At 40.4% G+C, this 71,794-nt stretch overlaps 3 protein-coding genes across 4 annotated transcripts; 2 read left to right on the top strand and 1 right to left on the bottom strand.

Annotated features, from left to right (window-relative positions):
• Positions 1-17,027: 17,027 nt before the first annotated feature.
• Positions 17,028-29,541, top strand: kcnk5a (potassium channel, subfamily K, member 5a). The gene is made up of 5 exons (XM_034126315.1): positions 17,028-17,501; positions 25,757-25,868; positions 26,058-26,224; positions 26,335-26,503; positions 26,593-29,541. Exons 1-5 carry the CDS (start codon positions 17,316-17,318, stop codon positions 27,525-27,527), a joined length of 1,569 nt encoding a protein of 522 aa, XP_033982206.1. The 5' UTR covers positions 17,028-17,315; the 3' UTR covers positions 27,528-29,541.
• A 7,985-nt stretch (positions 29,542-37,526) lies between these two features.
• On the top strand, positions 37,527-55,822 carry rab3gap2 (RAB3 GTPase activating protein subunit 2 (non-catalytic)). The gene is made up of 35 exons (XM_034126281.1): positions 37,527-37,894; positions 39,149-39,237; positions 39,514-39,631; positions 39,712-39,793; positions 40,020-40,067; positions 40,148-40,223; positions 40,351-40,452; positions 41,974-42,073; positions 42,581-42,679; positions 42,932-43,080; positions 43,241-43,320; positions 44,284-44,373; positions 44,476-44,615; positions 45,326-45,521; positions 45,661-45,804; positions 46,239-46,321; positions 46,421-46,485; positions 46,593-46,683; positions 46,875-46,996; positions 47,918-48,131; positions 48,326-48,423; positions 49,135-49,243; positions 49,358-49,518; positions 49,679-49,853; positions 50,087-50,257; positions 50,363-50,469; positions 51,644-51,710; positions 51,943-52,013; positions 52,095-52,130; positions 52,217-52,291; positions 53,056-53,271; positions 53,829-53,918; positions 54,046-54,270; positions 54,394-54,558; positions 55,079-55,822. The coding sequence occupies exons 1-35, from the start codon at positions 37,786-37,788 to the stop codon at positions 55,229-55,231; spliced, it is 4,116 nt and encodes a 1,371-aa protein (XP_033982172.1). The 5' UTR covers positions 37,527-37,785; the 3' UTR covers positions 55,232-55,822.
• Positions 55,823-55,854: 32 nt separating this feature from the next.
• iars2 (isoleucyl-tRNA synthetase 2, mitochondrial) lies at positions 55,855-69,248 on the bottom strand. 2 transcript variants are annotated; one of them, XM_034126292.1, is made up of 24 exons: positions 68,837-69,248; positions 68,518-68,640; positions 68,218-68,371; positions 67,998-68,146; positions 67,853-67,902; positions 67,646-67,752; positions 67,388-67,475; positions 67,064-67,179; positions 66,784-66,953; positions 65,024-65,114; positions 64,756-64,907; positions 64,443-64,603; positions 63,236-63,338; positions 62,624-62,717; positions 61,111-61,191; positions 60,362-60,470; positions 59,776-59,878; positions 59,017-59,139; positions 58,328-58,459; positions 58,146-58,252; positions 57,694-57,839; positions 57,420-57,610; positions 57,176-57,320; positions 55,855-56,564 (listed from the first exon to the last, which is right to left on the bottom strand). In XM_034126292.1, exons 1-24 carry the CDS (start codon positions 69,101-69,103, stop codon positions 56,419-56,421), a joined length of 3,108 nt encoding a protein of 1,035 aa, XP_033982183.1. In that variant the 5' UTR covers positions 69,104-69,248; the 3' UTR covers positions 55,855-56,418. The 2 variants fall into 2 exon arrangements, with proteins under 2 accessions (XP_033982183.1, XP_033982192.1); XM_034126301.1 differs by lacking the exon at positions 61,111-61,191 and having other exon boundaries at positions 68,837-69,247.
• Positions 69,249-71,794: the final 2,546 nt, after the last annotated feature.

Raw genomic sequence — 71,794 nt, 5'->3', positions numbered from 1 at the left:
TCGAGGTAACAAAGGCGTTAATAACCCTTTCTAGGTCTTTAAAAGATAAAAACGACTTGGTCTTGGCCAATAGTCGTATTTTAAAAAAGCAGGTCTTGACTACGGTGCTGACCTGTTTATCAAATTTAAAAGCGCTATTGAGGGTCACTCCAAGGTTCATGACAGAGGGGAGGATGTTTTTATTGAGGTAGCCCAGAATTTCAACCGGGGGGGCTGGAGGTTGGGGTCCAAAAAAGATGACCTCGGTCTTGCTCTCGTTGAGGTTGAGGACATTTTGGCTCAGCCAGGATTTTATCTCTGTTAAGCAGTCCATCAACGGCTGTAATGAGTTGACATTTGAATTGAGAGGCAGATAGATCTTGTAGGAGTAGAATACCTCTGCTACGCGCCGTTCGTTGGATGAGGCTGGATCTCTATTAAATTAAGAAAGGAATTGAAAACACCGGAATCAAAGTTATAACAAATTATCTGAGTTTACTTCTAGTAGGAAACCAAACACATATACAAGTTATACAGAGTACTCCGGGTACCCCGGGCTTTTAGATTTGTGATGCGATGCGGACAAATGCGTCAGGACCCGCCAACTCATCAAACCAAAAAGAAATTGGACTTCAGGTTTGTGATGCGATACGGACACAGTTCTCAGGACCTGCCACTCACCAAACCCAAAAGCAATTTTACACACACAAACGTCAGTATTTCTATCTGTCTTTGGGGTGGAGATTTGTCGATTCTTCCTTCCCACTTTTCTCCCAAGCGAATCAGAGAACCCCTGGGGAGGAGCTGTTTAAACTGACCACCTCCCCCAAGTGCCCTGACTGGCTGGATTCGCTTCTGGCCGGGTTCAATAGTTCTCTCCAGGACTTGAAATTCCAAAGTCCCCTAAGGTCAAAAGTCAATTCTTATCTCCGTCCCGATCTCCCCTCCCTACCTTTTCCAGGGGATCTTTTCCTATTTTACGATGTCTTTAACGACTTAGAAACAGCATCTGGCTCTTAGTGGTGATAAGGATCAATGTTGGTGTGTGAAACACAGAATCTCTAAGTCAGTGAATTTAAAAGTGAGAATAACATTATTTTTCTAAGTGATTATCAAAACCCGTTCAAACAATATATGTTTACTTCAATACAGTGTAGAATCATATCTTCTTACTTCAATCTGTATATCATCGGCGTAACAATGGAAGGGGATGTTGTGTTTTGTGAGAATTGAACCTAGGGGCAGTATGTACAGTAGACTGTATATAGTATATATGTTGCACTGTTGGAGGAGCCTGTGACTTCAGTTTTTCGTTGACATATCTACACTGAAGCTAATGTACAAATGACAATAAAGCCTTGAATCTTGAATTTACGGTATTTTTTTTAAATAACAATAGTAATCTTCTGTCTTTAAAGGTCCCATGACATGGCCATTTCTACTGATCATAATTCCATTGTTGAGGTATACTAAAATAGATTTATATTGTGCAATTTTCCAAACTCACATTGGTTTCTCATACAGCATCTCTGTATCTACAATTGTATTTTAGGAATTATCAGCTCCTGCAGCTTTCTTTTCTTTCTTAAGTGTTTCCTAATGTTAACAGTGTAGAAAATGTCCCATCATAAAGGGATAGTTTGGGTGTTTAAAGTGGGGTTGTATAAGGTACTTATCCATAGTCAGTGTATTACCTGGGGTGGTGGGAAGGGAGAACTGGGCCTCGGCATCGGCAGGAGTTGTAGTATCCTATGAGTATTAGAATTTAGATGAACAAAGGCATAGAAAATTAAACCATTAGTTGACCATTAAAGGTCAACTAAAAGAATGGTTGAGAAACAAACAGACGTGCAGTATGTGTATTCACTCTCTGTCCTAAACGGCTTGTTGGAGCTCCAGCCCCCCCCTCCCTGTGAGCCCAGTGGCCGTCAAGGCACAGCGAAACCCAGCCCGAAACCAGCCCGAGCACACACACACACCCGCAGCCTGGCTGGGAGTTTGTGTGTGTGCTCACACACAGACTCACAGCCTCGCCTCGCCTTTTTTCATAAAAAAAAATATTTATTCAGTTTTTTTAGAGGTGTATGACTCTATTCTAACAATTAATAGATGTTAAAGGTGGGGTATGTAATTTTGGAGAAACCAGCTCGAGTGCGCTAGAATTTGAAAATACACAAACGGAAAAAATCTGCCACTTCCTTACAGAACCCCTCCTCCAATACACACGAACATGCACATGACCAATGAGGGCACGAGATAAGTTTGTGCACAGATGGAAGGCTGACAGGCAGGTAGGCCATCCAGTTATTTTAGCCGGGCCGGCTAAAATGATTGGTCGTGCTTTTTACAGCGCTACGGCTTCCACAGATGACATTTTTTTAATGTATTTATTGTCAAAGCATTTAATATATTCATTGCTATCGGGATGTTAAGAGCATTCCATGGAATATAACAAAAAGTGTTTCTGAACACCAATTTCATGGAATTATAAAAACATTTTTTGTAAAATTACAGATTTTTTGGGCAAAAAATGTGATAGTTAATGTAAACCAAGGCTTTTGCAAAGTAAAATGACGTTCTTTTCTTTGTGTTTTACTGGTCTTAGATATACGGTACTTTTTTGTAATAATAAAAGTAATTTTCCGTATTTTAGCTTTTCTTTATCATTTTTTAAAGATAATTATTCTGTTTTCTAGAGGTGTATGACTCTATTCTAACAAATAATATATGTTTAAAGAAAAATATTTCATGTAAAATTACAGTAATAGAGGCTACTTTTGGTAAGGTAAATTACTGTTTCTTTCAGCCTGTCCTCCTCCAAAAAAGACCAAATAGGTCGATTGTTCAGCAGCTTATTACGACCTACTGTATAGTCACGTTTTAAAGTTCAGCACCTGTAGTGGTCGTGTAAGAAACAACAATTTGCGGCATATGCTCCCGTTGATTGCAAACGCTCCGGAGGGTCGTATATTCACAAATAACCCTCTCTGGAAAATCCTAAATTGTAGAATAATTTGGCCATTAAAATGCTTTTTGATTTTATTTCTAGCGAGAAGTGTATATTGTACTTTTAGAATCCACGTCCAGTGGATGTGTAGGATCTATAGTTTGATAGATATTACGAAGATGATTTGAGGTCTCGCCAGGATAACGTGTATATACTACGTCTTTCCCCACAGCGTCCATGTAAAGTTGGCGTCAACCCTCACGGGGTGAAAACAGTATTTCCGGTCTCGAAGTTTTCATAATAAAACCGGAAGTATTCCCCTCACTGTCAAATGATTTCACCAAGGGTGTAACTTTGGTTTGAGAAGTGGGGGGGGACACAAAACAGGGGGTCCTCCGCAATGAAATATTTTCTCAATTTAATTCCATTTCCTGCCTTTCTACAAATATATTAGGGACTATAGTGTTAACAAATCCAAGAAAAATGTGTAGTGTATATAATGAGTGTGCACACTTATCTAGTATCCTATCCATGTGAACCTGTTTTATTTGTGATTACCTGACATCCTCTAGGGGGGTCCGGGGGCATGCACCCCGGGAAGATTTGTTTCTTTAAATTGAAGTTGAATGCATCAATCTGGTGCACTTTGAGGGCAACATTAAGATATTTATGGATACAGTTCTCAACACTCATATGAAACAGAACTGTATATATTTCAATAATCAAAATGCCATTAGAATATGCTCACAACCAATAACAAATCATTGATAAACTCCTCTCTCCTATCTTTATCTTATCTAGTCTGCATTTTCTCTTTTGATTTATGCATATTTGACTAATCACTCCCCTTTCAAACTGTGTTTTTTATTTTTGTACTGACCTATAGTACACATTGGAAGGATTTCTTAACTTATTTTATATACAACTATATATTACATAGATGGAAATATTTGTTTACATAGATGACCAAACCGTTTGAGACCCACTGAGATAACTAGACTAAAGTTTACAACCTAATCACTCAGAGAGTCCTTTACCTCCCTGAGCTGACGTTATCTCTCTCAGTCCGACAGGAGAGGACTCTCCCTCTCCTTAATTGTTGAAAAGGCTTCTAAAATCTCCGTTAGCTCCGAGCTAGCACCAGATGTACCTAACAACAACCCAGCGTAACTCTCTCAGTCCTCTCTCTCTCTCTCTCTCTCTCTCTCTCTCTCTCTCTCTCTCCTCTCTCTCTCTCTCCTCTCTCTCTCTCTCTCTCTCACCTCTCCTCTCTCTCTCTCTCCGTCGCTCTCTCTCTCTCTCTCTCTCTCTCTGGTCTCTCATCTCTCTCTATTTCTCTCTCTCCTCCTCTCAGTCTATCAAAGTCTACAGGAAGAGCTCTCCCTCCCTTATTGTTGAAACAGCTACTAATCTCCATTAGCTCCGAGCTAGCATCAAATGCTAACAACAACCCCCGTAACTCTCTATGTCTCTCTCTCTGTCTCTCTCTCTTTCTATCTCTCTCTCACAAGATGCGCTCGTGCCACACACACACACAGACGCTCCTCCGTGACGATGACCGCTTGCGTAAAAAAGAAAAAGAAAAAAAAAAAAAAATTAAAAAGTGGGATTTTGAAAAGTGGGGGGGACATGTCCCCCCTGTCCCCAGTGGAAATTACGCCCATGGATTTCACAGTGTGCAGTACTCATCCACTAAAAAACATCAGTTTATCCTTGTTAATTACACAACATTGATTGGTTTAAATTGTGTACAATGCTTTTGTGTTTTTAACCTTCGATTCGGAGGACTTGTTTGTTTTTTTTACATGTTATTTCCGTATTTTATTTTACAGGCTTTTTCCTTTTTTTAACGGACATTTTCTGGCGCCCCAGCTGCCAGAAAATTTCCGTTTTTTTACAATTTTTTTTTTTACAGTGTTTGTTTTTCTTTTTTCCGTTATTATTTATTCTACTATTTCAACAATTAGACAGTTTATACATCCGAGAAACAAACAAAATTAGTAGAAGCGGGAGGGCAGAAAGCATAGCTTCTACAGAGGTAGCCCTCCCGTTAGTCATCCAGTTGCAGGATAAAGGAAAAAAAAGATAAATCCGTATTAAATACTAAACTAAACTAAATTATATATATACATACACACACATATGTACACATATATACATACATACACCCACTTCCAGGGTGAAAATAAAATAATAAAGTAAAACAAATAAAAAAAGAAATTCCTACAATTTCAGTTTAATTTCTCATCCTATTTTTATATAGACTATGATAATTCAGATAATTATGATAAGTTATTATAATTATTATAGTATTTATAATTATTATAATTATTATTACCATTATTGTTATTATCATTATCATATATCCAAACAATCTTTTTTTAATTTATTTTTAAGTTAATCCAAAGGCACAATGACCGAAAAAAAAAGTAGTAGAGTAGTCTGATAATCATTTCGGAATCTTGATTTGAATTTTTAATGACAGCCAACACTTGAGAGTTTTGTTAAGACCATTCCATTGTTTTGCACCTAATATGGATAAGCTGTGTGATTTAATTGTTGTTCTGTAACGCTTTCACTCAGCCCCATGGTCCCTAAGCCCCATATTACCCTTAACCCCATGTTCCCTCAGCCCTATGTTCCCTCGGTCCTATGCCCCCTACACTGAAAGAAACGACTTGTAGGATTTACTTGATTAAATCTTAGCAAGTATTTGCACTTACTTTTTTTAAGTATATTTTACTGCTGTAATATCAAGTAGAACTTACTTTCCAGTATCAAGTAAAATGTACTTATCACCAGACGTAACATTTGTGAAAATATTAAGTAAATCTTACTTAATAATGTTTAAGTTACACGTTATATTTATTTGAACTAATTAAGTAAAGTCTAATTATTTTCTTCATGGACAGGAACATCACTGTTATCAAATTATTAAGTAAATATTATATATCTGTAATAGTTACTGTTATGAAGTAAATAAGTAGATTTTATCATATTTTTTCTGTTTAAAATGTTGAATTACTCATTTGTTTGAAGTTATATTACTCACTTTAATTACGTAATTGTTACTCATTTACTTTTGAAAAATGTTACCTAATAAATGTAATAATCTATGCATTTAATATACATTGAGCACAAATCACACAACTACAATACAATACAATTAAACTTTATTTTGTCAACAATTCAATCACTATTAGCCGACAACATTAACATTATAATAACTGCATGCAACATTAACATTATATTAACATTAACTTATCAAAAAATACAAAATCTACTCCATCATAGATTTGGAGTGGTGCTTTTTAAACATTCAATACAAACGTTTCTTTACCTAAGGAGGGGGAAAAAACATATAACAGAATATGAATAGACGGCAACAACTGTAATCCGTGTGAGAGAGAGAAAGAGGGAGAAATGTTTATACGGAGAAAGAAAAAAATGGCAGGGGGAGACAGAGATTGATACAGCTCCCTGAAACTGAGCAATTGCAACATGGACAGTGGAAGGTACATATGAAGAACACATTTTCCATGTCTTTAAGACAGCAGGTTCACCTTCAAAGCTTGTACTTTTGGGGTCAGCTTATGGCGCGTTTCCACTACAGCGCGCAGCCCGGTTTAAGAGGGCTGTGACGTCAGTGGCCCGTCTTTGGTTGCGTTTCCACTTGGCCTAGTACCGGCCGGCGGGTCCTAATTCACAGTTTTTCTGGCCTCATAAAATCGCGGGTCTAGGGCCAGAGACAACGAGGCTGAGTCGGGCTGAGTATGCTAAACTAGAGAGAGCATCGCTGGCAAGGGGGCTACAACTACAACAAGATGGACATATTTGACCGTGATTTAATTGTAATACACGTTTCAAAATGATGCCGAAGTAACAACATACTGATACCGGTTAGTAAAAACCATGAATTAATGCTTTGTCAAGTCTGCAGACAGACGGCAGGCGAAAAACCTTTTAAAATGCGTGTGTTCTAAATGGAGATTGGCTAAGCTAACGCAGTATATGCTCCGACCGTCCACACTCACAACAACGGCCTATACAGACATAAATAAAGCAGCGACTGTATTCACCATGACACAGGCAGTCTGTGGTTTGTACTTGTTTAACTTTTGTCTAGTTTCTGAACATATATGAGGAGCTGTGAGCTCTGAGTGCTAACAGCTAACGGCTGTGTTGTTTTTCTGGAGTTCTCTGAAGATCACGTCACGGCTCCGCCTACACTGCGTTACTATAGATACTGCCCCAGTTCCTAAACTGTAATGGAAATGCGCCATAAAGTGAGCCAGTCCTAACGAGGCCCAGCCATACCGAGCGGGGCCGAGCGAGGCCGTGTAGTGGAAACGCGCCATTAATCCCATCCAGTCCGAGAAAAAGTTACATACAAGACATGAAAATGAAAGAATTTCAATTATTTGAAATAAAACGTGGAACCTTCTTTAGATGCATGTGAGTGTTTTTTTTTAATTATCTGGTAAATTACAGTTAAGGTTAGCTAGCTAACAGCACGTAACATATCTAAAACATAATCTCTCAACTTTGTGAACTAATGCACAGAAACGTTAATGTGACGTATGGATTCTTGGACCCCAAAGCAGAGACAGACACAAGTTAAGCTCAAGGTGTTTAATAAATAATAGGCCAAGGCAGGTACTGAAAACAGGGATCTGGCTGGCTGCAGAAAGGTCCAAAAACAAAGCAGAGGGAAACGTCCCAGGCTATACTCGAAAAGTAGCTCAAAAACTGCAAAGAAACAAAACAAAACTCAAGGCTGCAGAAAGGCACTCTGGATCGTTGAACAGCATTTAATTCTCTGGCAGAGAAGTGAGGTGAGGGCCAGGCTCTTAAAGAGCAGGTGATTATCTGAATGGGAACAGGTGTGCCTCATCTGCAGCCAGGAGAATACCAGCCACACCCCCTGTCACACACCAGCCCTGCAGAGAAGGAGAGACAGAGTAGTGAGGGGTAAAAGGAGCAAAACAGGAAATCACACAACAACAAAACCCATGCATAAACAGTTAACATGGTTCAAGCAAACAAGAATCAGGCTATTATGCACAAAGACACATATATTATCATAAGTCTTAAACAGAGAGACAATAACTTACCAACACTTCTTTTTCCAGCCATGCAGCTCCTCCGACAGCCTTCAAATGTGCAACTGCAAACCCAACTGAACCGTCGTCCAAAAACGCGGGTATCTTGTCTTGTCAAGACGCATGCGTGGATTCAAACAGCTACTATGGTTTTAGATTAACATTTACTTAGTATTTTAAGGTTTATGAGCAGTGACTATAAATCATTTAAATAGTATGAGTAAATATATAATAAAACGTACTCCTCCCATACTGTAAATGTATTACATGAATAAAAGGTGTATACATTTAAAATGTTACTTAAGAAATTCTAGTTCTTTGTGAATCTTGATATTACCATGTAAAAAGTACGACAGTTAATTAAGTATATTTTACTACACCAAAAAGTCAGTTTTTTGAGTGTACGCTCCATATTCCCCTTAGCACCATTTTCCCTTAGCTCAATAATTCATAATCCAATTATTTCCTAAACACCATGTTCCCTCAGCACTATGTTCCCTTAAACCTATGTTCCCTCAGTCCTATGTTCCTTCAGCCCTGTGTTCCTTCAGCCCTGTGTTCCCTTAGCTCTGTTCACTTAGCTCTATGTTCCCTCCGCCCCATGTTCTCTCAGCCCTTCTCCCAGTTCCTAAACCTCATGTTCCCTGTCATATCATTGTAAATTCAGTGTTTAAGGACATTTCAGGAGATCACCACTGAGAACCATAAATGAACAAAAATAATTGTATTCCATCCAACAGCTTTTTAAATATTCATCATCTTTGACTCTGGACCCAAAAATACTAAAAAGTAAAGCAAATGCCAATATTTGAAATAATTTGCTTAAAAGACATGACATGTTATATTACATTTGATTCATTCACACTCATTCAAAATACAGTATTGAGCTTTCTCAGCTGTGACTCACTTTATCTTTTTGAATAATTACGTTTTTTGAAGATATATTGTGTTGGATTTTGTTGCTATTTAAAAAACACCATTCCCCATGAGCCCTAAACCTTTGCATTTTGAGAGATTATGAACCACATATACCTTATGACTGTCAGAAAGAATTGACATTAAAATGTCAGCAGTAGGCCAACAGTGCAATGGAGTTATTCTCGTTGTTTAAAACAACATAACATCTAACCTTGACTTGACCTATTGGGCAACACATATTTCTGTGTTAATAAACCGAAATAGTGGTCTGTTTGCATACTCTCTGATAACCCAGACAACTACAGAGATTCAGCGTCACTTAAGGGGCCATGCGGAGTGGACATAAAGAATGACTTTTGTCTTTGTCTGTGTGTTTAGTGTGTCTGAGTTTGTGAACCTGCGAACATGTTTGCATATCTGTGTTTGACTATAGAGTGTATAGCAGAGTAAAAGTTTGTGATAGCCTGAAGTGCGATCCATATAACAACAATTAGATACAAATCATATCTCATTAGACCTGCAGTTTATGCTATAGATTGTGCACTGGTTTTCTGACAAGTGTCCAACATTTCAAATTAACCCTTATGTTGTGTTCGGGTCTCCCGTGACCCGTTTCAAGTTAAAATTATATAATAACTACGCTCTAGTTTTTTTTAGCGGAACAAGGCTTCATGATATCCTCCACAACAGCTATACTGTATAAACACTACAAAACTGATTTTGACAATTTTAGCCAAGTCTGAAGGTCTCTAAAAAAAAAGTGTATAATTTGGTGTTCGGGTCTGGGAAGACCCAGCAGAATTGTTGTGGATGACTCGGGGTCAAATTTGGCCCAATCAAGATTCATCTTTGACTTTAGACAAGAGGTATTCAAAGAGCTGTACATTTCTCAAGCGTTTGTACATGAACCAAGAGTCAAACCTAAAAACGTCTAGGATTCCAAAACACATAATGCAGTGCAGTCTGACTGGTTCCTAATTTATAAAACAAACACATGACCTGTGATTGTGTGTGTGCCATACAGCCACTTCACACCAGCTGACAAATCCTTATGTAATTGTCAAACGGTGTCTTATAACTTGAAGAAAATGTAGGTCTCATGCCGGCATTCCCCACCCTGGCAACAATCAAACAATCAAAAAGCCATTTGATTGATTAAAAATGTTTATTAGTGAGAGTTTATTGTTGCAAACACTTGCAAACTGTTTTATTGGGCTTGCTGGTAAAAAGTTAAATCAACTGAACCAACAAGGGAGCAGCTAATAGGTTACAGAAGATTCTGTGTTTCGTTATGTTGCTTTACAATATGGTTACTGATTCAAAAACGCTAAAACTGGGAACAATTTCTCTAATGTCACACACAACTCATTTGTGCCCTAGATATGTCCTTACACAATTTTCAAAAGATCAAGGCCTAAAGTTACATTATATAGTAAAAGCATGCTGGTTTACACGTTAGGCCTATGACGGAGTAAAGGGCAAAGATGTGGCTACGATATAGTTGCTGAAATAAAGTACAGTAACTGTTCTTAAGCGTGTGACTGTTGTCATATGAGGTTGTAATAAAACGCTTGCTGTGTTTACAAGATATGGTCACTGTTGAATGAAAGCTTTGTTTCAGCTATTCATGCCTAATGCATGGAAAGTTTCATTTTAGTATTACACAATGATAGCATTTGTGAGTTATTTATTTCTTAATAATTAGTGCGATAATCTTGCTATTAAATGATATATGTGATTGAACCCGGTGATAAAGGGTATTCCTGATAATGGAAGTAAACTTTGAACGCTGATATGACACGAAGTGTGTTTTGACTTCTGTGCCTCTCATATACTGAAAACACTAATCTTTGTTTTCGAGAACCGTTGCTCTGATGTAATTTGCTTATGTGCCAGGAAGTTAGAGATTGTAATGGCAACCAATGGCATGCCCTTGCTCATCCCACAGCATTTCCTCTCTGGCTTATAGCCTCTCTGCACTGCAGCACAGACAAGTCGGTACATGAGAAAAGAGCGGCAACATAAACAACCTCTGGCATTTACTCAGCAGCACTGGCCTATATCAACCTTCCCTTCACTGCTTTTAGAGAGAATGCTCAAAACTTGCACAATAAATCCATTGACAGAAGAATACCAAGCAAAAGCAAATTGACAAGCCTCTTCACAAGAGACTTTGTTAAAATTAACGTTTTTCCTAATAGATATTGATGTTTGAAAGGCACACTCAAGAGCAACAGAGAATCCAATGTTCCGTGAGAACGCAAATGACATATTGTTAAATGAAATCGCACAGCATGGTATTCTGTTAAATCTACTTCGTACACTGACCTTTCATGTCCTGTTATGTTATCACACGACTTGTCCTTCAACTTAAGAATATGAGGGGGCGAAATTGGAGCCATGGGACCATTAACATGAAATATACTTCTATTCAGTCGGAGTTAGACTCAGATCAGACTTATACTTGGATTTGTGAATACAATCATATACGTTATTCAATTATCTACATTTACCTTCAATCCTTCTATTTAAGTGGTCAAATTGAAGCTTGGCTTATATAAAAATGATGTTTCCATACTTGAAACTGCATCTACAAAATACGTGTCAAATCAAATGTAGGGAAGTCCACATATGGAGGAGATTGAGGTGGATGGATTGGCCCAGTAGACTGATGTTAATGTTAAACAGAAAGTCAATGGTGATTTATTTTCATTTACGTCTATAACTTTGATAGTGTAACAAACACACGTATTTCAGCCACAAACCATGATGTTTTACTAAACCTAAAGTAGCTTTGTTGCTTTTACATTTTATATTAATTTATTACAGTAGCCAATTAAACTGCGATTGAAGTCGAATGGAAAACTAAATAAGGTCCAACAACAGAACAAAAGAGTAGTGTCTGCCTTACATTTGCATGATTTTACCGGCCAGTGTGCTGTGCCTCCACTGGTTGCAAGAAGAACTCCAGTTGTAAGTCTAGGAGAAAAAGACCCTTAACTCACTTCCTTTATTTACTCAGCAAACAATCGTATAATCATTTTATGATCTCAATCGCTAGTTCCTGTGCTCCTTCAACACATCATGATGTTCATTTTGTAAATAATGGCAGATAGGGCTGAGATACATTGTGATTGAAGTGCACTACCACACGGTGTTGACCGGTTTTGGGGATTCTGTGTTTTTTGCTTAGAACTTTAACTCTTTCACATTTTCACATCGCATTTACAACTGGTTTCACATGCATATTAGTGCTCCACATGCCGAGTGATCCTTTAAGATCTGCTGAACAGCTTTTATCTATGGTAGACTTGCATCATGAATGTCTATAGGCCTATCTTTCATGCTGGTTATGCTGATGTTTTTAGTGTGATACCAGAAAACAAAGCCCAATGTTAAACTCTGAGAGCAGCCCTCCCAAAAAGTGTTTGTCACATCGCCTTGCTAATTGCACCACTGCATTACAGTTGTTGGCAGTATATTGGTAACTTCCGCCCGAAAAAAAGGTGTGGGACCTTCCAGTTGGTATTTGTTTGAAATTGAACCTGATTTGTTCTCATTGTCACGTTTAAAACCCAACGGTAGTTGCAGAGAGATTGTGTTACACAAAAGCCAAGAGACGAAAAGCTGCCAGAAAGCCTGCTCATTGTGCAGGAGCAACGATAACAATCTCAAACTGCAAAGTACTCCAATGGTTTCACTGTTCCTGCAGCATAAAACGAATCATTGAACAAAATTGCATTTAGTCTGCGAAAGTTTACTAGCAAATACACACTTGTAGCATTGATATTGAGGTCTGGCAATCAGAGTAAGATCTTATACAGGATTCAGAATTTGCATGTTGCAAAAAAAACAGGTTTTGTGGATTAGGCCTCCACAGTGCATTAACTCAGAATCCTCAGCACTAAAATGATTGCAGCACATTGCCTTGAGGGTATCTGTTATTAACATTTCAATCAATGTGCTTTCTGTATGGCAACCTGCCTTACATTTGTTCTAATATGCCTGCTTAAATGGTGACACAGACTTTATACAGCTTTATTGTTTTGAACCGGAATGTAGAAGCTTTAAATTATTGTTATGTACACTACGGCATTTCATATTATGATTCAAATATTGAATATCTGGTTTAACCATACAAGTTCCATTACTGCATGTGCCCACATATACTAATCTATATGTTTTTTTGAAAATGTATTTTTGACATGAAGCATGGACAGTATGATTCTGCCTGTCGGTCCATGATTTTCAGTTTGGGAACACACACTGTAAAGATGCTTGCTCAAAGAAACACATACCGACAAGAAGCAAATTAGCTGCCTGATTGTGCGGGTTTCCTTCCCACAAGACTCTCGGGAAAAAAAAACAAAACATAAACATAAAACAATGGGACTAGGAAGCAGTTCTTCAGTCATTCCACATGGTCAAATCACCGAACGCACCTACACAATCTAAAAATAACCCTTTACAAAGGGATGGCATACAACATCACTTAACAAACAGGAATCACATACTATAAACTCTTTTGACAGGTTGTGTGAAAACGAAATGACTTTTGAAATACTGATCGGTCATTAGCACAGCCGCTATGCTCTGCCCTAAAACCTCCGATTTCTTTGAACATAATTTTAACCAGGATAAGCTGACTGCTATGATGGGAATAGTTTAGAAGACTTTCACTCCAATTTTCCCACACTACTTGAAAATGCGACCAAACCTTTTGATTATTGTTTTGACTAAGAGAGTCCTAGTGACAGAAAATTACATATTGTGTATTATCGTCAATGCAAAGCTTTTTTTCGTGGGGATACCATTTTGTTTAAGGTCATTCATTAAAAATGGGTCTTAACATGTTCTCCTACTTTGCTTTCACAAGGTGACTTGCATGGTTTGCTGCAAGTGAACCGTATATCAAGGCAATAATCGTGTCTACCCTGGCAGTTTGTGTGTATGCTACCTGATAGAAACTGAAATTAGCAGATCCCAAGATAAAAAATCTGAGGCAGAGGTGACGATGACCATGAACGACACAGAAATGACTTTGGTTTCAATATGAAGCATACAAGTATCGTAATGATCCTTATTTTCTGTTGATGCCGGTCGCAGTATTTTAAAGCTAAAGTCTGAGTATGCCTCGGAAGCTCTGGGAATTCAAAGATCCCTAAAAAGATGATTTAGACTTTTGGTTCTGAAACTTGTGTTAATGCATCCACAGTGGATACTTTGTTATCTGATGAGGCTCTTCCGGTTGTTTTATCTTGGGTGCCTTGACCTCCGGAAGTCCCCTTGAATCCCAAAGGGCTTTCCACAAGACCACCATGGCCTTCAGCAGCTCTAAAGCAATGTGTGTGGTACCATCTAAACATCTGTGGGTGCTTGGCCTAAGACTGTTTTTGACAGGCCTCAAAAAGACATTTAGAAAAGAAACAACAACAGTCTTGATGTCAAAATCAGGGGGCTACATTCTTCCTCTTCACTTTTTAGTAACATGTGAAAACACAAAACTCATCAAGAGGATTGCTTAAACCATGTTGAATGTTTGAAAAGCAGAATACAATGAATTATTTGATGATTTTAATCTCTATGTACAGTAAGTCAAGTGGTGATACTACAAAGGAGGAATGAGTGTTATGTAAGAATTTGGTTATGTCATGACCTTGATTAACATGCTGAGCTGGCTTACAGTTCAAGTCAGTCTAACCACAAGCTTAGTCAGCTGATTTAGAAATGCATGCTTTTCCAAAACTCTATAAGGGCATCATATCTGTTTATGGTCCACTGAATAATGGTGTTAAAAAAAGGCATCTGTAAAATATTCAAAGCCAATTTTCTTTTTTGGAGAAAAAAACACTTATGTCCTACCCATCCTAGATTTGTATTGCTGACACTCAACATTAGTGATTTTAGTCTAATCTAAATATTTGAATGAGGAAAGATCTTAATTGTAAGCATGTTAATGTATGCTCTGACTCATAACAAATTAAATGTCTTGGTTTTCTTTGACATGATGAATGTGTTTATGTTTTATCCAACATGGTCTGCACTACTCTTCCAAATGTTTTAACACCTTTCATTCCATTGATTTGTTAAACTTGTACTATCTGCACAGATCTGTACATTCAGTTTAGTATCACTCACACAGCTGTAACATAGCTTGTATACAGTTCCAGATGCATTTTGAACATAAGCAATGAACAGATTTGCCTTTAATTATGAGCTGTGTACGTTTTTAGTTAACGTATACTTGCTTGAACATAAAATAAAATTACCCACATTGTAAAAAGAGGGCCTTGGGCAGGAAGTACACCAGTGATGATGATGCAATGTTTTGCTGTCTTGCATGCCATAAATTCCCACACAACCGCGAATTTACAATTGTATACCACAAGTGCATTGAGGTCTTGTGGCAACAACAATTTTGAAAGTATAAATCTAAATGATTTTTGCTTTTTCTGCAAATAAAGTCCCTTTATTGACAGAAAGTATAATTAACAATAATCTCTGTCTGAGGATCTGTGGCTCTACTTGGACACAAATCAATAACTGTGTTCCTTTTTGTCCGGCAGTGGCTCAGTCAGTAGGGGCTTGGACTGTGAGCCGTATGGCCGCCGGTTCAAGTCCCCGACCAGACCTAAATATGGAGTGTGGACTGCTACTTGGAGAGGTCCAAGTCCACCTCCTGCCCTGCCGTGGTGCCCTTGAGCAAGGCACTGGACATCCCCTCACTCCCATTGCTCCCCGGGCGCTGTTCAATAGCTGCCCACTGCTCCTAGTACTAGACCCCTGGTAATAGGATGGGTTAAATGCAGAGGTCACATTTCACTGTGTGTGCTGTGTGCTCTGCATGTGTGACCAATAAAGAGGGTGTCATCCCTCCGATTGTCGATTCTCTTAGTTTGACCTTTGCTCCTCAGGGCATCAACAGAGAAAACAGAACCCATCACTAGGGCAAACAATTGAGCAGTTCAATTCTGGACATTGACAAGGTTTACCTTTTGGTTCTCGTCCTTTTACAACCAACCACAATATTTGAACGCCACCTCTTTATTTGTATCTTTGCTGCATACTGATGAACATTATCTCACCAAACAACCCTCAAGAGATATTGAGGCTACACCTGCTTCTTAAAATATCCAAATAGTTCCGATATGTGTAGAAAAGAGACCACAGTGATATTTACATAACTGTCTTTTACTGTCTGTGATGGCACTCTCTGATATCATGTGATTAATGTGCAACCCTAAGCAGATAAGGACTCTCAATGACTCACCACGGCTGAAGGAAGTTGAATTAATATGAAATGTATGTAATGTTTTACAGGGGGAGCAAATCCAGTGGCAATGATTAAGTAAATGTTTGCCCATTTTCTTTCCAGTTGGTAACATAAAAGTCAATTTGGTTGGAGTTTTAGGCTGAAAAAAAGGCAATCATCGGCAGTTTGTGCCACAAAATCCTGTTATCTGCACTCTAAATTGAAAATTGAAAGTGTTCATTCTGCTTACAAAATAGATTATAAAGATTAATCAACGACAACTTGTTGTTTTAGTAGTGCAAGTTTTAAAACGGCACAATATATATCAAGAAAAATACAATATAAAAAGAGATACAAACTGTATGCAGAGGCAGTTTCCAATAAGAGTGTCTCATGACTACATTTCTGGAAAAGCTTTATTAAAGTGGAAATTAAAATGTGTTGTACACTTCAGAAACTTAAAACTTTTATTTTGAAACATATCAACTTTTCGAATAATCTTATATAACTTGAGTTGAGTAGTATATTATTAAAAAGAGTACAATTAAATTAAAACTCAACTGTCTTATATTTGATGTGCACTTCTAAAAAATACATTTGCAAAAAAATGAAAAAACTAATTTTGTAGAATATATTCAACTTGTTTTTAAACGTTTTTTTAGATACTTTCCGAAGTTTCGCGCTACTTTCAACCTCATAATAACTGCGGTTGTACACCTGCAACCACAAGTAAACGAAACAAACAGCTGAGCAGCTGCCCCCCCTACTTACTGGTTTTCTGGGCGGATCTTCACTGCTCCTCTCCACTACTCCCAGTTCACTTCTTCAGAAGGCACTACTTCTCCGGCTGCGCACGTGGAGACAATATAGCTGCAGCTGCGGTTCCATAGCACGCGCTTTATTAACACTTTCATCCTGTTATGTCTCGAGCCCAATGTTGTCAGGAGCGGCACCTCTCATGTTTTTTTCACAGCCCTCGCGCGGACGGAGAAACATTTTGTGAAGCGAAAGACTTGCCGAGAATGAGTCCCGCATAACTCCGGGTATTGTTGTTATCTACCCCCTCCTTTCTCTTTCTTTTCCCCCTGTCCCGCGTTCTCCAAGTTGAGTCATAAGTATGGTAGATAAAGGCCCCTTGTTGACTTCTGCCATTATTTTTTACCTGTCCATTGGGGCAGCAATTTTTCAAGTCTTGGAGGAGCCCAATTGGGTGCGAGCTGCAAAGGAGTATAGTAACCAGAAGGATACAATACTTAAGGCTCATCCCTGTCTGACGCAAGATGATTTGGACAAAATATTAGAGGTATGGTCATCTTCTTTAACTGTTTTTCGTTTATTTGTATTGAATTTCTTTAACACCTCATGATGTGAACCACTTTAACTGCTACTGGCACTTCTAAGAAAATCACATAAATGATGTTAAATATGGTATTTCTGTTTTGTTGTCTTTGTAACACATGAGCGCGTAATGAGCCTCGGCTGCTCTGTACACTTTCTCCAAGAACTAACAACATTTCTGAGGAATGAGAAGTTGTCAGTCCATGCTTCCTCTTTGTGAGTCAACACACCCCCAATGTGTTTACCATCCTGAGGGCCTAACAGCAACAGGTCACATTGGCAATTAACATTAAAGTTCCCTAATAACCCCACATGTCCTCATAAATGCTATCTTCTTGGGGACCGCCCTTATATCCAAGCCTAAATATGATAATTATATTATATAGTAGGCCTATATCAAATGTGCAGTTGTAAACCTGATGCTGTGATTATGATGCCAATTTGTAACCTGCGCCCTAAAGCTGCAGGACTTGGTGTTCCATTGCCAACTTCTTGTTATTATCGCAATTCTTTAACCAGCAGTAAAGATGGTGTCATTGACCTCTGTAGTTTTACTGTCAGCACTCAATGAACACAAATGATTAAACACGTGTGCAGGTGTTTGCCCCATGACATCCAAGAAGTTATTTTGATTTCTTTGATCTGTGGAGGCTTTGTGACCTTTATTCTTTCTGTTTGACTGTGACAACATCTTAACGTGTCAGGGGAAAGTGCACACAGATACTTTGCAGTGTAAACAGCAGCGTATATGCAACACACCATATCAGGGGGATCCTTTTTCTGCACTAGCATCACTGACAGTGGTTTATTTGAATGCTGTTTTTCCACTTCTTCCACTTGCAAGTATGACCTGGAACATGTCTCAACCTGTGCCCCTTTTTGGGCCCACATCAGTATTAGGGAGATTTATTATCCCACCATCCCCCCCTTCTGCTTCCTCCTGCTTCTCCTTTTTGTGTTTGGGGGGACTGAAAGGGATATGCCCATAAGCCTCCCCCTCCTCCCCATTCGTGGCATCTCTCTAACGGCCAAATCCCCCCATCTGCTTCCTAATGTGGAATATTATGGTCGAGAGGTCTTTGACTTTTTGACTTTGGAAGTTGTTCCTGTAAAGCAGCCGAAAGAGCTGTTATTTGGTTGAACTGTTAGCAGGCGCTCAACTGAAACCAGTAGAAGAGGAAGTACTCTGAATTTGAATTAGGTGCATGAAGTAATACCACAGTGTTAAAATAGTATGTAACAAGTGTTAGCATCCACAAAAAACACGAAGACTAGAAGTACAACTACTCATCTTGCACAATAGCCAATTCTAGATGAAGAATGGTGTGAAAGAATGATTGATGCTCTTTGGTATCCACATATTGTGTTGTTTTTTTAATTGAATTGATTTTCTCTCTCTCGCTCTATATATATATATATATATATATATATATATATATATATATATGGTGGTTGGTCTTTATTTGACATTTATCCAAAATACGTTTAAAACAAATCTGAATATATCTCCTTGCTTACAGTATTGCAACATATAATCACAATATATTAAACGCTGTATCTTGATGTCTATCAAATCCCAAATTCTTGCCAAAACATTGCCTATTATTAAATTATAATTATGAATGCATTATGTCTATTCATCACTTTATTAGAGAAAGGTTTGGGAGGAGCTTTTTTTATACTACTATTTACTCATTGTTTGGTTGCAAATTGGACCAAAGTATCAATAAAGTTTTATCTTAACCTATAATAAAACAAGATGATTTGCTAATTATATTTGGTATTATTTTGCTGAAACTAAATGTTAAAAGTGACTTAATTTGTCAGATACTGGAGTGAAAAGTTGTGTCTCTTGAGATGTAGTGGTTTTAAAGTATAAAGTAGCATGGAATGGAAATACTCGGGTACAGTTACCTCAAATTGTACTTCAGTACTTGATTAAATGTACTTCAAGGCACTTTGAAAAGATAGTATCAAATCCTGTTTCACTTCTCCACTCTTAGCATAGTTAAACATTCTAATGATTCCAGAGGTGTAGTTTACCAGTACTTTTCCTTTACAGGGTTTGCCAAGACACCTGCTGCAAAGGCTTTAGAACCCCCACATGAAAGCGTAGAAACATCCACTTTATCGCCCTTGAGCTGCCTTTATCAACCCTAGTTGTGTTAGCACCAGAGATTCTATAATGTTTCCATTGTGGAAACTTTGCGCCTCTTGTTAACAATTCAAATATAAAGCAGGCTTAACAAGAAAAGGCGACACTCTAGTAAAAGTTTGTCGTCTCTGTTTTATTAACAAGGAGTTTACTATTAACTATAGGACCCTTGAAGTGGTCACAGTTCACAGAATGGATTTTATGGTCCATCAATGTTGGCTCTCAAGAAGTGGTTGTAAAAGTTCAGAAAGGGAGCGGGGGGGTGAGGTGGTTGCACATTATATCTACAGCAAATAAGGTTGAACAGAGTGTGCAGCTCGTAGCTAAAGTGTCATGTCTGTGTTTCAGTTTTCAGAAGCCCTGTAGGCAGAAACACAATGCATTATGAAGTCTTAAGTAACACTTGAATGCATGTATGTATATGTCATTCATCAAAGTGTTTCCCATAGCTTTTTATGTGTGTTGAGCTATTGTGCTACTTTCCTCACTTTTGGTGTTTAGTGTGAACAACACACGTGCAATGTCAAGTGTTGCAAATTAACACAAAAACATATAATGCGTCAACTTTTTGCCAATTGATACAAAATCAAACTTTGCACAGTTCACATTTTCAATAAATAATGTCTGCTCCTATTGAGTGATGTGCAGGCTCTGCAAAATGCCCCAAACAATTAGCAACAATACATGTATTATTATAGCGGCCAATTCTAAAAGTTGCGTGATCGTTTTTAAAGAAAAAGACAAGGAATTATAAATGTAGTATTGTAACCAATTACGAGTATGTAAATGCTAATTTAATGCTTAAAATGTTCTGACGTCAAGTTATAGATATGATTGTTCCATCTCTGAAATGTTTAAGAAAACATGCCATTCACAAACTATCAAAGCCGACAGTGATGCCCTCGGTCAGTTTCCCCATAAATAGATATTCAATTGACGTCATGTGACAAAGACAACTAACACTCCTCACATTTGTCAGACGGGAACCAGTTCATGTTTTGGACTGAAAAATGACTGAAAAACAATTAATGGATTTATCAAATTAGTTTTCATATACATTTTCTCTGGATCGATTAACTAATCGTTGCACGTTTAAACAAAAAGCAAACTTAATTTAAAAGGAAAATAAAAACATAATAAAAGCAATGTGTCTAGATTCTTCTATGCTATACCATTTTGAAATCATACATGCAGGACAGACCATTGGATATGCATGACATATCAATGTAGTCTTGAGAAGATTAGGGTCAATATTTAGCTGTAATGAGTCAAACATTGACCAATTTTCTCAGCGCAGCTTTGGTTTGCACTCGTTACCTTTTTTTAATTGTCCGAGGAGCATTTCTTTATTTGATTTAACTTTTCGCGTGAGAGTACCGTCACACATGACTTAAAGACCATGTGTGGCCAAATGAGAAGTGTGCAAACGGTGCTCTCCACACACTGCTGTCACATGCAAACATGGCCAGTCGTCAGAATGAAACAGCACAATGAAGTAGCGCTCTGTGTTCAGGGGTAGCTGACTCTGTCATGTGCCTAGGGGGCTGTCTGGAGGCTGCTGGCTGGAAATAGCCAAGTATTTTTTCCCTTTTTTAAAAAGCATTGAACTGAAGTCATGGAAGGTGTCAATTAGGGCTGCTCAATTAATTGTATTTTAATAGCAATTACGATTTTGGCTTGCATCGATTATGAAAACAACATAATCGAAATAAAACTATTATTGATTTTTTTTTAATTTTTTTTTTATTGGTTTTTCAGTTGAATTATACTTAAAGTTCAGGGTAATCAACTGTTAAAAACATACTGTTCACATTTTTCTTTTCAATAAATTGATGTTTTCAAAGTAAACTGATAATCGTTTTTTAATAATCGTCATCAATTATTGACCCAAATAATCGAGATTATGATTTTTGCCATAATCGAGCAGCCCTAGTGTCAATGTTTTCAAATGTAATAAATTGACAAGAGAGGGATGTCTTTATGGCCTTGAAGGTCTGATTTGATTAACTCGACACCCAAAGGGCATATTAATTTCCTCTACGCTGTTGCAGAGGTTTACAAAGATGCACAATAAACCAAATAAAAATGCCATCTGTTGTGTTAATGAACTAAGTTTAGTCACGCAGTATTAACAGCCCAGTGTAAAGCAGCCACTCACAAATAGGTTCATGGTGTGATATGCTCTGCTTGACAGATGTAAGAATCCTTTCACTGTCTAGGAATTTAAATAGCCTTTGTATGTCTACAAAATAATACAGCATCCCTTTCTCAACTTTTCCAAAGTAGTTTTGCCACACACTCCCGCTGTGGCCGATCTTTGGTTCACGCGGTGAAGTCTCAGCATTGTTTCTCGCACAACATTGTTTGCAACTCGTCTGTATCAGAAATCAATACACAGTGATATGCGGGAGCTTGAGTGACTTCATTGTTTGTCAGTCAGATCAATCCTCCTGACCACAGCAGCTGTTGCCGTCTTGTGCTCGCGTGCTGCTATAGTGGAAAAATACCTCCGAGCTGGAATGGTATGCTGGGACAACAGCTGTCTTGATAACAGTTGGAGTTCGTCAATGTGTGTTTTTTTATTACCGTTTCTTTGCTTATCAGTGTGGCAGATGCCGGCAGTTTGGCAATATTTTCACATCCAGAAAAGTAAAGGAATCCTTTTAGAGGCTGTTTAATGGCACCACATTGTTTTGATCAATATTCATTTAAGAATAATGCATTTCATAACAGGCTTTTTTCACAACTTTATGAAATCCTTTAAATATGGATGTAAGGCTTAAAAAAAGTGGGAAAAAAGGTCAGATCTTGCAGAAATGTAAAGGACGGTTCCTGCTTCTTCACTGCACTCTATCGCTCTGCTGTTTACTGCCAATTGCACCACATAAGCCAACAATTGTGTGTATTGGAAAGCACTGTTGAGAGAAGGTTTTCTGCATGAAAAAGGACTGAAACAATTCATTGATTAACCAAAAGTGTATTTTTCCGTCAAACCACTAATCGAGTCAGTTCCTATCATAGTGTAAAAGAACCACTGTAACGTTAATCATTACTGCACCAGGGCAGTATTTTGTGCCTCTGATTTGAAAATTTTAAGATATCTACCCTCCTGACTTCTTAGACTGTAATGGGCTGTGCCTCTTGGCCAAACAAGTCCCATTTTGTGTTACCTAGAACTATGACATTTGCAGAAGACCCAGTTTCTTTCTGATATCCAGTTTTCTAATGGGTAGGCTTATAGAGAGGCCAGTTTAACCACCGCCCTCTGAGCTGCTTTTCTGACACAAAGTCTCTTTTATCTTTCTGCCCCAGTGCTTTCGCCTTTTTGACTTGTTCTCAGGGTTATTTGTGACCCGAGTCACCATACCATTAGCTGACCCTTTAACCTTTTACAGACCTTTTGCATTGCAAAGCCTGCTTAGTTAGCTTTGGGTATCTTTGTGCTTCAGTACTCCTTCCTAGCCTTTGTGCTTCACATAGAAAAAACAAGGCAGCAATACATGATGTTTAAAGATTTGCAATAAAAGTTAACATTGTAATCCTTTAAAGTATTTTAAAGGTTATGTTCCTTGTCCTCTATGTGAGTGACATTCATTGAGGGCACAACGCTTACTCCCGTGATTTATCCTGCACTCTGTCCTCGTTGTATTCATGTGATTCAGCATTTTGTACGTTTCAAACTTCAGCACTTTTTATCTGGCAGGCAGACTGTGAACATGAGCAAATCATCCTCATTAGGGTAGTATAAGGTGCAGAGCACACACACACACACATACACATACACACACACACACACATACACATACACACACAGACCACAAGCATAACATTTGTCACTTTTCTATGATTTGACGGAACAAACAAACAAACCTCAAACTGTTACAGAGTGGGGTTTTAGCATTTTATATTTGCAGCAGAGGAATGTATGAATGGTTATGTGGTCTGTCATTTGAATTTTGAATCTATTTTCATGTTATAATCATCACTTTCCATTGGTATAAGCCACAGTGCTGGAAGGTTACAGTCAGTACATCTGAAGCCATTTTTGTCTGTGGGCAGATTGGAGAAGTCAACACGCATGTTTGTCAAGTTAACCTTCTTTTGGTTTGATACACTACTGTAGAGCTGCAAAGAATAATCTATTAGCTGTCAGCTATATCATTTATCGGCAGTCTTTTTTTTAAACGTGAACATTTACTGGAGTTTGTGGACAAAACAAGTCTTTCGAGAAGGTCATCTTGGTTTTTGGGAAACGGTGATTGACATTTTCCCCATAATTACATTTTTATAGACCATTCAATCAAGAAAGAATTGCCCAATTAATAGACAGTAAAACATACTTTTAGTTGGCACCTCACACTGCTGACTTCATTGACTAATTGGGAAAAAAAGTGTTTTACTTTTTTTTGTTTTATATAGTGTGTGTGTGTGTGTGTGTGTGTGTGTGTGTGTGTGTGTGTGTGTGTGTGTGTGTGTGTGTGTGTGTGTGTGTGTGTGTGTGTGTGTGTGTGTGTGTGTGTGTGTGTGTGTGTGTGTGTGTGTGTGTGTGTGTGTGTGTGTGTGTGTGTGTGTGTGTGTGTGTGTGTGTGTGTGTGTGTGTGTGTGTGTGTGTGTGTGTGTGTGTGTGTGTGTGTGTGTGTGTGTGTGTGTGTGTGTGTGTGTGTGTGTGTGTGTGTGTGTGTGTGTGTGTGTGTGTGTGTGTGTGTGTGTGTGTGTGTGTGTGTGTGTGTGTGTGTGTGTGTGTGTGTGTGTGTGTGTACCCTTCCATCCACGTGGTGATCAGCAATGTTATATGTTCAAATGTCTACTGTGAAGGATATCATAAAAGCCTTAATGCTATCGAATGTAAAACAAAAAAGTTATGATTGATGAAAGTAGTAAATCGGTCAGATTTGACCCGAAGACAACAGGAGGGTTAAACGGTTATCTGTAGTGTTAACTGGTTCATAAGGGATGGGAAGTTGTTTAGAGCTTACATCAAATATGATTCTAGCCTGAACAGGGCTAATTACAAGGTTACCCATGCATATAAATGTAACCAGTCATTACACACTGTACTCAGAAGGACTCTTAAAGTGAAAGTGCGTAAGCAGGACCGTTGTCCACTCTTGTGAGGTTTTTCCTTTTTTAATTTCTAGTCATGGTTCGAACACAAACTTGGTCATCACTGCTGTCATGCTGAAGCCCAACGGAGGTACTGTGTTGTTTCAGCAGACAAAAGACTGGCCTCCCCTGGTGCTGGTAATTACAGAGCAGGACTGTCACAGACCTGTTATTATTAAAGAACCAACCATCTTCCAGTACTTAAAGGCTTATATGAATGTTGTCAACCCCTGCACATTTCCCCCCGTCAAGCACATTTGGAGAAAGAAGAACTTTGGTGCGGGGGGCAAAGCATTGTCTCAACAAAGATGGCCAGGCGTTGCAAATACCCAACAAGGAATTCAGTTTCTGTTGTGGCTTTTCCATCACACATATGGTTGGAAATGATTGATTACGCATTTCCATTCTCTTTTAAATGTCAACGCTGAACTTTCAAGAGGGATCTGATAGCCCATGCTCTAAATGGTTAGAAACACATATTGCCTGTGGACAAGGCACAAATGATACCCTTTTCCTGAAGAATGTCTTGGATATATTCAGTTTTACTTTGGATCTTGATACAGGAAAAACAACCATTAAAACAACCGCTGAAGAATCACCTAGTTAGCTTGTATCATGTATCATCATGGGATTATGAAATGGATGCTTATGCCTTCCTGTATCTCTAACAATGTAAGCAGTGGTCAGAAATGTAGAACCCTCAAGGCAACGTTGGTTCTCCAGAGTGCATGAGCGTTGTTTCAGCTCATCAGTAACACTGCAGATACCATCATGATATCACAGGAAGGATGCTGTGAAAGAAATGGAGCTTACGCACAACAAACTTCCTGTTTTCCTCAATCTTATCGACATGTGCCCTTCAATAACTGCCGACTGATAGCATCCATTTGTTCAGCGTCAATGTATTTCTCTTAAAGTCGAATTCAAGCTAATAATCAGTTGTGTTTATTCGTTATTCTCAGGCGGTCTCAGATGCTGCAGGCCAAGGAGTCACCATCACTGGCAGCAAAACGTTCAACAACTGGAACTGGCCCAATGCTGTCATCTTTGCTGCCACTGTTATCACCACTATCGGTACGTACTTTCCAGTGACAGATCTAGGTTTGATGGGGGAGGAGAGAACCTTTTGTTTTGGTTGATAAAGACAACCCATTTTGGGGAAAAGGTTTTTCCTTCTCCGGTAAAGCCATACTAAAGAGATAGAAATAGCTGTACACTGTTGACACATCCTAACCAATTCTTTTTCACTTTCAATGTTTTCAGGATATGGAAACATTGCTCCTAAAACGCCAGCAGGCAGAGTGTTTTGCATCTTCTACGGGCTGTTTGGGGTGCCTTTATGTCTTACCTGGATAAGTGAGCTGGGAAAGTTCTTCGGTGGCAGAGCCAAGCACCTGGGCCAGTTTCTAACAAAGAAAGGGTTTTCACTGGTAAGTTCATATGAGCTTGTTCTCAACTTCATGGAAACCTAAATGAAGCTCTGTGTGGTATTTTACAAAACCTTCAACTTACCTGAAATATGTTTATTTTTATTTTCCAGAGAAAGGCTCAATTTACCTGCACAGCTATATTTCTCCTCTGGGGGGTGCTGGTCCATTTGGTCCTTCCACCTTTTGTATTTATGTGGCAAGAAGGTTGGTCATACATTGAAGGCTTGTACTTCTCCTTCGTCACATTGACCACTATTGGTTTCGGGGACCTTGTAGCAGGTAAGATGGGAATTAAACGTATTAAACCAATCAAAGAAACCAATTCAAAACATTGGATACAAATGACCTTTGACTATTTTTCCATGCAGGTGTGGATCCCAATACGAACTATCCAACTCTGTACCGATACTTTGTGGAAGTCTGGATTTATCTGGGGTTGGCCTGGCTTTCTTTGTTCTTCAACTGGAAAGTACGGATGGTGATTGAGGCCCACAAGGCCCTGAAGAAACGCCGCAGGCTGCGCAAGCTATCTCTCGATGAGCTCCGGCACTACAAAGAGTCTCACAAGGCCTCCCTTCGATTACCTCCCTCTCCCAATGACGTCAACATCTTCAGCTTCCTGTCCAAGAAGCAGGAAGGCTACAATGACCTAATAAAACAGATCGGCAACAAAAAAGATGGCAAAAGCAACAGCAATAGTCCCAACACGATCAATAAATCCAAAGATATTAATCGGTCCAAGAGTTGCAATGATGCCCCCATAGTTAACGGTCACACCATCCTCAGTCTGGACCGTTCACCACGCCAAAAGAGACGATACAGTTTCAGTGACCGCGTCACTGTTGCCTTCTCAAAGTCCAAGAACTACCTCCTGGGCTCGGACAATGGATTGCTGCTGACAGAGGACCAAGTAGAGGGAGACCTAGAACTCGACCAGTTCGAAATGTATGAGAACCAGCTTGACAAGGACGTGGAGTTGGAGAACGGAGGGGTGGGAGATTGTGGAGCGGGTGGGCGAAGGAATTGGGAGTCTAAGGATTACCATCCGCTAACTTTCAAAAACGCAAACATTAGTTTTATAGACGAGGAGAACTTCCTCAGTAATAACTTGGAGGGAGACGACGATGATGATGATTCCAAAGCAAAACTGTCTATCACTACATGTGATGAAAACATTGAAACGAACTCCAAGGAGGAGCCCACTTCTGAGTCTGAAGGGTCCGTGTTCACTAGTGACGGCTCAGAACAGTCCTATGAGAAACTCGTAGAGGAATATGCAAAGGAAGAAAATACAGAATCCTGAGACAGTCTTGAACTTTGTAAAGTCAACACATGTTCCTGGTCCTCTGTTGTTGACTTGGCAGCCATTGAAGTATATATATTCTAATGTGAATTGTTTAAATGAATATCCCATTGCACCTTTGGGAGTCTGATAATGAAGGACTCCAAAGATAAGATCACATTTCAAATGAATGTTCTAGATACAACAAAGAAATGAAAATCCAACATCTTGATGAGTATGGACTAATGAGTATCTACTCTATTTATTTCTTTGTATATGGTTTGATCAAATATATGCCACTCGTATTGTAATGTCCAAACCAAGAACTATTTACCATGAATGCTTTATTTTCTACTCATTGGCTAATAAGAAATGATATGTGGAAACGTATTTAATTCCCCATAGTTTCTTCTATTCATAGTCACCATATTGGTGTTTTTATAATATTTATTCAAATGAAGGACAGGGTAGCTTTTTTTTTTCAATGGCTACGTGGGTTTATATTACTCCCATTGCACAATTCCATCAGATGAGGACAGTTCAAAGTCTGTTACATTGCAGACTGTATTTTTGAAACCTGAGCCAAACTTCAATCCTTAAAGAAAAAGGGCTTAAGGGCCAACTGTCCTTTTTTCCATTGTATATCACTTGTTTCTTCTGTGAAGTCCTTGATGAGTTGTTGTATCTGACACTTCTGTTTATTTTGACTGTAAGCAATAGAGTTGTGACTGCACTTGAGGTTGTCAGTGACATCTGGGAGTCTAGAAGCATCCAAGAGAAACATTGGAAAGGAAAGAAAAAAGCCTTAATGGCAACAATTTGACACAAACTTATTTCACCGTGCGAAAAAAAACGACTTTGGAAATCATCCTCCCATATAGCTAAAAATATTAGCTATAAAAATATTAGCTAAAAATATTAGTGACATATAGCTAAAAATTGGTTCATTAAACGGGTTTTATTGTTGTTTTGCTGCTGACTGCATTTTGGGCAATCTACCATAGCAGTGCAGTGCGGTGAACTTAACATTTACAGCTTCAATATTCTCCCTTTTTTTGCCTCTTTAGCACCCTTTCACTTCATTGTATTTGCCATGTAAATATTGTCTGAAAGGCCGTCAGTAGCCACAGCTCTGCTCAGGACGTGGCCTCGCTGCTCATGTTTGCCTTTGGGGGCTCGCACTGGCATGAAAGACTGAAGTCCCGCTTAGCACAGCACCCAAGGTTAAATTATAACCGATCAATGCTCTGTTGACGTACGTTTCAGTCAGGAGACAGTCAGCAGTATTGGTGCGCTCTATAACTGTATATTATTTACCCCTTGACTCATGTGAACACAAACCGTCACCTCAAGGGACCTATGTCCATTGCTTTTCACAGTCCCACTTTTAAAATGTCCCCCACTGCCTATTGCACACATTAACTTGCACACAGAAACTTGAAACAGTGTTACAGTGAATGGGCAGTGTCGAACAGGGCTACTTTGAATTTAAAACTCCTATTTCAAGCCAGTTGGATAATATACTGTAAATAAAGTCCAATATTTGTATTATTATTTTGTGAACCAGAACTCGCCATGTTAATTCCTATCTCTGCCTCACAGATGACTGCTATTAAGTGAAAATGCCTGTAAAGCAAAGGTTATACAGTACAGTGTAACATCTGTTGAATGTACTCCTAATGACTCACTGAAAAGATGACTTGCTTCACACTGGGTGTCTTCTTTTTCGTGACAGGGCCACCACTTTATCCATGTGAACTTTCCTTTTTCTCCTCCTTTTCCCTGGTTTTCCTGAATGTGTCTGTTCAGCATTGTTATACAGCCATGGTACTTGTCTGGACTGAAATTCAAGCTTGTCTCTAGATTATAACTACGTACAGGTTAGGCTGGTTTCACTAGGCTTCATTGTGTAAAACTCCAGTAGAGTTGTGTTTTTAGCTGTCTTTTTTATGATTAAATTATTCATGTTTATATAAGTGTGCATGTGAGTTCTGAACAAATGTGTAAATTTCGTGTAAATAAACATTTAATAAAACTGGTGTTTTGTTATTTTTGTAAAAAGCCACTCTCGCCACACTATTATAGGCTGGGTACTATATTCAGCACGGATCATGAAAACAGGCATATAGTGTACAAATGTTCAGGTTTTTGTCTTCTTTATTTTAGTATTAGGAGTGCAGAGAGGGTCTTATACTCTGGAAATGGTTGGATCAACTGTTTTCAGGGACAAATATTAAAGGATCAAATCTACAAAATTGGTTTTAATGCTTGAGTAGCCCTGATGAAGAGGGTTATTTTATTACTTGCAAGAAGCTGATGAAAACAAAAATAATTCTGAAACAAATGTAAAATAATTGTGTGTTATGGTTTTCTTATTTCAAGTTATGTATTAGCATATAGCTGGCATAAAATTGACATTTCTAAATATATTTTAAACCCAGATTGGAATTGTGTTGGCAGTAGCTGTGACCGTCACACATGAAAGCCAATGTTTTCCTCTGCCATTAAAATATAAAGTTTCCGCAAGAGAATTGAATGCAACCATTCTACTCTATTTTGTAACACAGCACAACATTAATTCAGGTTAGAAGTGAGCTGTGTTTAGTGTTTAGCAAACATTTCTGCAACATAATCGCATTAATTGTTTTGCAAGAGTTATCAGCATCAGCAGGTCTGCAGAGGTGTCCATGTCATCATCCTGAGCTCGGAAGTCGTTTTATTAAGCTTTGTTCAAATATTGGGAGATGTGTATGTATCACTCCACTCAGGTTTTCTGTTTCTGTATTGTTTTGTGTTGCACAGTCCAAACTATTTGAAATAATAACATAATAGCACATTCTAAAGGGCATTAAAAACTCAAGCTTTTCATAATAAAAATGTTTAATCTGCCTGTAGACACAACTATTTAGTCCTTATTCAGTTTGAAGATCTTGTGCAAAATGTGCATGTATTAACTATTTTATCATGTTGACACTTGGCATGGCTTATTGTGCACACATACTCCAAGGTCATGATGTCAAACAACACCAACACTGTCAACCACACTTCAAATGGAGCGAAAGCTGATATGTCAATTTAGCCATAATACGCTCAAAGACAAATACCGAGTACTGCTCTACACCAACAGGGTGAATGTCTGCACATTATCTGCTTGTTTATATAAAGTATCAGTTAATGGTTGGAATGTGGGTGAATTTGAATAGGCATGGAGCCATGGAGCCAGGCTGTTGACATATCTTGATCTGCCAATAAGACACAAGATTAGCATTTGCAGTCTGTTGTCATTGGCACAGGCTAAAAAAAACAACAATGCCTGAACGATTTCAGCATAATAACCTCCCTTTGGTCCATCCTGAGTGGCTAATCTACCTCTGGTTACATAATACATGCATTTAGAAAAATCTGAAATTTGACAACACATTGATATTTCACAACCTTCCGAAATGACTGATTTACAGTTTAAAAAATCTGCAATGGATACATGTGTTTTTGCGTTGCCCACGTCAATGTTTCACTAGAATGGGTGCTGTAAAATAACTTTTGCCCTTAAAAATGCTAGCTTAACTGATGATGGTTAGTGAACCAAACCAAAGACAGAGCTCACTGTGAAAATGTGCTGAGGCAGGTGGAAACCAGAATGTCTCCTGTTACTGTGGGATTCCAGGAACAACATTAATCAACCCTTTTTCGTGCCTTCAAGTTCTTCACTCAGAACCGTGCTGCTGTATATGCACAAATAGTTGATGAATACCGAGGCCATTGTTGTTTAATTATTCCAAGGTTAATAAGTAAATGGATAATTCTGGTACCTTTATTGCAGCAAATAGTAATAGATGACCAGATATGATTAAGACAGATGCAGCTAGACCCAGATATTTCGCCAAATAGCTGGTGGAGACCCAAAACCGAGCTCAAAGAGAGTGAAGGTAGGAATTACATTATGTGAGTGGACACATACGATACATGACTCCAAACAAAGTCAATGCTGCATGTTGAAAAAATCTATGTTACTTTGCTAACAACCTTGGCATATCAACTTGAAAAGTGATTATGTGTCAGTGTTGCGTTCACAACTTGTTTCTGCTCCCCCCAAGTGGACAAAAGTACAACTGATTGCTGAACATGGTTACAATTTAGATTCAACTTTAATTTCCTTTTTTTTTTAATTATATATTTACATATCCAAGATTCTCAGATGCCAGTGCATTGAGGTTATGAGAAAATTAAGATCCCGCAAAAACATCTTGCTAACTGCTAACTATGCTTGCTTTCGCTAACTATCACAATAGGACCATCATTTCCTAAATGAAAATGAATCTGCTTTGAAAAACACGTGAAACTAGTGATCGAGGCCATAAAGTCATTAGGTAAATGATAAGGTATTAAATAATCTGAGAAGTCATTTTCTCTTAGACTTCTTTACAAACTGACAACAAGTGGAGATGCCCCCTGATGGATATTAGAACGATTTCAGGTTTGATGGGCCTCACTTTTCAAACTTGGTAGTTGCTTAGTTTCAATATTTACAACTAAATACGCAGCACTCAAAGTTAAACATTTGGCCTTTAACATTTAAAGTTTAACGTTCAAAAACGTTGCCTCCTCCCGACTATGTGGGTTCGGATTTGAGTGTTAGATCTTGAGACTAGGTAACAGGCCCGGTTCCAGAACAAAATGACTCAGGGTGCATCTGAGATTAGAGAGGGTGCAGTGGTAAAGTGCTATTTTTTTAGTGGAGAGTGGACCTAACACCCTCTAGGCGGGTCCTCACCTCCTCTAGGGGGGTCCGGGGGCATGCTCTCCCGGGAAGATTTTTTTTTAAATATTGAAGTTAAAACCATCAATCTGGTGCACTTTGAGAGCAAAATGAAGAGATCTATGGATACATCTCAACATCCATATGAAACAGAACTGTAAACAGATGTACTTTTTCTTTATGGATATTTTACAAATCACTCCCCTTTTAAGACCGAAATGTCTACATGCATAGCAGAAGATGGCATCTTTTTTACATGAATATTCCAGCCAATCTCTAGTTTGAAACCATGAGCTGCAAAATGAGCGCCTTACCCCACTGTACAGGCGAGTTGGGTACTTTTTTAAATATACCTGGGCAGGCTCTGTTTTGCCGAGGTCCTCTGGCACTTGCGGGCCGCTGAAGGGGTGGCGGTGTTTGGGGCAACGAAGACGGCTGCGGCTGCTCCGCCTCCGTGGGCGAGGCGGGCGGGAGGACGTTAGTGTCCACGACAGTGGCCGCGGGTAACGTAATGTCCCCATGATCTGAACTGTTATTACAGTACCTGCAGTAGATGCAGTGTTACTGCTGGCGATAAAGGCTGGTTGTTTTAACAATTTTCTGATGTCCATCATTGACTGCTGTGTAAGCACCTTGCAGATGACGAACGCGCAGCGGCACAGGTCACGCGCACCTGACATAATAACGTTACTTACCATTTAAATTGACCAAATAAATGCAGCAGACAATGTTATTTAACCATAATTAAAAAAAAATTATTTCAACTATATTCTTCTTCTTCTTCTTATTATTACTACTATTATTATTATTATTGTTATTATATATGTAATATTTTCACTTTTCATTTATTTAAATTTTTTTCACTTTTCATTTTTTTTTTTTTTTCACTTTTCATTTTTCAAATAAGGGTGCATAACGACTCAACTGAGGGTGCAATGCACCCTTATGCACCCCCGTAGAACCGGGCCTGCTAGGTAAACAACAAAACCCCATTTCTAACCAGTGACAAAAAAAAATTGTTTGAACATGGCAGCTAAGTTAGTGTTCTTGTAAGTCATGTGCATAACTGGAAGCATCAAAAGAGGTTTGCTAAGCTTTCAATCATAATGACAGACTTCAAAAGCTCAAGACAGAAAAAATACACACATCGTTGGTCGGACTCGATAGCCTACTAATGCAACTTTATTTGATAATTATAAGATAAATATTATTTTGAAGCTTTAAAAACCACAAAAGTGGAGAAAAATATATACACAAGCATCACTGAAAGTCGATCACTTGAAAAAAATCTTCACTGTGAGTTTCAAATGTTACATTATGCTTGTTCTGTGAGGATCTGCTTCACGGCTAACAGGACGTCCTAGAAATGAACTAGGCTACGTGACAAAGTCACAGTGTGAGTGTGTACAAAGGGGCATGAAAGGCTAGTCTCATCAAACAGACATCACCAATTGCAATTTGCGACATGCCTCAGGACAGTGAAAATTGGAATTTGATCTTTGACTATTCTCAGTCACTCTCTGTGATGGCACTCAAAGGGATGATTCATCGCCAGTGTTGTCTGTAAGTGAGCTCATAAAAAGGAGCTACAGTATACACTTGTTTTAGGGTTGCGAATGCCTCAGGTGAAGTGGGATCAGAGGGTCTCGTGTCTTCGGCTTCACAGCACTTCAACTTCATACAATTGAACCACGTCAGCAGTGATAATTTCGGATAGTTGGGGGATTTTAACAGTGAGATTAGATCAGGACAAGATATCAGGAGATGTTTGCTCATCACAATATGGCTCCTTTCAGTCTGTCCACTTCTACCCTACTGATAGGATCTGGAGACTACAGCTAGAGTTAGTAGAGACATAAAATTGCTATTTAACACTTTACTTTTACTGCATGGTTCAGAGAACAGATTGTATTTGTCATAAAAGAGTTAGAGCACATGACTGTTTGATCTTTGGATCTATGTCTTATCTGTCTTAAAGCAATTCAGAAAGTTAACTATACAGAACTGCATACCATAAAACTTTGATTTAGTTTTGTGGTATGCCGTTTTGGATATAATAGTCTTTTGCAAGCAAACCGGATAACTGACCACTATATAAAAGAGAGAGATAAATCAACACAGTTTACATTTAAGAATTCAAAGAAAAGGACAGTGATTTTTCCACCAGATGTAAAAAACAGAGCGGAAAATGAACCCTTGGTGTGATGTGCTGCTGAAATGTTACACAGATATGTGAAATGGCATAACATGGCCAGCGACCATGGGCCAAAGCAAACAATATCTTTCCATATTACAGTAAAAAATGTACGGGGGAACTGATGAATCCGGACGCTTAATGCTATTCTGAGATAATCACCATTGGTCGATGCCTGCCCGCACACAGCTGATTTTATTATAGTATTCACTGAGAAAACACCAGTGAAGGCTGTTATTTAATGTAAGTCTAGACATCTCCATTCCTCTTTAAAAAAAAGGAGATACTGCTGAGCAAATATGTTTTTAAATGTCTGTACATTTATTCAGTTGATATATATATATTTTATTTAAAGTAGTCACACTGCAGACAAAGTGATAATTAAATGTTTATTCAATTGACTGTAAATGTTAGCAAATGTGTGTCTCGTTAATTATTATTATTTTTGTTTAATTTTGAATTCCATCAGATGCAAAAAACAAACAAACAGCAACCTATTGGTAATTATAAAAAAAATCTAAACATTATTTCATTTTATTTTAAGATAATAAGCCTTATTTTGCACTCTCAGGCAGCTGTAGCTTTCCAGGCGGCTTGTGTCTGTTCTCTTCATTTAAGAGGTCGGATTATGCAACGAGCCCTGAAAGCAGCCAGCGTGCCTCCGACTCTCACACTGCTCCACTTCCTTCAAAGTTTGTGTTTCCCAGATGCAGAGCGTACTTGTGAAGAGATTACAGCAAGGCAAAGTTCAAGACTCGTTGGCAAACACACTCAAAGAGGAACTATGCCCAATTCAAATTTCATACATGTTATTCCTGTGGTCTAGGACTGTCCAAAAATGTTAAAAACACATAAACAATTTCCCCCTAAACCCAGAAACTAGGGTGATACAACATTGTGTTGTCATCGAAAATAAAGAGTGCAACATTTGATTGGAATCGTTTTCATAGCTGGCGATATTTTCTGTTTCCCAACTGAGAACACTTCAATACAATGACACTCATTTTAGCATAAAAAGAAAACAAACATTATGTGGGAAAGAAAATCTGTATTTTACATACTTTTCTGGTATTGGCTTTGAGAGAGAGTAGCTCATGTTCACAAAATATTGATGGCCATGGAAATAAGAAATTGGACATTTTACTTCAGCTGTCATTCTGCTATAAAGTCTAAAATAAATCACTTTTATATGGGTTATATTGTGTCTTACATGTCAATAAGTAATGACTTATCTTTATTTAATTCATTCTATTTCCGCCATATGAGTTTCAATGGTGTGATATGACGTCACATACCTCAATTGTTTCTTGAAATAGCTACACAAGCGGCACAACACAACCCTCAAAGTGTGCAAGGTCATATAAGGGTGACTCTCACCGTGTCTGATAAATCACAACATTTCTATCGTGGGACAAAATGATGCCAGTTCACTTCCTTGTCAACAAAGGAAGAGGGGGAACCAGATGGAGAGCTGTTTCTGTGGACTTTAAACAGCCCGCGCAACAACAGCTCAATAAGCAATGGCACTGAAACTCTCCGACACCCAATTGTTTCCTGAGTTTCTGGGTCCGGCCTTCCGGACCGGAAACTTTTGGGCACCCCCCAGAGGTGAGTTTGTATGTTTGTGTTTACGTGTGCACGCGCTGTACTGTAAGTTAGTGTGTGTGTGTGAGAGCTAGGTGGGATTTTGACTAAGGATGCGGAAAGTACATTGGCAAAATGCCCATTGCTTTTTAAAGATTGTTCAAAAGGATGGGAAAGAAAGACACTGAGCAGTGTTGAACAATGCCACTAACAGCTGGTCATGTTGACTACAAGGATTACAGTGTGTTCACAGAGGAAAGAGAGTAGTAACCTTGACCTCTGACCCCACAAGACTCCACCAATATTACACTTTACGTGGGGTCAAGAGAGTCCAATAGGCACAGACACTGATTGTATTGACCATGGGAACACAGTTCACAATCACACTGAACCTCTAACTTCACAGCGTAGGCTAAATAGGCCATGACCTGTTTCCTGCAACCAGCAAGTAAGTAACATTAATACACTTTTTTTGGCAATATAGCTTGCGTTATCTCCACCAAGGACATTATGTTTTCTGTTTGTTTTTGGTTATATATTTGTCGCAGCAGGATAAAAAGAAACTTGGAGGAAGCGTGAAGCATGGGCCAAGGGAGAACCCATTCAGGGACCTGGCCTTGGTCAGTGCCCATCTGGTTCGTTTTGTTTCATAGTGGAATTTATTATTATGTTATTGCTATGGTTTATTGAGCAAATGTTGTATTATGAACACATTCAAAATGTCTACATACAATATAATAGGAAGAGAATATGCAGCTACTGTATTTAAACAATTGGTGGCAGGTGCCAGTTTAATTTATTCCATAAAATGAAAATGCACATGCTGCTAAGGCAACTATGTTATTTTATCTGATGAAGTCATACACTGAGATTATACATTAAAGAGGAGGAGAATATTCAAAGCAACTACCTGACTTAAAACAGTACAATAAATGCACTCCATGGGAAACATCAATAATTCTTATTTAGTTATATGACTTTTTGTAACCATATTTATGAGCAGTGCTGGTTTATAATGTTTAATTGTGTAGTGAGTGCATGAAATGAATTGCTCATGACTGCATCCAGAAAACATATCCTAAATGTAATCACACCATAGCAATTCACACAAAATTGGGTATATATAAATTATAACAACAGAAAGTAGAAGGAAATGTATATTCCAAATCACCAAGCACCAGAATAGTTACAAGAGTTTGACTACTGTATGCACAGGGGGAAATGAGAGCTGAAAGGACGAGGAAGAGGCACCTCAAACATGCTCCTCTACCACCACCCTCTGGTGAAAGTCATATACCAATACATTTTTCAAATATCAATAAAATATTTCTTAGGTTTGGAATTTTTATACTGATTTAAAAAGTTATCCTTTTTTCTGTCATATCATTTTAGTTCTTCTTTTAAACTTGTGCATCCAAATGCTTTTATCTTGAAAATCTCGAATCAGCTCTTACCCGGAAGTACCTTCATGTTATTGTGCTAACGATGTGTCATCAACACATTAGGGTGGACACAGCAAATGTTGGGTAAAATAAGAGGACAAGACCAGTGTTATATTTTATTTAGGGGCCCGTTACAGACAAGTAAGTTATATTGTCTTTGTCGACAGGCTGTCATAAAGTTAACACGACAGCAAGAGTTGAAAACGCACTCAAACTGCTAAGCTACTTTGGTTCTCCACAACTGCACTGTTAGCATCGGGCTAACTGGCTGATCCCCCGTCTACCTGACGGGACGGGAGAGAGATGTCCTGCAGCTTATTGGAGTTCTGTCGGCTCCAGGAGCTCAAAACGGTCCGGGACTACCTGTTCCAGAGCCAGAAAAACGAGCCGGTGGAGGAGAAGAATCAAACCGGTGAGTTAAACTAGGCTAACACAAGAAAGACAAGGCTAATGCAGGTCTGTAGCATGCTACAGCACATAAGTTAACTGTTAACCAAAGTGACATTAGTCCAGTTAGCTGTCTCTAGAACTAGCTAGTCGAACACTTAGCTAACCTAAGGACTGTAGCTTAATAATGTCACAGCACTGTGGCTTCAGTTCGCAAAGGGGGATTGATCTGTTTGTCTGGAACTACCTGCACTTTAATGTTTGGTTTCAGGTGATCATTATATATAGATAGAGAGATACATAGTTTTTCCTTCCCAAATTGGGCAATTATTTTGTCTCAGCAGCAGTGTTATCAAGCATTACACAGAGTAAACAATATTTAAAAGATACAATAAGATACAAATATAATAAAAGTAAGATTTAACATTGACAGCAAATGTATACAAATTCACAGTAGAAAAGACATACATCACTAGAGTATCAAAACAATTCTAAAAATAGAACCGTTCTGTAAGTGCTGTAAAAAAGGATATAACGCAATGCTTAATCTTAAATGAATTCTATTAAAAACTGCTATTTTCTAACGGCCTTACTGTAGTTATAAAGGCAAATCATTTGATGGTACGGCTATGCAAAGTGAATGATGGAGAGAGCTCCATCTGTGCTGTGCGATACCATCAGCAGGGTGCTGAAAGGGAGGAGGAGAAAAGTGTCTGCCCTTTTGGCTATGAGTCATCCCACATGAGGCACCTGAACACATCACTGCAGGATGCTCAACAAAGGAGAACACACATACACACACAGGGGCTCTAATGCCCTTTCATGTTGATGCTTTTGAACGCACAGATGGTGTCACCACCTTATTCTTGTACCGCAAGGACATTGACCAACTCACACACACTCACACTCACACACACACACACACACACACACACACACTGCATTATTAATGTCCATGGCAACAGGATTTCAGTCTGGATTTTGCAACATCACTTAGTTCCCTCACTCTTGAGTGTGATAAGGTTATATCCCTGGAGATGCTTTGTTAGTGTTCCCCTCTTGTCCTCTCTCATTTATTTGTTATAGTTTGGTACAGTTTAATTAACAAGTCTTTAGCGGTTTGACGCAACACTTTCCTACTGCCTGTGATTTCACATGCTTTTTTAATGAGACAATTAGTCCGTTTTTTATGAATTTAGGATCACTGTTATGTTTGCCCAGTTATATTACAAATCAGTATGATTTCACAAGTTAATATCCATTGTAATTTCCCTTACAGAAAATGATGTGTCCTGGGAGACCTCTGAGTGGGAGTCGGCATGGGATAGTGGGGAAAACAAAGAGGAGGAAACGACTTCTGCCACAAAGGTCTGTCATGATGTGTCTCTATTTTCACATTAGGCGATCTCCATATACTTTTTATATGCATTAGCAATTGAAAAACCTGTGTGGAAAATGAAAAAAAAAAAGTCTTGAAATATGGTTAAAATGTTTTTAAATGCGGCTGACGTGGAAAAGTTGGTGTTTGAGTTAAAGCAAAATGTGACAAAGTGGAATGCCAACAGTTTATGGGGTTATCACTCGCATCACTAGCAGATTGAAGCTACAGGTACCCTCCCACTGACTGTCCTCTTCACCCTGCAGGTGGAGGAGGAGCCCACAGAGCAGAGGGCCCCCTGGCTGCAGGACTGTGTCGTGTCCCTGTCGCCCTGCTCCGACCTGCTGGTAGTGGCCCGCGAACAGAAGGCTGTCTTTCTCTCAGGTCAGATATTCAAACACTCACTCATCTCTTAGCACACAGAGGAGTTATACATTGCTGTTAATGATTATTCATTGTTACAGCTAAGTGGCGTACAGATGATGGCGGCAGAGAGGAGATGACCCTGGCTGTGTCCTGGACTGGAACACTCAGCACTGATGAAGGGTAAGGGTCACATTTGAGATTGGAAAATGTAAGTATATTAGATGACAACAGGAAGGAAAATGACACGGACACTACTAAGGATGAAGAAAGTCACAGTGAAAATTGATAGTTGTTTGACAGTGGGGAAACAAATAAACATGAGCAAAAGGAACAGTTATTCTAAGTTCTTGAGAGAGAGAGCTGTACAGTAAACATTTTCTACTTTGTGTATGTTTTCTCACTACAGAGAGTGTGTGAGCAGCTCCATCTGCATACCGTTGGCAAGCCAGAAGCGGTAAGAATTACTAAAAAAGGGAATAGAGAGAAATGCAAAATGCTTTCTGTGTACATGACGATGTGTGTATGTGTGTGTAGGAGCTCCACAGGGCGGCCTGATTGGACATGTGTGGTCGTGGGTTTCACTTCTGGCTACGTCCGCTTCTACACAGAGGTACCTCCCCTTGGACTACAACGCTTCGTTAGCCTATGCAACAATGGCATTCAGCAGGCATTTATTTTTAAATCATTCAATAAATACTCAGGAATGTCAGTATTAAATGTAAGTCCTTTCTGGTCAGAATGGCGTTCTCCTCCTGGCCCAGCTGCTACATGAGGACCCTGTGTTGAGGCTCAAGTGTCGCACGTATGAGATCCCTCGTCATCCTGGAGTGACTGAGCAGGTAACGCACACACCGAAGACTCCTACCACAACTCTGTCTGACAATAATTTTATCTAGGAAAATACACTTGTGTTGTATTGCCGAAAACAAGATGGTTTATGGAATTAAATGTATATAGTACCGTTCTAATCTTCTAAACACTCCAGAGTTTTTTTTATTACACTCACTGACACATTGACTGATCATTATCAAATGATATGATGATTCACACACTCTCACACACCATGATAGCCACAAACTCAAGCCAGCAGCTACGGAAAACAGCACACAGTCTCTGCTGGTTGCCCAGCAACATCACCAGGGCTGCAGTCGAATTGTCCAAAAATCAGCCCCTATCGTCTATTCCTATCCACTATTCCTTGACCTCTGTGTGAAACGTCACGGGGTTAAGGAATAGTGGATAGGAGAATTCAAAAGGATTTAGGAGAAGAGACTGCGGTGCTTTGAGAATCCGACTGCTCTTTCACTATCGACGTGTTTATGATGCGCCAGCGGACGTCATAAATGTGCGTCAGCTGTGGGGAAACTACAGTTTTCTATACAGCGGACTACATGGATGTATAATAAGAATGGCGGACTACTGTAAACTCATCTAGATACTCTGCACCGTGCTCTGATGAGGTTGTTTTATGCTTTATGAACGTGGACAACAGAGAAACATAAATTCTTCATGACCAAGGTTGGAATTTAAATAAAAAAGTAAAGTGAAACTTATGCTGTCACCCTCTCCCTCCGGTCCACACATATTAATCCACATGAATCCCAATACGTATGACTGTATGAAAAGATCTTAAAATAAATACAAATGTATTTATTATAAACGTGCTAGTCCTTAACATCTATCACTGTGTATATCACCATTAAAACATCTTTTAAAAGTTTAAGAAACCCTACACAGCTGACTGAGCTGAGTAAACACTATGAAATGTTGACTTTATTTGATCATTTCAGTAAAAAAGTAACATTCATATTTCTCCTTTTGATTATTATAGTGTTGAACGTTCAAAACAAAGCACTTTGGCAAGTTACCACATAAGTTGTAAAAATGCTTAATAAGTACCGTAACTTTCATGATACAAATTTCTCGGTCATAATCGGTTGTTTCCGTGAACGGCCGAATGTTGTGTGACGACGAATGTTGTGTGACGACAAATGCTGCGGCCACAAGGCATTGTGGGGCAGCATTTTCTCCTTTCCTTTCGTAAAGGAAGGTCCAGTGTTTCCTAAGCTAAAGGAGGTTACAAAGGAAGTTTCAAACCTCCTTTCCTATCATCTAGAGAATTCCAAAGGCTCTTATCATGGCTGCCACTGAGGGACCTCCGGGTCATTTCACTCCGTTAGGAAGGTTCCTAAGCTAAACTGACAATTCCACTGCAGCCCAGGACTCAGATTTTGATTCATAAAAATAATCCGGCATGTAACCCCATAAGAAAACGTACTTCTTGTTCCTTAACTTTTGTCCGTATCCCGCTATGATATGTGGCAGATATTTGATAATTGTGTATTTTCTTTCTGTCGCAGCATGAAGAGTTAAGCATCCTGTACCCCGCTTCTATGGTCACCATCGACGGCTTCAGCCTCTTCCAGTCTCTGCGGGCCTGCAAGAACCAGGTGGCAAGAGGTACTGCTGCTTATGTGAGCGTGTGTGAGCGTGTGTGAGTGTGTGTGTGTGTGTATGTGTGCATCCAACTAACTGGCTTGTGTGTTTATAGTGTAGGATAAGAGTCATAGGGTTTTAGTGTCTAGCGAACAAACTTGACGATTTTTTTAAAGTGTTTTAGTGTGCTAACTATGGATGCGTTCTTCTCTTGCTGGCTGTTTGGATAGTGTTTGCCTCAATGCATTCAGGTACTAAGGAAAAAAACACAAAACTACAACTGCCCCACTCATACCCCCTTTTAGATTAGCAGCCATGCTTTAGCGGGTTTTCTCTGAGCATCTAGTCGTGCCGTGTGTGTGTGTGTGTGCGTCTTCCATTTAATTTGACCAAATTTGATTCCTGTCAATATTAATGTACCTGTTTTAAATGTAACTTAATTTCTAGACATGACTGCTAACTATAGATTATAAAACCCTTGTCAAACATTTGGTGTTTCAATGACAAGCTGTGTTTTTTTTATCCAACCAGCGGCAGCAGCAGGCAGTGATGTGATCCAGCCCCCTCCCCTGGCCTATAAGAAGTGGGGTCTGCAGGACATGGACACCATTGTGGACCACTGTAGTGTGGGTAGGAAATAACTTTTAATGATCACTTATAATATACTGATTGGTGTTTTTGGCTGACCTTGTTTTGAATCACAGGGTAAAAGTGATTAGAGGTCAATTTGAATTACACTTTAATAATATGTTGACAACAATCAGAATCTGGTTTAAATATTTGATTTAAAATAAGATTAAAGAACGATGACAGGAAACCCTGTAAGCACTTATTCAATGTTTTCCCCACATCCCTGTTCTCCTCCATCTCTCCTGCTGTTAGGCGTGATGACGCTGTGTGTGTTTGACCAGATGAAGAACGCTTCTATCCTCGGGGGGTTTCATGCTTCAGTCAAGGGAAACCCCCCCGCTATGAGCCAGTATGTCACTGTGGGAGGTGGGCCATACACGGGCTTCTACTATGCTGTAGAGGTGAGTGAGAGAGAGAAGGAGCAGGCCGTTTGTTTTCCAATGAGGATTACAAATAAGGCAACCTAACTGTATAACTGGATATTCAAGAGACAGGGCCAGACATAAGAGTGCATTTAGGGAGAGTAAACTCAGCTGTTGGTGTCTTTCTGTTTGTCTTCAGGGAAGCTCCCAGCCTCTCCTCTCTCACGTGGCTCTGGCTGTGGCCAGTAAACTCACCTCAGCTCTCTTCAGTGCTGCAAGGTACTGGTGTGTGTGTGTGTGTGTGTGTGTGTGTGTGTGTGTGTGTGTGTGTGTGTGTGTGTGTGTGTGTGTGTGTGTGTGTGTGTGTGTGTGTGTGTGTGTGTGTGTGTGTGTGGTGTGTGTGTGTGTGTGTGTGTGTGTGGTGTGTGTGTGTGTGTGTGTGTGTGTGTGTGTGTGTGGTGTGTGTGTGTGTGTGTGTGTGTGTGTGTGTGTGTGTGTGTTGTGTGTGTAGTGTGTGTGTGTGTGTGTGTGTGTGTGTGTGTGTGTGCTGTGTGTGTGATGTGTGTGTGTGTGTGTGTGTGTGTGTGTGTGTGTGTGTGTGTGTGTGTGTGTGTGTGTGTGTGTGTGTGTGTGTGTGTGTGTGTGTGTGTGTGTGTGTGTGTGTGTGTGTGTGTGTGTGTGTGTGTGTGTGTGTGTGTGTGTGTGTGTGTGTGTGTGTGTGTGTGTGTGTGTGTGTGTGTGTGTGTGTGTGTGATAAGAAAACCTTTGAAAAATATGCAAATTTAGAACATCATTATTTTTAAAAAAAACATACAAACTAATAATACGGAACAAACTGGACTAAACTAATTTGTGTAGTGCATGACTTTAAAGATAAATAGGGTTGTCCAATGTTTCCTTGTGCCAGTGTGAGCATGTATTTCCTGTCTCATACACACTTGAAGAATGAATGCAGCACTGTTGTTAGCTAAGTTCTGCTCCAACAGCCCAATCAGTACTGTGATATATAGCCTGCTCTCTGCTCAATGCTGCTTAATACAGGATGTTGGTTTGCTTCTATCCTCCCCTGAGTCTCCTCTCATTCTCTTTCTGGTGTATCTCAACTGCCTGTCAGTCGCCAAATCTCCTGTATTACTTTTTCCAACTTTCTAGTCTTCCTTTATCCATTTTTCCCTCACAGATTCATCATCTAATTAGTCTCTTGCTAACCTTCTTTGTGTGTGTTTCATTATTTCCTCCCAGTGGATGGTTGGGTTGGAACAAGCATAAGAATGAAGAGGAAGTTCAGAAACAGAAGCCGAAGGTGGAGCCTGCTACGCCCTTGACCATCAGGTACCAGTCATGATATCTCAACACAAAGGCCCGATTGCCCCTGCTCTTGAAGCATGTTCATGAACCTTCATCGTTCTTTCTCTTAAATCCTCTTCCACTCAGATTTGGTCTCCCAGACTCCCGTCGTCATGGCGAGTCCATCTGTCTGTCCCCCTGCAACACGCTGGCCGGAGTGACGGATGACTTTGGTCGGGTCACGCTGCTGGACTTGGCCAGGGGCGTGGCCATCCGCATGTGGAAAGGTGAGGAGAAAGAAGAGAAAGATGACCAAGGACTGAGAAGGGAACTATTAAGAGGTTTTGAAGTTGAACTCGTGATGCACACAAATATTGGCGCTTCATTGGTTATGGCAGATTTATCGGCATTGGACAGAAATGAACACATTTTCTCCAATAAGATGCACAAGATGAAAAAGGTCAAATGTGCTGTGTTTGTGCCGACTGTGTGCCTTAGTGACAGCCTCATCCAAGCTTGTTAAAGTAAGACATTTCTAGTTTTTGTTTAAAGATGTAACATCATGTAACATGTTACGTTAGTTCAAGTAATTTCCCTATTACACCTAATTGTCGTGTACCTTTTGGTAAAACATTATTCATTATGTCTGCATCTACCAATAAGCCATCACTATGATAGTTGGCATAATAACATGGTTATTCCACTAAAGAAGATTATTTATGTTCTCTCCATGAGGTGAAAGAAATGTGTACAAATGTCTGTATTGGCAATACAGACATTTACAGAAATGTTACGTTTCTCTCAGTGGATTTTACAGTTTGTACAAAATATGAATACGATGCCCAAAATATTGTCATATCCAAAATTGGCAAAATTAAAATACATTAACGGAGTCTGTTCCTACTTTATAATCAATTATGATGCTGTGCATTTAATAGAAACATGGATGTGTCCCTGAAATGTAAATGTGACCATTCATTGGTTTAACTTCCTGCAGGTTACAGAGATGCTCAGCTGGGATGGCTGCAGGTTCCAGAGGAGCGAGTCGATCGAGACTTATCCCCCTCTGCCTCCCACCCCAGACGCCATGCTTTGTTCCTGGTCATCTACGCGCCGCGCAGAGGGATCCTGGAGGTGTGGGGGATGCAGCACGGACCCCGAGTCGGAGCCTTCACTGTGGGCAAACACTGCAGGTACAAACATGCACACAAGCAAATCAGATGTGTCTTAGCCTAAAAGCATCACAAACAAGCATATCGCAAAAGCACTTGCACTGTAAAACAAATGTGAAATGTAAATGATTCTCTCATTCATGTGTTTGCACACTTTCAGGTTGCTGTATGCTGGCTACCGTCTGATGGGGGTGAACAGTGTGACCAGTAAGGGCTGGCAGCTCCACACACAGCAGGTGTGTCTGCTGGATCCCATCACAGGAGCTCTGAGGACCGTCAACATCCCCTTCCACCTGGCCCTCAGGTTGGTACACGCAGGAAAACACACATACGTTCACTTTAAATAAACAGTAGAAGGCAATTTAAAGGCATAGTGAACAACCTCTGAAGCACACTAGTCAATATGTCAGACATAGTGCATGCAAAAACCAAATGGTAAAATACACATATTTCTTATTTTTGTACATATTTCGCTCCCTAAATTCGGCAAAACCCTTATTTGGATAATGCTAATGAATGTTAAGGCGATGGAATTTTTAATAACTGGACTGTAATCATTTACGTTTGCACGGTCTTCAACCACAACTACAAAAGCCGTCATACTCTTTCAAAACGCTTGCCTTCAATCATGGATTTTTAGGCTGTGATACCTTGTTCCTAGTCTACAAGCATTTTTAAGACACCCTTTTAATGAGTGCTGCACGGAATCCATTCAAACCCTATCTTTGTCCATTTCAGTGACAAGAAGAGTGAGCGAGCCAAAGATATGCACCTGTTAAAGAAACTGACTACTCTCCTCAGGAGCAGAGAGGTGGAGCCCGGTAAGAGATCCTCGAGTGAGATCAGAATGGAGGTTTAGATATAATTCTATAAACTGAGATCCAAAATCCATCCGTTTCTAAGTCCTACTCGTCTTTCAGATATATTGGAGAGCGAAGCCAAAAGTGCGCTGCTGGACATCAAACATCCCGCCATTAAAAAGCAGGTATAAACAAATATAAAATACTGATTGCTTCAGACACTAATAGAGAGGCCTATTTTTTTGTGGTCACAGTTGTATTTCTAATTGCAGTCTTTGCACTTTCCTTTTAGGCTTTGGAGTCACTACTGTCCAATAAGAATGCTCCTGTCTCTTGTCTTGCTAACATCACATCCGCCTTATATGACACTCTAAAGCAACAAGGTAGTGATTCAGTTTATATTTAAGAAAATATATATTGTTTTGATATATCTAAGATGTAATAATAAAAGAGTCCTTGACTGGTTTCCAAAACATGTGCCCAGCTTAATGGCTGAAATGTGAACTAGTGTAAATGTGAAGCATCATGGAAATGGAAATGAATGTCTGTGTTGTTGTGTATGTGTGCATGACAGACCCAGATGAAGTGGATCCAGCTCTACAGCAGCTCTGCTCCTCTCAGCTGAAACTGCTTCAGCTCTACTCTGACATCCAGCAGCTGCACTCTGCTGCAGACACAGAGACCTGCCCTGAAGATGTGAGCGGACACACCTACAGAAAGCTTGTTCATAGTACTCGCATAAACAACCAATTGTAAAACAACATAACATATGCTAACATGGGTTGGGATAAAAACATTATAAAAGATTGTATATTTTTAAAATAGTAAAAGTAATAATAAACTATAATATAGGTCCAAAGATGGTGAACCATAAAACAACAACTATTTCAAAAAACATGGTGCACAGAAGGATGTAGAAACAGGTATTGTGGTCAAACTTAGAGATCGACAATTTGAAGAAACAAATGTGTTTTGCATGCTTAAAGGTGGGGTAGGTAAGTTTGAGAAACTGGCTCGAGATACACTTTTTGTTATATTCCATGGAATGCTCTTAACATCCCGATAGCAATGAATATCTTAAGTGCTTTGACAAAAAATCCATTAAAAAAATGTCATCTGTGGAAGCCGTAATACTGTAAAAAGCACGACCAATCATTTTAGCCGGGCCGGCTAAAATAACTGGATGGCCTGCCTGCCTGTCAGCCTTCCATCGGGGCACAAACTTATCTCGTGCCCTCATTGGTCATGTGTGCGTTCGTGTGTGTTGGAGGAGGGGCTCTATAAGGAAGTGGCAGATTTTCTCCGGTTGTGTATTTTCAAATTCTAGCGATCTCGAGCCGGTTTCTCAAATGTACCTACCCCACCTTTAATGACTTAACTAAATCAATAATTGATTCGTCAACCAAATTGTTCGAGTATTAGTCGTCTAGGAATTGTTTAGGTCTAGGAAACCTCTTGAAAGAACAGGCTCACAATGTTGCTATTTTTGTAATATTTATCCTTATTTCATGCAGCGGGACCTTATGATCTATCATCACCTTATTTATGATTGTTTGCTTGTTTCTTCCTCACTTAAACGGATGTACACTAAATAATACCGATGTGGTCCCCCCCCAGGAGGAGTCTCTGGAAGGCATCGAGGAGGAGCTGTCCCGTGTTGGTCCTACCTTACAACGCTACGCTCAGCTCACTACCAGACCCAGTGTGTCCTTCGCCCAGGACTCGCCCAACTCCCTCCTGCCCGCCCAGGCCTTCCTCTCCCAGATGGAGTGCACCGAGGGAGAGGAGCTGAGGGTAATCCGCGGCTCTGAAACCCAATGGAATCAGCTAGGTAGGGTAACATGACACTAAGATGTTTAAGTGTTTGTCTAATACCAGAGAAATATTCAAAACAAGTTTTATGGAGGAGAACAGAAATGCAATGTTTTCAACCCTTTGATGAACAGAAATCTCAGTGACTTCAGACATCTTGAGTACACTCCATGAATCCAGACTGAGGACTTTAATCGTGTGTTTCCTTCACAGGGAACTTTATGTTCTGGGGTTGTCTGTGTGGAAAGAGCCCACTCCATCAAATGTGTGACACACTGCAGCAGGCAGGCATCAGTCCTCAGCAGCTCCTGGTAAGATGGATGAAGAGGCTGATAAATAGGATAATGATATGTATTTGTTCAAATGTAAAATGATAATGTGGCGGTTCCTTTTCGAAGTCTAATCTAAATTGTTTCCATCATATGTCAATAACCTAAGAACAGTTGAAAAAAAAGGTTTTGCCAGGTTAATAGTTTTTACGTTTCTTAAAAAAAAGAACCTTATGTTAAAATGGTGGGAACATAACTTTCTTTTTTTTTAAACGGTGAATAGATAATTTTTTGCAGGATCATGTTTGTTGTTGTAATACTAATTTCCACCACAGGAGGTTGAATTGCACCACCATAACATGTACTGAATGGAGCTAAAAGCTTTCATAGGAGTTATTCCAGGCAAAAGAGAGACATAATAATGTAATATAACATACTATTTATAAAATATATAGGAATAACTGTTGTTTAGAGTGCAAGGAGACATTAAACCTCACCTATTTAGAACATGGGGTAATGGTGCACTTCAACGTTGTGTGGCCAGAATAAATATAACGACAACAAACACTTAAAAATGATCCTGACATAAATGTTTTCCACCTGTTCTGAAGGAGAGAAAGCAATATAGATCCGGCTTAGATAATGGTCATCAGGTAGTTTTTTCTTTTTGTAGAATGTTTCCCATAGCCCTAACAACTGCCATGTGAAAAATGCGCATTACAGCAGTCTTTAGGACATTCCTCTTTCTTTCAGTCCCTGTTGCTGAGTGTGTGGTTGCAAAGAGAGAAGGAGGTGCTACAGAAACCAGAAGAAACTGTCAAAAATCTACACACACTACTCATCGCCCTTAGCAACATGAAAGGTATGTGCATGTCTCCAGAGTGTGCTGACATGTTTGCTTGAATATCTGTCAAGTCAAACCAATAAAAAAGGAGAAGAGAGTCACCATTTCTTCTTCTCTCTCTTTTCTCAATAGGTGCAGTTGAGGATTCCTGGGACCCCCAGTCTATCTCTCCCTGGTGGCAGCAGGTCCGCACTACATGCATCCAGTCCCACAACGCTGCTGCTGCTCTGCTGGCTGCTTTTGTTGCTCACCGCGCTACCAAAGCTAGCATCACAAGCCGGGCTGACAGCAAGGTAGGGAAGTCTCATGCACACACACAGATACACATACACACATAGAAATACAGATTTGCAACACAAACAGCACTATGACTTCATTTCTTTTGGGTCTAATATTGACACTTAAACCATACTTCCTGACTTCCTGCTTGTTTTATGTGTTTGTGTGTGACAGTTTCAGTCAGAGTGGGAGGCAGTGTCCCTTGAGCTGGAGCAGTGGCTGGTGTGTGTTCGCCAGCTGGAGGATGTGTTGGTGCTGCAGACTCTGCTATTGGTGCCTCCTCCTCAGGGCGCAACAGGGGGCGCTGCACCACAGTGCTCCATCAAAACGCTGCTGGAGGGAGGCACAGGTAGACCATAAGGAAGTTCCTCAGGGACATTAACAGGCATAAAGCATTATTCCTACATGCTTCTTTTTTTATGTTACCTTATTATGAAGTATTTTCATTCTTTCTTATACTCATACTTCTTTCAGTACTCATATTCTGGTTTTTAGTTCATAACACAGATCGTCTTATATATATTTTTTAATCCCGTTCTTTTCATCTATCTAATTAATGAATTAATCTAATTATCTATATAGGTGGCATTGCCGACAGTATCTCCAAGTGGGTGTTTAGGCACAACTTGGCCCCTGAGCGATTGAAGGAGATTCTCCAAAAGAAAGAAGAGGCAGATGAAAAACTCGAGCAGAAGTCCGGTGAAGGAAAGGAGCCGGAGGAGGGGAATCAAGAGGACACAGACAGAACAGCAGGTCAGAACTTAGGACTGAATTAAGATCTCATAGCAAATCTTGGCTTCTGATAAAAAATAGTTTGAATACAGACACATTGAGATGAATTCATTATGTGTTTTTCAGAGCTGCTAGTGGCAGTTTGCCAGCGCTTCCCTCACTCCCTGTCTCCTGACCTGCTCTCCGCCCACTGCTGCTGGGAATATGTGGTGCAGTGGAACAAAGACCCCGAGGTACACATTCACACATGCACATAAGTCTTCCTGTTTATTAAATCGTATAGATTTGAGCTTATTTCTATTGTCCTCAATTTACCTAATTATATATTAACTTGATTCTTTCAATTCCATATTCCAAATTCCAGTACAAAATTAAATGAGCTAATTCCAATACCAGGTTCTAATTCCAATTCCAGGTTCCATATTCCAAATTCCATTTCCAGGTTCTAATTCAAAATTCCAATTCCACATTCTAGATTCCAATTCTAAATTTGACTATAAATTAAAATTCCCATTCAATATTTAAATTCCAATAAAAAAAATTCTAGGTTCCAATTCCAAATCCCAATTCCACTTCCAAAGTTTCGATTCCAAATCCCAATTCCAGGTTGTCATTCCACATTTGAAATTCCAAATCTGAATTCAGGGTTCCAATTCCACATTCCAATTCAAGGTTCCAAATCCCAATTCCACTTCCAATTCCACTTGCAATTCATTTTACCGAAAGCAGCTACCGTTTTTAAACTATAGTTAGAAATGTAAGAGGTTTATCTCTCATTCAGAACAATGGAAAGGCTCTCCTTTCACAGCACATCTCCATGGTCATCACAGGTGTTTGATAACGTTGTCACCATGGTAACCTTTGATCTCTGGGCTTACACACACAGGTGTTTGATAACATTCATTCACTACTACTTACATTTAATATTGAACTCCTTCAGCCTACTTTCAGCTACAGAAACCATTCAACTATTAAATGATTCAGCTATTTCAGGACATTGAGGCTATACATTTAGTTGTTTATACCTTTTTTTAAACCTTTTCTTTTAAATATTAAGCTTCTTCACTATTTGTCCTACTCTTCCAGTTTAACATTTCACTTTCAAGTCATTGCAATGCATTTGAGCTGTAACAATTTGATTCAAATCATTTCACTTTTCTGCATTTCTCCGCTAAGTTCAGCAACACACTTACTTGGTCTCTGTAGCTAACAGCAGACAGAGACCATTCAACTAATAACATATTCAGCTTTTTCTGCATTTTCAGCCAAATTCAGCAACTAATGTACACAGTTTACAGCATTCACACGCATTTTCTAGTTTGTTCTTAAGCTTGAAAAGTGATCTGTAAAGAAAACTATTATGAATGTAATGACTAAATCTGGACTGACTCCTGATTCTCTTCGTAGGAGGGCCAATATTTATGGTGTGCTGTGGAACATTTGAAGCTGGTCTCCAGTCCACATATCCAGCTAGGTGAGAGGCTTTTCTTTACCAATCATTTAATATAATAGTTTTTCAAATCTATCTAATAATATGTCAAATCCATTAGGTAAAGGGTGAACTGCTCTTTAGGTATGCATTAAATAACAACTCAAATATATCCTCAGAGTGAAAATAATACAGCAGCAGAATATATCAATGTCCCCTCAAATCAGTACCTTCTGAAAGTGACGGTCTCTACTGTGTCGTTGGATTTTCCTCTCAGGTATTTCTGCGATGATGTGGAGCACGTTCATTGTGAAGCGCTTCTCAGCAGCAGCCTACCTCATGGAGAAGGTAAGTCACACACATACGTATGCATATGTGTTTTCGAGTCTGAGAGGCACTAAATGAGATGTTCACACTTCTTGTTCCTAGGTGGGGAAAGCACCCAAAGATCGCTTATGTCGACGGGTAAGTACATTTGAATTGAAGTTATTTCTGATTGTATAATTATGTTATTAGGATGCCATATTAAGGACATGTATTTGTTTGTGCAGGACGTCGGGATGGGAGACAAAGCCGTGACTTCTTTCCTGGGCTGCTGTGTGCAGCTGCTGCAGATCCTCATGGAGGTGACTGGAGTATTGGTTAAAAATACGAGCCCTTTGTCTTTTATAGATTACCCTGTAAGTAAAGACATTCCTGTAAAAAGCATGGAGAAACCACTAGCCCCACTAACCACACCTGTACTTGATACACATGTGATGTAGCATGCTGCTTGCAATTAGAATTGGTGTCTGATATGGTTTCTTCACAAAATAGTTCAACCACCTTGTTAAAAAAATCAAAAGTAAAGGAGAGACACTACAGGTCAGTAGGGTAAAACAGTATATCTGATATCACCTTGAAACTTCCCTCAGTTTATTTCTATCTGTATTACTGATGTTTCTTTTCAATAGCCTAACATTGGACTTGTTATAGAAACAAAATATCCCAAACTTAATAAATGGTGCCTGTAGTGACCCACCTTCAATCAACTGCAGGTTACGAGTTTCCACATCACACCACGAGTCAGTATGCAACTTACTCGTGATTGGCTTGCATGTCACAAATCCTGCTCGTATTAAACTCACTTTCATGAAGCTAAGAGCAGCCTTCAGCAGATGAAATGGAAAAATGGCCTTCGAGTGTCAAACAGCAGGATCCTGCTCAGTGAATCTCAAACCCAACAGTGCCAGGAAAATGAGAAAAGCTCACTTTTTGAGGGCTTTACATTTGTGCATGTGTGTATTCTGCACTTTAAATATGTGGTAACAATGTTAATTAACCATATGTTGTTTACTAACCCACACGCCTTTCTCATCATCATCATCTCCTCTGCTGCGTTTCCCCGCAGGCGGACTCTGCTGTGGAGGAGGTCTCGGCCCCGGAGCTGTCCATGGAGGAGGCGTGGTGCGGGGCAGAGGGCCCGGCGTCTCTGGCTGAGATGGCCCTGGAGCAGAGGGGCGTCCACTACCCTCTGGTGCAGCACCACTGCCTGGTCGCCTCCCTGCTACATGCTGCTATGACCTTTAGCCTGAAGGTCAAACCTCTCAGCCTGTTTGACAGCAAGGTGAGGAGACTGCTGACACACATATACTCATGATTAGAGAAGGGAATCCTTTAGAGATACACACATTTACATTTCGTCTAACGATAGTCAGACCGGAAAGATCCGATTCATGTATTTTTTTCCTTTCTAAGAACTCAAATTGACAGCATACAGAAACTGTTTTCCATATAACAGTAATGAGTTAAACTAACAGTAATTACTTTATTAACTAATTTAAACTTTTTATTGTGTCAGAAAACAAGGTAAATTAAGGTTTTAAACGTAGGTTTCTTTTTTTGTACCATGGCACCCCTTATTTGGGCTATTGAATGTTTACACTTATACAATAAAAAAGTAATTGAGTCACCAGACCACTTTGAATTCAATACTTAGTTTAATATTGTATTCTTTTTAAGATTGTGATCCTAGCATTAGTTAGGTGTCATTTGTTATCTTTGCTACCTGTTATAACCAAAGGGAAATATTATAAAGAACACTCTCCATTGGTTGTTATTACAAAAACTAAACCCTATTGTATTGAGTTATTTGTGCACCAACATGTCTGTCTGCTTTCTCAGGGCAAGAATGCTTTCTTCAGAGATCTGACCACCATCCAGCTGATGCCCAGCGGAGACATGGACCCCGGCCTGGTGTCAATACGACAAGAGGTGAGAGCTGGGTCAACAGAAAAAGAAGATCTTAAAACAAAGGATTTTTCCTCATCTGCTTCCGTCTCTTCTTCCCTCTCCGTACCCGTCCTCTTATCTACGTTTCCCTCCTTCCTCCTGTGTTCAGTTCCTCCTCCGGGTGCTGACGGCCTGGGTGCAGGCTATCAACGATCCGTCCATCTCAGCCTCCGGCAACACGTCCCCCTTTCCCCCCTCGAATGGCCCCAAGGCTGACTGGTGGCCCTCGCTGTGTCTGGAGCTGGGCTCCCTGCTGCAGGTCAACCCCGACATCCTGAGGAGACACCTGGTCTGTGAGCTCTACAGCCAGGGCCTGGACCCCCGCGCTGAGGAGGCAAGGGAACATGTGCTTTCCTTTGTGGCAGGCACACACTAACAACAAACTATTCTCCTGACCACAGGGCTTGATTCAGTCCAGTGTCCTGCTCTGACTTCTCTTAATCCCCCCCCCCCCCAGGTGATGCTGGAGGTGGAGGATAAGGACGTGCTGGGCTCCCAGCTGCTGGTGCTGACGGGACAGAGGCTGAGCTACTGTCTGCTCCACAGCCAGAGTCAGACGCAGTCCGCCATGGAGCTGCTGGCCCGCCTGCCCCCCACCCTTTGCACATGGATCAAGGCGATGGTGAGGCACCAGACAATGTCATCTTATACACTGAGGACATTTCTGACTGGACACTGAACCACAAATCCTCAAATCAACCTTACTGTCTGCAGCGACAGAGCTACAGAAGCTAACAGACTACTGACATTAGTGAAACAAATAAAAGAATTCAGTGTTCTCACTCAACAGGATTTCTTTTCATTTTCCTTTTTAACCCTTGTGCATCCTATTTCTTTTTTTAATTGCTCTGACATCCATTAAAGGTCTAAAGTGTATATTTGTATTATTTTCGATTATCACCAAGTCAAATATTTTATATATGATCCTGAAAATCACTTGCAAATATTCATTTATTTTAGAATGCGAACCCTTTAAATAGCAGTTTCTTTACACAATGCCACTGTTAATGTGTTATGGGAAACACAAAGAGTTTTGTCCACTGATAGTATTTTCCCTGATTGGAACACACACCATGTTGCCCTTATGGTCTTGCTGCCTGTTTACCAGCGTAATATTGATAACATGTTGTTTTGTCCTGCAGGACCCCAGTGAGCTGCGCTGCCCCCTCGTCCCCCTGTCCCAGACCAGCAGGCTGGTGGGCCGGCTGGTTGAAATCCTGCCGGAGAACCACGCCCAGTACAGCCTGGCCCTGCACCTGCTGGAGGCTGTGGAGGCCCTCTCTGCTGAGGGCTGACCCCGAGAGGTGGAGGGCAGCACCTTCAAAGGCAGTGTCAGTGAGGGCAGGTGGAGAGAAGGAAATTAAGAAATAAAACAAGGTCTGTACCAATTTAGGGTAATGAGAAAATATGATTAACAGCCTTCTGAACCTCTTTGTCATGGAGATTTTGTGTTTCGTCACTCAGCTCATGTTTATAAGATATATTTGTTCTCACAACTTAATTGAAGAAAGATTAAGAGTGCATATTATAGCCTTTTAACCTTTTTTTTAATCCATCATATTTTCCGCGCATGTAACATGAATTGTATTGTGTTATTGAAGATTATTGTCTGAAAAATAAGTTGAAGGAATGGTTATTAATGGACAGGGCATGTTTGTCTGAGGAACTTTAGAGATCACATGTCAGTGTTGGTATCCTAACTGTGTGCCATATCAGAGTTCAGTTCTCCTTCTTCCTTTCTCCCTCCCATGGACAAGAGATGTATCATAAAGAAATATGGACCTTATTTTTTATTTATATATGCAGACAGTACTGTACTATCTGTGCCTGTTTGTCTCCTATTCTGTAGTCTGTGTCATTGCAGAATAAAGAGCTTTCTAATGCAGTGTCATGAGCCGATCATTTCATTACTCTCATATCATGTCTAGAGATAAAACTCCATTTATTTATCATTGAGACTTTTCTTCCATACACCATTATTGAAAGTGTTGTCACATAGTGACCCTCATCGTAATGATTCCTTTCCCATTTATTTACACATGTAAAAAAAAAAAACTGAATAGCATCCCTTCTACAGCGAAAATAAATGTAAATATCTTCCAATTCCCATCTGTACATAACAGTAAACATTTCTCATGCTTATTGATTTGTGGTACAAGAACAAAGCTCATTCACGGCCAGACGAGGGACCAAGGCTGTCATTTTGGTTTTAGAGTTCTCAACCTGCTGCTCTGGAACAAATGTAAGTGCATAAAGCAGTGAAGCCTGAAACAGTGATCTCATGCGATGTTCAGGCCATTCCATCGCAATGCCAGTCCTGTGTCTTCGCATAACTGACAGCAGACAGAAAAGCAGAGTGATGCAGATTTGGAGTCAGTTTTCTCTGCCGATTGTTAGACCTTGTCTAACGAGGAACTTCACCCGAAGCGGGAAAACACAACAGTCGATGGGATGTTTGCTGGTCGTCGTGCTGACAGGCCTGTCAGTGAGCCTGTGAGACGGCGCTCTGGCAGCGCGGGCACAGGCAGTCTGCTGAGTCGGCGGTGTATCGACGGCATCGCGGGCAGCGGGCGGCAGAGGTGGGCACCGCGGCTATTTTGTAGGCACTGTCCTCTCGGATAACACCACCTGAGAGGACACACACACAGCATCAGAAAAGGCATAGCTTATCACATGTTGTACACAATGTTGTAGATCTTATCCACTATGGAGTGTATCAAATGTTGTAAAAAGTCAACATTTTGTTCATAATAAAAATGCATTTAAAAACAAGTCCTAGTACCATTCAATAAAAAAAGAATTGTAGTATGGTATTTCATTAAATATTCATTTAAAAAAGAAAACATTGTATACTGTAGTATTTCACAAATGTTTCATTAAAAAAAGCCTTCAGAAAAATCGTATGCCATTATATTTCATCAAAAGGTAATTGTCTTGTATGCCATATCGCTATAATTACATACATTTAAAAAGTAAAATTATAGAATATAATTTTTTTTAAAGTCACAGTGAAGTGTATAGTCTAAGCGGACGTTTGAACAGCATGTAAAGAAATTCCCTCAAAGAATATTTCCCATTCATAATAAATTAAAATAACATTATGCCTCCAGCTACCTCTGTCACGAGTGCAGAACAAAAACCTGCTGTTGGTTTCAATCTGATCCAAAAGGATCCAGCTGCATGGAACGTGTAAAACCTGTGTGCACATTAAATCATCCGCTCAGTGTGGATATCCTCACCCTCCAGGTTGATGAGGAAGGTGCCGCTGCTCAGCAGGGCGTCTGAGGGCAGGTCCCGGGGCAGCACGCTGCACAGGTTGACCCGCGCCACCATCATCAGCTCCGCCAGCTGGGAGGAGGTGGAGCTGGGATGCTCTTGCAGGGACTGGGGGTGAAGAGGAGGACTTTGAATTTATACTATCCCTTAAAAATAGACTGATTATATACATGGAAGAAATTGGCTTGCTAACAACATTTCACTGACCTCCATGAGTTCAAACAGCAGACCGGGCTCTACAGCGATGTTGAGGTCGTACAGAGCTGCGTTTTTGCCCGGAATGGAAGACAGGAAGGAGTCTCTGATGGCACACGCCCCTTCCACCGCCTCCTCCAATCCTGGGCGGCGCCACACTGAGCTGCTTTTGATCCAACCGCTCTTAAATAATGTCTCTCCTTCTGCAGAAACAAATGTGGTTGAATGAAGACTCTTGTTAGCAAGCAAACACGTAATATACTGTGTGGTTGTGATTGGCACATACCGTCATGTCCTGGTGCGTGCAGATAGGCCTCCTCAGCCAGGTGGGGCAGGATGGGAGCGATGGATCGGGTCACTCCGTCCAGAATCTCCTCTAAGACAGTCTGACACGATCTCCTGCCCAGCGAGTCCTCAGGATCACAGTACAACCTAAATGAATCAGAATCAGGTTTATTGCCAGGTAGGTAAACACATACGAGGAATTTTACTTAAAATTAAACAAAAATTAAAAACACAGATAGAAAACTATTTGAAGAAACTATAATAACATAAAACATAAAAACATTAAGACAATATAGTAAATAAAGAAATGAGAAAAAGATGGAGCAAGGAACAAAGCAGGACAAAGAGATGTGCGAGTTTAGAAGAAACATAAAAGGGATATTTTCAATCTTGTGAAGTGCTTGGTATTTGGAAGAATGCTAGCACACTAAACAAGTTGTGGCGAGCCTTTACCTGTCTTTGATGATGCTGAAATAGAAGCTGGAGAGCTCTCTGGCGATGAAGCCTTGCAGGACACGGGTGGCCCGGCCAGCATCAAACTCAGTGTAGGCGTCCGTCACCTGCACACAAACACATATCAGTCAGCAGCTGAGGCCGTTTGGACTGAGATCAACAAGCTTTACACCTGAACTCACCTTGATGCTGTACTCGCGGAGCAGGTGCAGCATGTACTGGTCGATGTAGTGCATCTCTTTGGGGTCCACCGCCTGCACGCGGGGGTCGAAGCCCTGCAGGTTGCCGAGCAGGAACTTCAGAGTGTTCCTCAGCTGGTGGAGAAACAACACAAAGGCATTGAGTCTCATACACATGAAGCTCAGCACAAGTTCTTTCAGGAAGACTGGGTACATATTCATTCACTCCGCAGCTGCATATAATCAGCTCATCATAGGCGTTCTCTTTAACCTATTACATTTCACCTCAATCTCCAGCAGCCAATCACTGTGCTGCAGCCAAACTTTAAAATGGTTCTCCTCTCTCCTGCAGTCAGCTGTGATTTCAGGTCTTCATGCTGCGGCCCGCCTCCATATCCAGTGCCCAGGAGAGCTAATCCAAAGACCTCATCACACCTCCTCTTCATCCCATCTCCTCATCAAATCCTTCAACATCACCACCAGTGTCTAGACCCCGGGGGGGGGGGTTCCTATATGTCTGCATTTCCCCCTTTTATATATACGATTTCAGGATTGGGGACTATTCGGCAAAGACTTTTAACATTTATCATATGGCGCATGTGTCAATAAATGTTCTTTAGACTAAAAATGAAGTCTTTCCTGATTGAAATAATGCAAGCCACTCGAGCAGTGTCCATACCGCACTCTGGTACCTTGTTGATGCTGTCTCTGGCTGAGTTGAGAGCAGTGGGTCCAATCTGCACCTCAGAGAAGACGTTGGACTCGGCCACCCACCAGCGCAGCACATCGGCCCCGTATGCTGGCAGACTGGGGTCCTGGAGATGGAGGGACAGTGAGAGAAGACGAGTGCAGGACAAACACCAGGTTGTAAGTAACAAGGCTTATTGTTTAAAGGGGACCTATCATGCAAAATGCACTTTTGTACGTCTTTTATACATGAATATGTGTCCCCGGTGTTCCAGGGAACTCACCAAGTGTCAGAAAACACAACCCTCTCTATTTTCCTCCATACCCAAATCTCTAAAAAAGGGGCTGCAACGGATCTGATAAAAACTGATCCAGATTTGAACACTGTCCTGACGTCAGGACAGTGGCGCTACGGCTATTGGGCCAACTCCACCAATCAGGAGGAGACAGCCACGGCCATTGCCGTTCGAAAGCGCTGGAGACGCTGTAGTACATATGCCAGGCCTGTAGATGGTGCTGTTGCTCACAGAATCAGCCCTTGCAAAAACAGAGCTACAAAAGTGCAAATTGAGCGAAATGAGGCATGGCTAAAATGCATGATCTGCATTTTTTGAACAAAAAAAAGTATAAATATGCCTTATATAGGTATGGTCCTACACTATATTATTAAAATATAGCATGATAGGTCCACTTTAAGTGAATTAATAAAGGATGACAATGATATGAAGCTCAGTTTATCAGGGTGTGGTTAAAGTCTCCGTTACCTCCCCTCCATTAATGACTTTATCTGGATCCACTACGTTCCCCAGAGACTTGGACATCTTGTCTCCTTTCTCAGTGACAGCAAAGCCATGGACCACCAGAGCCCTACACACAAATGCAAAAAAAGTTAGAATTGAGTATTTAGTTCGCTTAGGTTAGTGTAAATGAACATTTCGAAAATGTGATTATTGGCTATGCATCGCTATTCTTAGTGGTATAGCACATTTGTGTAAATGTAAGATAAAAAATGGCTTTGAATGAGTATTTCTGTGTATAATTTGATTATTGCTACATGCGGTATAATTGTGGCGTAAAAGGCGTTGTCGCATATTTGACACAAGTTCAGTTCATTGGTCATTAGTAGTATAACTTATCTATTGTATTGGCTTCTGTGCAAGCTAGTGTTTTTTGGTGCCTGGCGCATGCTAGAGCCAAAAGCCACAGTATCTCAACCTCGGCTGCCTCAATGGAACATTCTTCGGCAGTTATTCACATTACAAAGTCCTTTTATTACATTTCAGTACATTTGTCAGCGTCATGTAGACACAGCACCCCCCCCCCCCTACAGGGAGAGGACGGGACACTCACTTGTAAGGAGCCTTGTTCCTGACAGCCACGCTGGTGAGCAGCGAGGACTGGAACCAGCCTCCTATCTGGTCCTTCCCCTCCACATACACATCCGCCCTGGAGTCTGACTCTGCAGGGCGAGAGAAAGAAAATCTGTTATTCCTTCTACTTAAAAACAAATAAAACAGTAAGTGTTGACCCAGAGGAGAGAAATGTCTAGAAAAGACAAGAGAGAGCAGCCAGTGTTAAGGGGGGGGGGGGGGGAATGCAAAGACCACACTTTAAGGTGACCGTTGCTTAAGACTAGGGAAACATGCCATGTCCAAAACATGTCCCTAAATTGCCTGTTTTTATTTCTTTAACTCAAGATTTCATATCTAAACAGTTATCTGACAAACAGGTGTTGCAGCCATGGCATCACAGGCAGAAACAAGTTTGAGCAAACATCCATTTTGATCCTGAAGGAATCCACATACAAAACAAAGTGCAGAGTTTGAGCCATTCCTGGAAAAAGAAACAAGCTGCCACAAAGAAACAGAGGAGTGGAGAATCATGCTGTTCACTATCCATAAATACTCTTCACAGCACATTCAAATGCTCCATGAAGAGTATTAACTGAGTTGGACTAAATGTCCTTTTTCAGTGTCTAGGTACCACAGTTGTCTTAACTGACAGGTAAAAGCAGTCTGAGCCCGGGAAACAGAGACAGAGTGTAACAGAGACATGTCAGAGGGAGGCGCTGCAGGCCTGTAGGAGGGGGATCATGTGACCTGGGACCAGAGGTTTGCGGAGCCGAGCGGGGAGCCAGCTGAGACGGGACTCCGCCTCCTCAGAGTCTCCCTCAGACTCCTCTGGAAATAACAACACAACCAGACAACTTTAAAAGGGCCACCTTAAGGAGTCATTTGGTCTCGTATCCTATTTACAAGGACAGAAAAAGAACCTTCTCATCTCAATTATTTCAGAAATATGTGTTATGGGTCCTTAAAGGTGGGGTAGGTAAGTTTGAGAAACCGGCTCGAGATACACTTTTTGTTATATTCCATGGAATGCTCTTAACATCCCGATAGCAATGAATATCTTAAGTGCTTTGACAAAAAATCCATAAAAAAATGTCATCTGTGGAAGCTGTAGTACTGTAAAAAGCACGACCAATCATCTGAGCCGGCTCGGCTAAAATAACTGGATGGCCTACCTGCCTGTCAGCCTTCCATCTGTGCACAAACTTATCTTGTGCCCTCATTGGTCATGTGCGCGTTCGTGTGTGTTGGAGGAGGGGCTCTGTGAGGAAGTGGCAGATTATTTCCGGCTGTGTATTTTCAAATTCTAGCGATCTCGAGCTGGTTTCTCCAAAATGACATACCCCACCTTTAAAAGATAGAGTGGAACCGTTTCTGCTGTAGATAAACACATTTATTTAGTTTTCATAGTTATGGAAGCTCCGAGAGGAAAGTGAAACAAATATATCAGTTTCGTCTTTTGTGTTTAAAAAATAACTAATTTCATTTTATTATATCTGTGGGGTTGAAAATAAAGACATTTTTCCTTGTCACTGTAACAATACGCAGTCATTTATTTTGTCATTAAAGTGTTTATTGTTGTAATACTCATTTCAGCCACAAGATGTACAAAATTATATTTTGTACCATTTCAAAGACAAAGGTAATAAAATAAAATAATTCACCAGACATTTAGTTTCTCACTTGCCTCTCAGGGCCTCCGTACATACTGGCACATTTGTGTAAGTATGATTTGAAGACTTCGTGCAAGATGAAGTTATGGTGGATATCTCAGGCACTGTATCTGCATTGTAAATGTATTCACTGATTTGATTTTCTTCTGTTCTACCGATGTTCAGTTGCAGACACCTGACCCTGGTGTGCTGAGGCTGCACTGCCTTATAATCTAATCTAATAATCCATGTGTGTGCTGCTTCTGCTTACAGTCCGCTTTCTAAAGCAGCTTAAGCAGCGGACAGTGTAAGGAGCTTTCTCTACAATAACACTAATGACAGCTGAGTTGATTAAAGGCATTTTGCTGCTACCCTTAAATCAACCCTGATGACTGAGGATGAAAACATTGCTATACAATATCATTATTAGTATTCAAGTATTTAGCAGGCACAGCATTTACGGCTATGGACAACCACATCTTCTCTAGCAAGATCCTTTTAAATATCAAAGGTGGTAACATTTGTATTAATGTTAGGGTTCATCAGAATATAGAATATTTCTATCAAATTAACTGAATCTACTTGAACATGCAGGACACATTTAGACGTACCTTCTAGTACTGCGGCCCATGAAGCTCCGCTGTCGAACCAGATGTCCAGGACGTCTTCTCCACGAACGTAGTCAGTCACTGGACCTGCTTTACTCTGAAGAGACACACAGGGAGAGGCAGAGAATAGAAGGAGATTCATTGCTCACCTACAGAAAAGTTATGACGACTGATGAAAATATTAATAATTAATAAATGTATAATAAAAAGCCGTCTTTTTAAGATGCTTTGAGCTCCGCTTGACTTGTGGTCATGACCATTTGTTTTTTATTTCCGCATTTCATTTGTAGGAAAAGAATCAACAGCCAAATGCAAAAGGCTTAATGCCGAATGAGAGTCTTCTTTTGTTCAAAATATATTCAGGGATGTTTGCTTTCTCTTCTGGGCCAAAAACACAACAATCTTAAACATTTTTGTATTTGACTTAATTGATTTCAAACAGCTCAAAGTAATTCCTTTCTACTCTTGACCAAAAGCCTTTAAAATAACATTAATAATTATATTTGATCATAGTAGAGAGGGATCTCCTTTGATGTATTACTGAGGCTTTTTATCACAACTCGGTCCTAACTGTATTTCAACCCCCCCCCCCCCCCCACTCACACATACACTCACCTTCTTGAGCACCTCATTTGGCAGTAAATCCTCAACAGGAAGCTCCCACCAGCAGTCGCTGCCCTTTTCTTTGAACAGCTGAGCTATATGGGTCACTGTGTGTCTGCAGAAACAGGAGGAATGTTCACTTGTAAATAATAATAATAAAAATACACTTTATTAATACAGCTACGACTTTTTAACAAAAGTTACAAAGTGCTTAACATGGTTTAACCAGATACAAAAAAAATTCAAGATGGCATTTATCGGATAAAATGTGACAACTATACCAATACAAAACCAAAATGGAAATACCCGAAAGCAATATTTCAAAGGAATATTGTGTGTGTTTGAGGAGGTAAGACACGTGTGTGTGTGTCTGCAATGACCATGTGTCGAAATGTGAGTGTGCATGCCAGGGTTTCCGCTAGGATTTTTTCTCGCCGGTCAAATGTCCGGACAGAATTTATTTTACCGGTCATGTTTCAATAATAATTAAAACTGCGGTCACAGACGTGCACGCAGTTGTGGGCGGACGCATCTCCTCTGGATATTAGGCTATGTATGTTTTTAATACAACTGCTTTAATTGTGAGCCGACATTTACAGTGAGAACAGCTGCTGAGGCCAGTGCAGAAAGCAGAACAGTGTGTATAATATATATCACTCAATAATATAAGTAACAGGCCGACATTACACACTTTATTTGTATGCTTTAGTAGATATCTACAAATAAACAGTTAATATTTTTCATGAAACCAAATAGTGCTTCACATCATAACATATACATGGGCTGTCGCCTGATATATATTATATGCTTTAAGAGCTGTATGTGTGTGTTATGGAGTGTATATGTGTCTGTTGTAATTGCATGTCCCGCCAGCAGAGGGAGCTGCTGGACTAACACTCAACATCATTGCCGTGTGTGTGTGTGTGTGTGTGTGTGTGTGTGTGTGTGTGTGTGTGTGTGTGTGTGTGTGTGTGTGTGTGTGTGTGTGTGTGTGTGTGTGTGTGTGTGTGTGTGTGTGTGTGTGTGTGTGTGTGTGTGTGTGTGTGTGTGTGTGTGTGTGTGTGTGTGTGTGTGTGTGTGTGTGTGTGTGTGTGTGTGTGTGTGTGTGTGTGTGTGTGTGTGTGTGTGTGTGTGTGTGTGTGTGTGTGTGCAGTATGTGTGTGTGTCCAGGCATGTGCACAAGCCAGTTAGTCTGCATGTGTGTGGTGTTTGGGCTCACTTGTTGATCAGAGGCTCTCCGGTCTCTCTGTGGTAGAACACGGGGATGGGGACCCCCCAGCTCCTCTGCCTGGAGATGCACCAGTACGTCCGTCTGTCCAGCATGGTCAGCAGGCTGCCCCTCGCCGACTCAGGCAGAACTCGCACCTTCTGCAGTGCCTCCTACACACACACACACACACACACACACACACAGGAATGTCTTTCTTAGGAACAAACTGTAAATGCATCCCTTCCTGAAAGAGCCCAATGCTTTGCTTGTTGTGCACCAGGAAGAGATTTTATTCTGACCGTAACATGTCTTCCAGCTTTACCTTGGCCTTGTCTTTGAGTGACGCTGTGTTGATGAACCACTGTTTGCTGGGCCTGATGACCACGGGCTCCTTCGTCCTCCAGTCGTACGGGTAACTGTGGACACACTTCTCCTCCTTCACCAGAGAGCCACACTCCTTCAGCATGGTAATCACTAACATAAACACAAAAAGAAACACAGACAAATAAATTAAAATGAACACATGCAATAACAAATCCACGTGGACTAAGTAAATGTAGTGTGTTAAGGTTTGACATATTTTTCTGTACCTTTGTCCGTGCCTTCTGTCATCACAGTCAGATTCTGCAGCTCGGGGCCGGCCAGCTCAGTGAACTTTCCGTCTTCATCCACCATACACTCCTTTGGTGGAGGGAAAACATACACACAGTTACAAAGTGACACAAAGCATGTTTACCAGCGTCATTTCAGCCATCTTTCACTTTTTCCTTAATGAATAACTTAAACAGTTGGTGTCAAGTCCTGGGGCCTCATTTATAAAGGGATATACGCTCAAAAAATGGCGTACGCCAGTTTCTACGCAATGTTTGCGATTTATAAAATACTAACTTGACGGGAAAATGTGCGGTCCTCCACGCAAACTCTAACCCATGCGTACGCACTAAGCACACAAACGGGAGAGACGAGAAACTGCGATACCGTTGGCAGAAGGAAGAATGGAGAGAAATATGTGGAAATAATATCATAAATAAAATGTTACCTCTCATTTATCATATGAAGAATTCATTTTCAAACATTGATTAAAGCCAATCTTAAAATGATTAAACGAACGCCTGTTTGCGACTCCACACAAAAACATAACTTGGAGAAATAAATAAATACGAATATGTTATTTAAAACCACCTCGAATATGTTGTGTTAATGTTATGAAATGTTTTCTCATAAATGATGCGGTAAGCAGGAGGACAGAATTACGTCTAAACTGACGCCGTTTTGCATTTCTATAGGTTGTAGATACGAGCATGGTTTTATATACTATCACGTTTAATCGTGTTTTATGCCGTTTGCCAAGACTTGATAAGTTGCTCGTAAAACACAGGAGGTATGGAAACACCATATGTGGTAAATTGTACAGCTAATATAACACAACACATTAGTTGTATTTCCTTTAACTGGTGGATTATGGATATATAGTTGCTGATCGAAAGCTGGAACACAAACCACCAAATACAACAGGCGTGTGGCGCAGTGGATAGAGCCTTGGTGTTGGGACCAGGGGGTCACAGGTTCAAACCCCACTGCAATCAGCATGTCGTTGTGTCCCTGGGCAAGACACTTCACCCCAAATTGCTCCTGTGGGGATTGCCCACAGTATTGAGTATGTAAGTCGCTTTGGATGAAAGCGTCTAACAAGTAACATGTAATGTAATGTAATTCAGATCCAGTCGTCATGACTCCACTCCGGAGGGATTCCCCGATCATTTATTAGAGTTTCTCATCAAGAGGGTGTCTCCTGTCCCCGGTACAAACACACTGCTTGAGGAATGTGTATTCACAGTCATTAACCTTTTTCGGATCACTTATTTATTTTGGTGACGATCCGACCTCCATGCTGCTACTCTGGTTCAAACTGCATCCACCAAACAATATGATTTATCTCGACCTCCCCAAAATAACCAAAATCTGACACGGTGTGAGATGTCTTTTTTAGCTGTTCTGTCCTCATTTCCTGCGATCTTCTTCATGCAGTTAAAATGAATGAATGAATGGGCGTTTCTTTGACTATTTATAGGCAAATATGGGCGTTACGTGAAGCCTGCAAAAGCTGCGCCGCATTTCGAGTCGATTGTGATTTATAAAGGGAAACAGGCGTAGGAAGTGCCGTACGCACTTCCCTCGCCGGTACGCAATGTTTTGTGAATCGGAAAATGTCGGATAATTTCTGTACCTATTTTTTTGCTTTGCACTACGTAAGCAACCTTCCCACGTGAATCCTACGCAAGGCGTTATAAATGAGGCCCCTGATGTTCTCAATTTGCAAAAGATTGACACAGTTCAAAATAAAACGTACCACAGACAGTTTAAACTGTGAAGCCACACTGTAATCATCCATGCCGTGAGCCGGCGCTGTGTGGACCAATCCGGTTCCTTTGGCCATGGTCACATGATTGGCAGGCAGGAGTGGCACTTCCTTGTCAGGAATTGTGGGATGTTTGCAGATCCCACCCTCAAGCTGGGAGCCTTAAAACAAAATGATAAAGAAAATCAGCATTGTTATGTTTGTGCATGTTAGCGTGTGTGCATGTGTGCATGTGTGCGTGTGTGTGTGTGTGTGTGTGTGTCAGCACTACCTGTGAAGGTGCCTACACTCTCCAGCTCTGTGTCCAGCAGTGCTGCCACGCTGGCTGAGCACTCTGAGGCCACCAGCAGCAGCTGAGAGGTGTCCGCCCTCTTCACCACAGAGTACCTGCACACAGAAAACAAGGCACTTGTTTAGTAAGGGTGGTGTGATTTCATGACTAAGCAGTTATATCAACCAATGTACAAAGAAAGATAAGTAAAAAATATGAATAATTGCTAGTTGCAGCAACTCAGAAAGACAGTGCAACCAACTACAAACTGAGCGAAAGGAGAAGAGTGAGACTGGTCAGTTCTTTAGAGGTGTTGGAGCTTACTTGGCGTTGGGCATGTAGCACACGGCCTGATTGGCAGGAATGGTCCAAGGCTGGGTGGTCCACACCAACACAGAAACACTTTCCAATCCTGCGGGAAAACAGAAATTCCACATGGTCAAGAGAGTTCTTACCGAGTCAGAAGAATAATATCTTGAAAAGGCATAACTACCTGCATGTGTGTGTGTGTGTGTGTGTGTGCATGTGTGTGTGTGTGTGTGTGTGTGTGTGTGTGTGTGTGTGTGTGTGTGTGTGTATTACCTTCTGAGGCTATCCCAGGTGGCAGTGTGCTCAGGGGGAACGTGGTATAGATGGATCTGCTCACATGCTTAGGGTTGTACTCCAGCTCTGCCTCTGCCAGGGCCGTTCTAGAGAGGCAGGTAGACAGGGTTACAGAATCAGATATCGTATTTGGATTTAAAATAGAAGGCATGCAGCCTCTTCTACACATGCACACTAACTCAGTACCTTGTTGAAGGAGACCAGAAGACCGGTTTGTAGTCTTGGTAGATGAAACCCTGAAGATCGACAAAGGGAAAATAATTAGACTGAGATGAGAACAATTAAAACATCACACAGTATTTCCCTGTTGGTTTTTACAGTTTCTGCCCACCTTGCTGTGCATCTCCTGGAAAACCTTCAGCTGAGCAGCCTCATAGACCCCATCATACGTGTAGTAGCATTGGTCCCAGTCAGCCATCACCCCCCAGCGCTGAAAAGCAGCCTTCTGACGAGCTATGGCCCCCTCCGCAAACTCTCGTGCTAGGGAGGATAGAAACATTACAGCAGCTGCAGACCCAACAACAGTCATCCGGCTTTCTGTCCGTCTTTACCTTTCTGTCTGATCTCCAGGGGGCCCAGGCCGCTGGTCCCCAACTCCCCCAGAGCCTTCAGCTCGATGGGCAGGCCATGGCAGTCCCACCCTGGGATGTAGTGGACCTGACGCCCCCTCAGCATCTCAAAACGGTTTTGGATATCTTTCAGGATCTGGACACAAACAAGACAGTGAAATTAATTATTACTTTGTCAGTGTTTGAGTCATTGCCACCTGAAAGCTGCAACAACAGCAACTAGTAATTATATTTTTGCAGCATTACAGTGTGAAATAAGTAAAACATGATATGAGTTATCACCTTATTGAGGGCATGTCCTACATGAGGGTCTCCATTGGCATATGGGGGTCCATCATGTAGGCAGAACTCCTTCTTGGCCTTCCTCTCTCTTTGCCAGGAGTACAAATCTGCAAATCCACACTCCTGCAAAAGTATAGTGTTCATATTTCACGTGAAAAAAAAAGCATAATTCAAAGGGAGCTACCTGTAAGAGCACCAAACAATGAGTCAAATGCATGCATCCACACGTATGTAGAGAGGGATAGTAGTGAACCCTAAGTAGTGTAGAGGATGTTGGGACTTTTTTTAGTAGAGGGTCAGCCTAAATGGTTCGTTGTACCTGCTGAATCTGGAGCTCTCTGTTCAGCAGCTTCTGTCCGGTCAGTTTCATTGGGAAGTCAGTCCGGGGAAGGAGCACTGTGTCTCGGTACAGTCCCTGGGGAGAGCCTGTCTCTGCGGGCTGAGGGCTGCCCTCCCCCGGACTGACAGCCTGACAGCGGCTGGAGCTGAAGGAGAGAGCCCGGTGCAGGAGGCCGCCTCCCCGGTGTGACCTCCGTCCCCATCTCGATAGTGTCTGGCTTACTGCCGAAACCCGGCACAGCAGCATGGTAGCTCTGTAGCCAAGCAAAAAGACAATTAATAACGAGTGTTGTTGTGACAGTTTACTGTACGCATTTATCGTGTAGTCATATTCCGTCCTTCGTCCAATGCTGTGTTTCCTCCGGAAGAAATTAAGGCAAGGACAACTACGGAAAGCCAGTAGGATCCATAGAAATCAATCGCATTTCAAACTCAAGTTGGACGGGCGGTCGCTGGAATTGAATAAACAATATGGAATGGTTTAAATGTGTTCCTATGCAGGAAACTACACTTTCAAATTTATATTATTAGGAATAGTTCCCATACTGCACTTGGGCTTATCGATACTGTCATTATACTGATCCGTTTGAGTTGTTTTACTTTGAAAGTATGTTTTACCGGAAGTGCACCAGATTGCAATGAGAGTGCTGGCGAGCTTTCACTGCCATCCAGTGGTTAAAATTAAAAACTAAAACTCTATAGTCTTAAATAACTAAGAAAACGACACTTATTCCTACTATTACAAATAATTATGCTATTAATACTGGTGGTTATTTTATTTTTGAAAATGTCACCACAACTTTGACTTTGAAAGTATGCTGACAAACAGCAGTCTTTCTCAATTCGAAGAAATCACCAAATAACTCAGCCATTATCAATTTGTTTTATTTCAGAGTTGTATACATACGTCTGTGTTTGACGCTTAACATCTTTTCGACAGCACCTGAATGCAGCACGGCCTTGGCTGCAGCAGGTGGTATTGAGTGGATAATGACGTCACCGGGGGTATAAAGCGCGCGGCTGCATCTCCTCTTTCACTCATCCCTTCACCTTCCAAAGGACCTGACCCTATTCGCGAGCCAGCTTTCACTCACACTCCACAGCAAGATGAACAAGATGTGTCTAGCTTTCCTCGGAGCTCTCCTGCTGGCTCTCCATCTCATCTCAACACAGGTTAGTTTTGCTCCTCATTTATTTTTTGTTCTGAATTTCAACGTGATGTTAGCCTACTTTAGTTTTCTAAAACTTTTCTGCGCTGAAATGAACAAATTGTGAACAACATCAGTCTCTTCTTCGGCGTCTTGGCAAGCTCTCACATGGTGCTTTTATTTATTTATTAACGTTTATCTTGTATGATACACTTCAGGGAATAGGCCAATTCTAGTGGAAATAGTAACCTTTCATTTAAACTAATCAGGTTTTTTTTTTTTTAACTGGAGGATAAGCTTGATAGAAATTCCTGCCTGCATTTTAAAATCATGAGCTTATCCGCAAAGCATGGTCACCTTTTTAACCATGTGTGTATTTAAAAGTTGTATTGCTCCTTTTGGCATCTTTGCGCATACAGACGAATGCCTCATGCTTTTGATCTGCCTCGTGCTTTTGATCTGCCTCAATGTAGCCTAGTTAAGGAAACGTATCTGACGTGATCTTATTGTTTGAAGGTGGTGCAGGCCCAGAACTCCACGGTTAACATGACTATGGGCTCTACCATGGTGCCCACCACCATCGGCGTGAACACGACGACACTCAACAGCGGCTGCGGATGGACCGCCGCCTCCACGCTGCTGCTGCCGCTGGCTGTGGCCGCTTCCCTCCTCTTCGGGAGGTCCTAAACCGGACTGATGTCGCTCTTCACACTGCCAAGACTGCTGGACTGGGCATTCAACGGTCTCCCAAGAGCAGGGCCCTTTGGATTCTACCAAATACTTTTTTTCTGTCATCTTTGGAGTTTGTTTGACTCTCCGTTACCTTTACGCACCAACCGGGGACACGCCCTGCTGCTCTTGGTGTCATGTTCTGCTGTTGGTTGGGACTGTATAAAGAAATCTCCTTTTCGGGAAATAAGGGGATTGGGAAGTTTGTATCACTGTGCTCTTTAATAAATCATGTTTATGATGCGATGGCCCTAAAGAGGTTGTACACTTTTGTATTGCAAATTCTGGGAAATGTGTATGATTGTAAATGTTTTAGAATCTTCAATTTTGTAAATCCAATAAAGCTTTGAATTGTTAGTGACCAGATTACTCTGTTTATTCCTTTGCTGCGGGTATTTTTTTTTTTTTTTTTTTTAATGGCAAATATAATTGAGTTAATCTTATCTCCCTACATGTGTGGAAAGTAAACGTTCCGAGCCATTAAACTTTAAACAGACTTCTGACGCAGAATAGGTCCACTAAAACTGAAGTGTATCAATTGCACATGGGATTATCCAGATTGATTTGTACTTTTATAAAGCCTAATCTGAGTAGGCTGTAATGTTGCTGTGCTGTTGAGGAACAACTTTATTTGTTGTCTAGTCATTAAAAACACTTTAGCCCTTTTTTTAATTTCTTAATTTCATGGCTTTGAGGTGTAGCTATATCGGTTTAATCTTGAAAGATGAGCTGTCCTAACTTGCTTTTCGACTTTGTTTACTTTGCTAATGCCTCCCTTCAGACCAAGGTGTTCCTTTTGTATTGGACATGTTATATGGTAGGCCTCTGATTATTCAAACAAGGTCAGTTTACAATGGCTAACTTGCCCATGTTCACAGAAATAGATTGGCTCAGATCACAACCCTCCTCCCTTTAAAAAGCTTGTAATGTTGCTTAAAACAGTTGTAGCCAGTTTTCAACCTAAAACTAGGTTTGTGAGCCTCCTGTGTAAACTCTAAAACAGACTTCAGTAAAGTATGAGACAGTTTGTTATATTTGCAACTTTATAATTTTTTTTAAAG

This window comes from Trematomus bernacchii, unplaced genomic scaffold (genome assembly GCF_902827165.1).
Source record: "Trematomus bernacchii unplaced genomic scaffold, fTreBer1.1, whole genome shotgun sequence".
In the NCBI taxonomy this organism is placed as follows: domain Eukaryota; kingdom Metazoa; phylum Chordata; class Actinopteri; order Perciformes; family Nototheniidae; genus Trematomus; species Trematomus bernacchii.
This window is presented reverse-complemented; position numbering and strand designations above follow the sequence as displayed.

Excerpts from the sequence above, each read along its gene's own strand:
- iars2 (XM_034126292.1), bottom strand. The coding sequence starts at position 69,103 with ATGCTGCTGTGCCGGGTTTCGGCAGTAAGCCAGACACTATCGAGATGG. Across the intron at positions 67,903-67,997 it reads TCCAGGAGATGCACAGCAAG|GGTTTCATCTACCAAGACTA; the intron begins GTGGGCAGAAAC and ends GTCGATCTTCAG. Across the intron at positions 65,115-66,783 it reads CACAGTTTAAACTGTCTGTG|GAGTGTATGGTGGATGAAGA; the intron begins GTACGTTTTATT and ends CCTCCACCAAAG.
- kcnk5a (XM_034126315.1), top strand. The coding sequence starts at position 17,316 with ATGGTAGATAAAGGCCCCTTGTTGACTTCTGCCATTATTTTTTACCTG. Across the intron at positions 17,502-25,756 it reads ATTTGGACAAAATATTAGAG|GCGGTCTCAGATGCTGCAGG; the intron begins GTATGGTCATCT and ends CGTTATTCTCAG. Across the intron at positions 26,225-26,334 it reads CAAAGAAAGGGTTTTCACTG|AGAAAGGCTCAATTTACCTG; the intron begins GTAAGTTCATAT and ends TTTATTTTCCAG.
- rab3gap2 (XM_034126281.1), top strand. The coding sequence starts at position 37,786 with ATGTCCTGCAGCTTATTGGAGTTCTGTCGGCTCCAGGAGCTCAAAACG. Across the intron at positions 42,074-42,580 it reads CAAGAACCAGGTGGCAAGAG|CGGCAGCAGCAGGCAGTGAT; the intron begins GTACTGCTGCTT and ends TTATCCAACCAG. Across the intron at positions 50,258-50,362 it reads GGACACAGACAGAACAGCAG|AGCTGCTAGTGGCAGTTTGC; the intron begins GTCAGAACTTAG and ends TGTGTTTTTCAG.